A 72,089-nucleotide genomic window follows, 5' to 3' on the forward strand; every position below is an offset into this window, starting at 1 on the left:
AGAAATAGGCAAAAAAGTAAAGTTGAGGACGATCAGATCAGCTACAATCTCGTTGAATGTCAGTGCAGATTCAATGGGCTGAACACCCTGCTTCTGTTCCTATGTCTTATGGTTGTAATATGACCTACCATCAGTCACCATGCCTTCATTTGTCTCGACCCTAAGACCTTGAATATCCTACTTACTCCTCTTGGTCTCTCTGGTTTGCTTTCTTTAAGACATTACTCTTTGATCATCTGATCCTTATGTGGCACAGTGTCATTTTGTTTTGATTAGATTAGATCCCATACAGTGTGGAAACAGGCCCTTCAGCCCAACACGTCTGCACCGACCCTCTGAGGAGCAACCCACCCAGACCCATTCCCCTACATTTACTTCTGACTAATGCACCTAACACTATGGGCAAATTAGCATGGCCAATTCACCTAACCTGCACATCTTTGGACTGTGGGAGAAAACCAGAGCACCCGAAGGAAACCCACGCAGACAAGGGAAGAATGTGCAAACTCCACATACAGTTGCCTGAGGTTGGAAGCGAACTCAGGTCCCTGGCGCTGTGAGGCAGCAGTGCTAACCATGAGCCACCATACCACCCCAACTTTTGTTTAAGTTTGAAGAAGAATTTTGGTAAATTCATTGCACTCAAAGTGCAATATCAATCTGTTGTCATAGTTAGTTTGTTAACATGTGAAAAGGTTCATGCTTATCCAATTTTTAGCTCCACATGTTCCAAACATAACATTGACATTCTGAAGCTAGGCATTGTGCTGTACTGTCTTCATAGCTAGCTCCTGCCATTAGCCATTTAACTTGAGCACTGCTGGATCTCTATCACTGCCTTTCTGCCCACTGGGGTAACATTTGACTGTTGCTATTTTCCACAAATATTGTTGACTTTTCAGCAGTCAAGGGTATCCTGGATCAAGTTCTTAAACATTTTGCTGTATATAATGGCTTCTGGACTCCAGAGGGAAGTGAGCTTTTCAGGTTTTCTTTCAAATGCTGTCATCTCTGAAAATCAAGTTCCAAGACAGTGTTGGGAGAGCTCAGAACTGCAAACCCTCTCTGTTGTGCATTCCATGATAGGGAAAACCAGACTCAGTACTTTCTTTTTAATGGAATGCAAAAACTGCAACAGCCCCTTCAGAAGTGGCAGAGTCAAAGTCTGTGATTTTATTTTCAGTCAACTGCACCTGATTAGGACACCCCTTGAACACCTTTTGTACCTCATTTGTGAAGACAATAATCCTCCATTTTCTAAACAATAACTATTTAGCAGTGACTTACTTCTGAGCCTCAGTGGATATATTTATACATACACATACACACTCAGGCACACATCCACACACGCATATATAAACATTTAGCACACAGATATGCATACACGCATACACATGCATATGTACATGCATGCATGTACACTCAGGCATAGATAAACACAGACAAATGTAAATAAATAGGCATACAGACACACAAATAAAAACACAGCCATATACGTACATACAGGCATACTGACATGTACACCAACACAGACAAACACAGACACATTCAAACAGACACACTCATAAACACAAACACAGACATTTATTGTTAAAAAAATATGTATCTTACCTTTAAAACACTTACTGAAGTAAGAAGTTTAAAATCACACAACACCAGGTTATAGTCCAAAAGGTTTATTTGGAAGCACTAGCTTTCGGAGCGACGCTCCTTCATCAGGTGGTTGTCATGAAGGAGCAGCGCCCCAAAAGCTAGTGCTTCCAAATAAACCTGTTGGACTATAACTTAGTATTCTAGGAGAAAGTGAGGACTGCAGATGCTGGAGATCAGAGCTGAAAATGTGTTGCTGGAAAAGCGCAGCAGGTCAGGCAGCATCCAAGGAGCAGGAGAATCGATGTTTCGGGCATGAGCCCTTTTCCTGAAGTAGGGTTCATGCCCGAAACATCGATTCTCCTGCTCCTTGGATGCTGCCTGACCTGCTGCGCTTTTCCAGCAACACATTTTCAGCTATAACTTAGTATTGTATGATTTTTAACTTTGTACACCCCAGTCCAACACTGGCATCTCCAAATCATTACTGAAGTAGCATCAACTACTTCACTGGGCACGGAATTCCACAGATTCACAACCCTCTGGGTGAAGATGTTCCTTCTCAGTCCAATCCTAAAGCTGCTCCCTCTAATTTTGAGGCTCTGCCCACTTGTCCTAGCTTCACCAGCCAGTGGAAACATTCTGTCGACTTCTATCTTATCTATTCCCTTCATAATTTTATATATTTCTATAAGATTCACCCCTCATTCTTCCAAATTCCAATAACTATGATCACAGTTTACTCAGTCTCTCCTCATAAACCAACCAACTCAACTCCGGAATCAACCTAGTGAACCTCTTCTGCATCCCCACCAGTGCCAGTACATCCACTAAGGAGAACAAAACTGCATGCAATACTCCAGGTGTGGCCTCAGCAGCACCTCATACAACTGCAACATAACCTCACTGCTTTTAAAATCAATCCCTTTAGCAATGAAGTGCCAAATTCCATTTGCCTTCCTAATTACCTGTTGTGTCTGCAGACCAACCTTCTGTGATTCATGCACAAGGACACCCAGGTCCCTCTGCATAGCAGCGTTCTGCAACTCTTTACCATTCAAGTAATAATCTTTTGTACTGTTACTCAGACCAAAATGGATAACTTCATATTTATTAACATTGTCTTCCATCTGCCAGACCTTTGCCCACTCACTCAAAGTATCTATGTTCCTCTGCAAAGTTTCACGTCCTCTGCACACTTTGCTCTGCTGCTCATCTTAGTATCATCTGTAAACTTTGACACACTACATGTCGTCCCCAACTTCAAATCGTTCATATAAATTGAGAATAATTGCAGTCCCAACACCGATCCCTGAGGCACACCACTAGTCACTGATTGCCAGCCAGAATAGCACTCATCTATCCTCACTCTTTGCTTCCCGTTAGTCCAGCAATCCTCCACGCTAATACTCTACCCGCTAATGCCATGCACCCGTATCTTATGTGGCAGCCTCATTTGTGTCACCTTGTCAAAGGCCTTTTGGAAATCTAGATACACCACATCCACTGGGTCCATTGTCCACCTTGCTCGTAATGTCTTTATAGAATTCCAAAAGATTTGTGAAGCATGACCTGCCCTCCATGAACCTATGCTGCATCTGCCCAATGGTGCAATTTCTATTGAGATGCCTTGCTACTTTTCCCTTGATAATAGTCTTAAGCATCTTCCTCACGACAGAGGTTAAGCTCACTGGTCTATAATTCCCCACTTTTGTCTACCTCCCTTTTCAAACAGTGGTGTCACATTTGTTGTTTCCAATCTCGTGGGTGTGCCCGAGACTCCAGTGAATTTTTGAAAATTACCACCTATACACTTGCTATTTCTCCCACCATTTCTTTTAGTACCCTGGGAGGCATTCCATCAAGGCCAGGAGACTTGTCTACATTAGCTTGCCCAATGCTATCTCTTCCATTATAATGATTCCATCTCTTAACTCTTCAGTTACCTGAGAACAAATCACATGATTGATAGCAGGCAAATTGCCTTTTTCATAGATAACTGGTCACTAGTCCATAGATCAATTAATTTCTTCCTGCCAACCAGTGTTCAATCTGAATGCAGAAACCCCCTTGGCTCCAGACTGTCCACAATGTCATCTTCAATTCTTCTTTGTTCAAGTAGCTGCTCACACAATGCTTGCCATGAGTGTCAGTTTATTTGTTTTAAAAACATGCAGCAATCCTTTAAATCACTTGTTTTCAATGTTTTTCTCATTCCAGTTCACAATTTTGAAGAACACAAAATTACAAGGCGATGGGCTAAGTGCTGGAAAATAGGACTAAATTGTGAGGCCATTGTTTTTTACCAGTGCAGACTTAATGGACCAAAGGGCATTTTTTTCTGTGCTGTAAATCTCTATGACTCTGTAAATAAAGTTGATGCATATGTATTACAGCCAGGGCCATTCACTGAGAGTTAGCTGCGGGGCATCCGTGGGTACTAATCTCACCCAAATCTGAATGTGATAGTTTTACAACCCCACTTCAGAGACTATAATCCAGGATGGCCATCTGATGACATACTGAGGGACAACTGCACTGTAACCAGTAGCACCTTTTGAGCAGTGCATGAAAGCTGAGACCCTGTTTACCCTTCCAACTAGCTGTGAAGCATTAGCAGGGGCATCCTCTCCAGTGACCTGATCAACATTGATTACTGAACAACATGATCAAACAGATTACTTGGTTGATGTTTTTTGTGGGCATCCTGCTGTGTGCATAATGCCTTCTGCATTTTTCTGCACTGCAACAGTAACTGTGTTTCTGAAATAACTCCTTGAATACAAAGCGGGACATTGCAAAAGATGCTATGGAAGTGCAAGTTCTTGGGTTTTTTAACAACACATGGAAATATATGCATTGAGGGAAATGGAGAAGGTGTGGGAAAATGGTGCTGAGGTAAGAGATCAGCCTTATCTGGTTAAGTAATCAAGTGAGATTGAGGGACAGCACGGCTCCTATTTTCTACAGTCCCGTGAATTCGTCCTTTGAGCATTTAACAAATGATTAAACAGGAGTGGGTGGCCAGTTTTCAGAGCCAGGATCACATCCCTCATACTCCACCTCCCTCCCCCACATTCTATCCTCCGAGGTGGAGGTCCACCAACTCAACTGAGTTAAAATAAAATCTGACCATAGCCGGCAGGATTCGCACCGACCGAACTGCGGGCAAAAGTAGACCTTCCTGTCAGACAGCACAGGATTGAAGCTTTGCAAATTTCCCTTTGCAAACTGTTATAACTTCAGTTCCAGATGCAGCAGCCTTTTTAAAATTATGAGTGTAATAACCAAGCCACAACAACATTTTATGCAGTGCCACAGTCCCTGGGCACAGGCAACAGAACATAAATTGTGTGGGACTGGTGCTGTTGCCACGAGGCACAGAGAAGCCTGAGAGTTTTCTTGGCAACTATGCCATTAATCCACTCAGGTCACATTAATTCATGAACACTTCCTTCCTCTTGCACTCTGTGCCACCACTAACCCCGACTGCAGAAGCTGCCTTGCAGTGCCTCTTCAAGTCTTCCACACCAACTAGACCTTGTCCCTAGTTTCCAGTCGTGATCAAGCATCGTGTGGTCGTCAATATTACTCTGTCGACAAGTAATGTCTGGCACTATATTGTTCAGCTGCATGCATGAAAACTGATGCACAGCTTTAGATAACATAGACTGCAATTCAGTTTTACCAAATAATAGGGGCTTTGACACCTCAGACAAGATAATAGAGAACTTCACATTCACCAACTGGGTGAACAGGATTTGACATCTTCCACCCGGATAATAGAAACTTTAACATTTTGTGTCTGATCATAAGGACATCATATTCTTCCACTGGATAACTTCACTTTCATTTTACAGTACACGCAGAAAAATTTGACACAACAAGTCATTTTGGGTTCATTGCATGCTACTTTAAAAAAAAATTATGTTGAAGTAATTAATAGCAATTGAGATTTTAAAAATTACTCTATTGCAGAAATCTAATTTGAATTACAGTACTTATTAAAATTGTTCCAGTGTAATAGGAGTAATCAGATAGTGAATCCATCTCAAGCATCTGTTGTCATCCACACTTCAATTCCCATTAAATGTTGTTCTGGAGGAGAGGGCACAATTGAGTCATTTTGTCCTCAGGAAATCCTCCCTGAGCCCAAGAATCTGGCACAAGGAATGACCCTCACTGTCTGCGGCATTCTTCAATTCTTCAAAATTCTTCAAGAGCAGACTTCACCAAAGAGGCTCAGCTCATGAAATACCCTCCATGCCTTCGAGAATAATTGCTGTAATTGTCGAAGGGTCTGCCTTCCGAAGATAGCTTCACCGGACAATGCACCAAAATAGGTTAGCTCTCTCAACTACAGCTGCAGAAGAGAGATTTAAGCTGCAAGATTAACATGAAAAGGTTTAAATTTGCTCTCCTCCTGATTCGGCACTCAGAGATAGAGAGCAGTACTTATAGAGTCATAGAGATGGATAGCATGGAAACAGACCTTTCGGTCCAACACATCCACGCCGACCAGATATCCCAACCCAATCTAGTCCCACCTGGCAGCACCCGGCCCACATCCCTCCAAACCCTTCCTATTCATATACCCATCCAAATGCCTCTTAAATGTTGCATTTGTACCAGCCTCCACCACTTCCTCTGGCAGCTCATTCCGTATACTTACCACCCTCTGTGTGAAACTGTTGCCCCATAAATCTCTTTTATATCTTTTCCCTTTCACCCTAAACCTAGATTAGATGAGATTAGATTAGATTACTTACAGTGTGGAAACAGGCCCTTCAGCCCAACAAGTCCACACCACCCCGCCGAAGCGTAACCCACCCATACCCCTACATCTACATCTACCCCTGCCCTAACACTACGGGCAATTTAGCATGGCCAATTCACCTGACCTGCACATCTTTGGATTGTGGGAGGAAACCAGAGCACCCGGAGGAAACCCACGCAGACACGGGGAGAACGTGCAAACTCCACACAGTCAGTCGCCTGAGGCGGGAATTGAACCCGGGTCTCTGGCGCTGTGAGGCAGCAGTGCTAACCACCGTGCCACCGTGCCGCCCACACCGTGCCACCGTGGGCGGCACGGTGGCACAGTGGTTAGCACTGCTGCCTCACAGCGCCTGAGACCCGGGTTCAATTCCCGCCTCAGGCGACTGACTGTGTGGAGTTTGCACGTTCTCCCCGTGTCTGCGTGGGTTTCCTCCGGGTGCTCTGGTTTCCTCCCACAATCCAAAGATGTGCAGGCCAGGTGAATTGGCCATGCTAAATTGCCCGTAGTGTTAGGTAAGGGGTAAATGTAGATGTAGGGGTATGGGTGGGTTACGCTTCGGCGGGGCGGTGTGGACTTGTTGGGCCGAAGGGCCTGTTTCCACACTGTAAGTAATCTAATCTAATCAATCTAAAAACCTATGCCCTCTAGTTCTGGACTTCCCCACCCCAGGGAAAAGACTTTGACTATTTACCCTATCCATGCCCCTCATAATTTTGTAAACCTCTATAAGGTCACCCCTCAGCCTCCGATGCTCCAGGGAAAACAGCTCCAGCCTGTTCAGCCTCTCCCTATAGCTCAAATCCTCTAACTCTGGCAACATCCTTTTAAATCTTTTATGAACCCTTTCAAGTTTAACAACATCTTTCTGATAGGAAGGAGCCCAGAATTGCACACAATATTCCAACAGTGGCCTAACCAATGTCCTGTACAGCCGCAACATGACCTCCCAATTCCTGTACTCAATACTCTGACCAGTAAAAGAAAGCATACCAAACGCCTTCTTCACTATCCTATCTACCTGCAACTCCACTTTCAAGGAGCTATGAACCTGCACTCCAAGGTCTCTTTGTTCAGCAACACTCCCTAGAACCTTAGCATTAAGTGTATAAATCCTGCTAAGATTTGCTTTCCCAAAATGCAGCACCTCACATTTATCTGAATTAAACTCCATTTGCCACTTCTCAGCCCATTGGCCCATTTGGTCCAGATCCTGTTATAATCTGAGGTAACCCTCTTCGCTGTCCATTACACCTCCATTTTGGTGTCATCTGCAAACTTACTAACTGTACCTTTTATGCTCACATCCAAATCATTTATGTAAATGACAAAAAGTAAAGGACCCAGCACCGATCCTTGTGGCACTCCACTGGTCACAGGTCTCCAGTCTGAAAAACAACAGTCTACCACCACCCTCTGTCTTCTACCTTTGAGCCAGTTCTGTATCCAAATAGTTAGTTCTCCCTGTATTCCATGAGATCTAACCTTGCTAATTAGTCTCCCAAGAGGAACCTTGTCAAACGCCTTATTGAAGTCCAATTCGATCACATCTACTGCTCTGCCCTCATCAATCCTCTTTGCTGCTTCCTCAGAAAACTCAATCAAGTTACATCACCACTGCTGGTAAAGATCCTTTCGTCCAGGCCTGCCTTATCAAGCAGTGAACATAAAACTTACCAGCAACCTCAAGAAAAGGCCAGCTGTGCCTCTCTACATATTCTGTATTCTGAAGCTGTAATCTAATAGTGCTTTATCTTCATTGTATCAGTCAGTATTAAGCTGGGAAAATGTCACAAGACAACATTTACTGGATCATATTAACTTTACAAAGCTCAGCCCTCCCTCCTTCATCCAAGGAGATCTTTATCCATTTTCATGATTATGTGGAGGTGCCAGTGTTAGACTGGGATGGACAATGTTAAAAATCCCACAACACCAGGTTATTGTCCAACAGATTTATTTGGAAGCACTAGCTTTTGGAGCACTGCTCCTTCATCAGGGAGCTAGTGGAGGAAGCTATATAGGGCACAGAATTTATATGAAAAAGGTCAAAGTGTCAATTGTATGACATGCTAATAATGCCTTGAGAATTCTGATTAAAGTGGAGCACCAAACTATTGAGTCTCCTCTGTTTATTTTTCTTGCTCTCCTCAGTAACCCAGAATATAAAGACTCTGTTGTATTGTTAATAAATGCAAAATGTCCTTGTTTAGTCATTCATGCAACAACCAGCAACACAAATGTTTATCCAAAACATTGTCCATTAAGAGAAAGAGAAGTGATTATATTTTTGTTGTAATATTATTTTATGGAACAAGAAGAGACAATTTAGTAACTCCAGCCATCATTGAAAGATAACAGACTCGTTGATGTGCAAACAAACTCCAAACAACTGCCATTGCTCCATATCCCCTAAAACCTTTGGTCATTCATCTGGAGTGTGAGTTGGAAGCAGCCTCACACCTGAGTGCATAGATGCTGGAACAGCAGGTTTAGGATAAATTGAGGTCCAGGCTTGGGGCCTAACATTTATCTGGGAGAGGAAGGAGCTGGTGAGTCTTTATTTTTCAAGTAGATCGTAGTTTTGTCCATTAGACAGAGGAGTGCAGGACAGCTTTAACCTCTGGAGTACAAATTCTGTTCAATGTGGCACGTTGTGTGTCCCAAATAATCATACTTGGGTAAAGATTTAAATTTACTCATACTCCAAAAGATAGAGGCAGATGAATTAGAGTAGGAAACAAGAAGGTACTAGCTGGGTTCAAAATAAGAGAAATCGTAATAAAGTCTAAATCAGTGTGACATTACAATGCCCAGAGTTCGATATATAACTTAGAAACATAGAAAGGTAGACTGAAGGAGCAGGAATAGGCCATTCAGCCCTTTGAGCCTGCTCTGTCTTTCAATCTGACTGATGATAAGATTAGTAAGTTGTCGATGGCTGTGACAAAATATGGCATTCTGCTGACAAAGGAGACTTATCTCAAGAAGCGCAGGAGCAGATATTAACAATTTCTGGATACAAGGTGTTCAAGAAAGACAGGAGAGAGGAAAGAAACAAGAAGGGGTGGAGATATTTATGAAGGTCAGCTCTACAGTGAGTGAGAGGTCAAAGTTAAAGACTGACCTATTTGGTTAAAGCTATGGATAAAGGTGAGTAAAGTTGCTTAATGCTCAGCCTAAAAATAAAATATTCATTTAATATCCTGGCATGCCTCAATGTAAATCCTCTTTTCCAAACCTAATTTCATCTTTTACCATCCTGTTACAATTCCACTGCCTATAGAAAGCTTTTCCAGTGACTTTTGTATTAATTGATAATATTATAAGGAGCATGCATCATCCCCACCCCCATCCACCTATTGTACTCTTTGCTACCTTCTCCCCAATCCCAATCCCCTCCCATTTATCTCTCCACCCCAGAGGCTCCCTGCATCATTCCTAATGAAGGGCTTTTGTCGAAACGTCGATTTTTCTGCTTCTCGGATGCTGCCTGACCTGCTGTGCTTTTCCAGCACCACTCTAATCTAGACTCTGACTTCCAGCATCTGCAGTCCTCACTTTTGCCATGCAAGGATTGACCAAAGAGTGAGCAGAGTACACAAGCAAGGAAACCATGTTAAAACACTTGATCGTCCTCAGGTACAGTTAGTAAGTTTGCAGATGACACCAAAATTGGATGTGTAGCGGACAGTGAAGAGGGTTACCTCAGATTGCAATAGGATCTGGACCAGATGGGCCAATGGGCTGAGAAGTCGCAGATGGAGTTCAATTCCCGCCTCAGGCGATTGACTGTGTGGAGTTTGCACGTTCTCCCCGTGTCTGCGTGGGTTTCCTCCGGGTGCTCCGGTTTCCTCCCACAGTCCAAAGATGTGCAGGTCAGGTGAATTGGCCATGCTAAATTGCCCATAGTGTTAGGTAAGGGGTAGATGTAGATGTAGGGGTATGGGTGGGTTACACTTCGGCAGGGCGGTGTGGACTTGTTGGGCCGAAGGGCCTGTTTCCACACTGTAAGTAATCTAATCTAAAAAAAAGTAATCTAATCTAATCTAAGAAGGCATAGATTTGAGGAAATTGGCAGTAAAGGCAATGATAATTGGGAGAAACCTTGCAAAGCTGTGAATGGTTACTATTTGCATTGCGTTGTTTGAGGGTGTGGAGGAGACCAGTTTAATTGAGGCTTTCGAAAAGAAATTGGATTGAATCTAAGCATAAAAGAAGTGCAGAACCACGGGGAAAGGTGGCTGACCACATTCGGTGAGTTCCCATCTATAAAATCCAGCCACCAGACTCGCTGTCAAGGAAAGGCCGCCAGCATTCTCAAAGATCCATCCCACCCTGGCAAAGCTTTTCTGCAACCTTTACCATTGGGGAGCACACACAGACACACACACACACACACACACACACACACACACACAGACACATACACACACACACACACACACACACACACAGACACACACACAGACACATACACAATCACAGACACATACACACACACACAGACACATACACACACACAGACACACACACACACACAGACACACACGCAGACACACAGACACATACACACACACACCCACACACACACACACACCATCCAGTTTCTACCCTCCTGTTGTTAGAATACTGAGTGGAATCACAAACTCTTAACATTCACCTGTATATGTGTTTTTGTTTTTGCCGCTGTTTACCTATTATTTACTTATCTATGCTACTTAACTCTGTGATCTGCCTGTATTGCTCGCAAGACAAAGCTTTTCACTGTGCATCGGTACACGTGATAATAAATTCAAAACAATTCAAATCAATTCAATTTCTCCTACAGAAGTTGTCAGGAATGACCAAGTGGCCTCCTTCTGTTCTGTAAAAACTCTATAATTATTGGATAAACAAAATCCATCAATATTAACTTTAAAAATGTACAATTAATTGGTTATAAATTGTCATTTGATGAAAAGAGTTTCAAATATCTACAAACCTCCGGTGTAGATGCGACTCCTAATTTACTTCCAGAAAGGACCAGTTTTAATTCTTAGGCCAAGTTCTCTGGACTCCTGAGCTGTGATCTGTTCCAGTACTATGTCAAGAAGTTGGTTTTGCAAACTCAAGGTGAATGAAATTGGTGTTATTTATATTGCTTAGCTGGCAATTGCAGCTGCTTAAAAAGTGTGAAAGGGATATTATGATGGTGCATCATGTCTGGAGAGTTTCCTTTCAATCAATTTGTCAAATCTGCTCAAAATCATTTGCATTAAAATCAAAGAAGCATGGAAAATAGGGCAGGAGTAGGCCATTCAGCCCTTTGAACCTGCTCCACCATTCGATATGATTATGGCTGATCATCCAACACAGTACAGCAGATAGGAAGACAACTATGAGAAAGGATGTGGTCAATGCAGGTCTGAGGGGGTTGTACTTAAATTCACACAGTATACAAAGCAAAGTAAACAAGCTTATATTACAGATTGTAATTGGCAGGTACAATGTTTGGGTATCACAGAGATGTGGCTGCGAGGGGACCAGGACTGGGAACAAAATATCCAAGGAAACATGTCCTTTCGAAAGAACATGCAGATGAACAGAGGGTTAAGGGTTGCCTTATTACTAAGAAATGAAATTAAATCAATAGCAAGAAGTGATATAGAATTAGAAGGCATAGAATATGTGTGAGTTGAGGAACTGCAAGGGGAACAAAAGACCCAGGTGGGAGCTATGCAGAAGTCTCCTAGCAGTAGTCAGGATGGAGGGAAGAAATTAAATCAAGAGATAGAAAATCCATGTAAGGAAGACATGAGAACAATAAACATGGGTGACTTCAGTATGCAGGTAGATTGGGAAAATCAGGTTCTCAAGAGAAAGAATTCATGGAATGTCTACGCGATGGTGGTTTAGGAGCAGCTTGTGGTAGAGCTCGCTAGGGGAACATGCAATTCTAGATTTGGGTATGTGTAATGTAGCAGACTTGATTAGGGAGCTTAAAGTGAAGGAACTCTTGGGCGTGGTAACTGTAAGATGATTGAATTCACCTTGCAGTTTGTCAGGGAGAAGTTGGAATCAGATGTAACGGTATTAAAATGGATATAGGTAACCTCAAAGACATGAGTGAGGAGCTGGCCAGAGATGACGATGGTGGAGCAGCAACAGCAGGGGCTTCTGGGGTAAATTGGAAAACACAGCAGAAATTCCTCCCAAGGAAGAAGAAACAGACCAAGTGGAGGATGAGTCAACTGTAACTCAACAAGGGAAGTCAGGGAGAGAATAAATGCAAAAGAAATCGCACATAATGTGGTGAAGATTAGTGGGAAGCCTTTAAAAAAGCTAGCAGAGATAAAAAACAAGAATCATATGGGGGGAGAACATGAACTAGGAGAGTAAACGTGCTTTAAAAAAAATGCTTCCAAGAGCTTTGTTAAATGTGTAAAAAGTAAGAGAGAGACAAGAGTGGACATTTGGCACCGAAAAAAAAGGCTGGAGAAGTAGATTTGGGGAACAAAGAAATGGCAGAGGAGCTGAAAGCCTCAGCTCTGTTTTAAACGTGTGACCCCTGATGTTTTAAAGTGACCCCTAATTCAAGATATTCCTATAAGATGGAAATTCTCTCCACAACTACTTGTTCAAAATCAGTCAGGATTTTGTATATTTCAATCGAGTCAATTCTTTGCCTTTTATACTCCAGTCGATACAAGCCAAGCTTGTTCAACCTTTTCCCATAAGACAGTCTAGCCATTCCATGTATTCATCTATTAAACCTTCTCTGAAATACCTCCAATATTTTCACATCTTTCCTTAAATAAAGTGACCAATGCTGTACACACTACTCCTGATGCGCTCTCACCAGTGCTTTGTAAAACTGAAGAATAACCTCCCTAACATTTGTATTCAATTCCCCTCAGAATAAACCATAATGTTCTACTAGTTTTCCTAATTCCTTGCTATACCTGCAGACTGACCGTCTGTGATTTATGCACTAGGGCAAACAGGTCCCTCCGCGTCTGTAATCTCTCACCGTTTAAATAAAATGCCTTTTTTCATTCTTCCTGAAAAAGTAGACGATCTCATATTTTCCTACATTATATTCCATTTGTCAAATCATTGATCATTCACTTAACCTGTCTATATCTTTCTGTAACCTCCTGAATCCTCTTCACAACTCACTTTGCTACCTATCTTTGTATCATCAGCAATTTTGTCAATTATACCTTCCAACTCTATTCAATGTTTTGTTAATTTAGTCTATTATCTAATCAGCCCATTCAGAGAGGTGTTATTACACACTTCTGGACAGATGAGACTTGAAGATGTGCATCTTCATCCAGGGGTAGGGATATTGATGCATTCAGCATCTTTCCTCACTTGTTCCAACCAACATAACATGACCATTCTACTCACCTTACACAGCTTCTGCAGGGGAAGTGAAGGTTTAGTGCTTTTACCACTCTATTGTTGACCTAGAGAGGAGAGAGTGAGGACTGCAGATGCTATAGATCAGAGTCGAGAGTGTGGTGCTGGAAAAGCGCAGCAGGTCAGGCAGCATCCGAGGAGCAGGAGAATTGACATTTCTGCATCTGTTGCTCCTGGTGCAGTCTCCTCTACACTGGGGAGACAGGATGCCTACTTGGAGACCTCTTCAGAGAACATCTCCCGGACACCTGCGCCAACCAACCCCACCGCCCTGTGGCCAAACACTTCAACTCCTCTTTCCACTGCCAAGGACATGCAGGTCCTTGACCTCCTCCATTGCCACACCCTAACCACCCGATGCCAGGAGAAAGAATGCCTCATCTTCTGCCTTGGGACCCTCCAACCACACGGCATCAACGTGAACTTCACTAGTTTCCTCATTTCCCCTCCCCCACCTCATCCCAGATCCAACTTTCCAACTCGACATCGCCCTCATAACCTGTCCCACCTGTCCATCTTCCTTCCCACCTATCCACTCCACCCTCCTCTTCAAATTATCACCATTACCCCACCTCCATCTACCTATTTCACTCTCAGCTATCTTCCTCCCAGCCCTACCCCCTCCTATTTATCTCTCTACCCCCCCCAGCTCACAAGCCTCATTCCTGATGAAGGACTCTTATCTGAAACGTCGATTCTCCTGCTCCTTGGATGCTGCCTGACCTGCTGTGCTTGACCACACCCTTGACTTTTAACCCAGAGGTCCAGGTCATGTTCTGGGGACCTGTAATCAAATCCTGCCATGGGAGAATTTGAATTTAATACTTTTTTTTAAGTCTGGAAACAAGAGTCTGCCGTTGACAATGAAACCACTGTTGGTTGTTGGGGGAAAAGAACTTCAAGGAAGAAAATCTGCCAACCTAGTCAGGCCTACATGTGACTCAAGACTCACAGCAATGTGGTTGACTCTTAACTTCCCTCTGGTCAATTAGAGATGGGCAATAAATGATGGCCTATCCAGCAACTCACCCATCCCAAGAAAGAATAAGAAAAAGCTCTGCCTCGTTTGCTCATAAAACCTTTCCACCAGCACTAACAGTTGCGCTTTCATTTTAAACAATCACTCTCGAGATGCTGACAGAGTCGAAGAATGTGGTGCTGGAAAGGAACAGCAGGTCAGGCATCATCTGAGGATCAGGAGAATCGATGTTTCGGGCATCAGTCCTTCAACAGGCTTGTGGGTCGGGGCTGAGAGATAAATGGGAGGGGTGGGGTGGGTAGCCGAGAAAGTGGTAGGTGGATGAAGGTGAGGTAGAAGGTGATAGGTCAGAGAGGGGAGTGATGGACAGGTCTGGAGGGCAGTGCCGAGTTGGAGGTTTGGGACTGGGTCAATGTGGGGGTAGGGGAAATGAGGAAAGTGTTGAAATCCACATTTATCCCGTGTCATTGCAGGGTCCCAAGGTGGATTATGAGGCATTCTTCCTCCAGGCGTCGGGTGGTAACGGTTTGGCGGTGGAGGAGGCCCAGGACCTGCCTGTCCTTGACAGAGTGGGAGGGGGAGTTGAAGTGTTCAGCCATAGGGTGGTGGGGTTAGTGGGTGCGGGTGTCCCAGAGGTGTTCTCTGAAATGATCCGCAAGACCTTGTCCTGACTCCCTGATGTAGAAGAGACCACATTGGGTGCAACAGATGCAGTGGCTGACATTGGGAGAGGTACAGGTAAACTTCTGACAGATGTGGAAGGATCCCTTGGGGACTTGGATGGAGGTGAGGGGAGTGGTGTGGGCTTAAGTTTTGCCCTTCCTGCAGTGGGAGGGAAAGGTACCTGGAGTAGGGTGTTGGCTGGTGGGGGATATGGACCTGGCGAGGGAGTCGCTGAGGGAATGGTCTCTCCAGAATACTGATATGGGTGAGAAGGGAAATATATCTTTGGTGGTGGGGACCGTTTGGAGGTGGCAGAAGTGGCAGAGGATGATACATTGTATGCAGAGGTTGGTGGTGGTGGAGGACCAGAAGGGGGTTCTGTCTTTGTTGCACTGGGAGGGGTGGGGTTCAAGGTCGGTGGTGCGTGAAGTGGAGGAGATGAGCTAGAGGGCAAAGTTGACCATGTGGGAAGAGAAGTTACGATCTTGGAAGAAAGAGGCCATCTGGGACTTTCTGACGTGGAATTGATCATCCTGGGAACAGATACAGTGGAGGCGGAGGAGTGGGAATAACATATGGCATTTTTACAGGAGGTAGGTTAGGAGGAGGTGTAGTCAAGGTAGCTTTGGGAGTTGCTGGGCTTGTCGTATACATCTGTGGTTAGTCAGTCACCAGACACGGTGATGGAGAGGTCCAGAAAGGGACGGAGGTGTCTGAGATGGTCCAGGTGAACTTGAGGTTGGGGTGGAAGGTTTGGTAAAGTTGGTGAACTGTTCCACCTCCTCATGGGAGCATGAGGCAGCGCTGATACTGTGATTGATGTAGCGGAGGAACTGGTGGGGGCTGGTGCCGGTGTAACTGTGGGAGATTGACTGTTCCACGTAACCAATAAGCAGGCAAGCATAGCTGGGGTCCATGCAGGTGCCCATGGCTACTCCTTTGATTTGGAGGAAGTGGGAGGATTGGAAGGAGAAGTTGTTGAGGGTGAAGATTGGTTCAGCCAGGTGGATGAAGGTGTCAGTGGAAGGGTACTGGTTGGGATTGCGTGAAAGGAAGAAACGGAGGGCTTGGGAACCATTGTCATGGCGGATCAATGTGTACAGGGACTTGATGTTTGTCGTGAAGATGAGGCGTTGGGGGCACGGGAAATGAAAATCTTGGAGGAGGTGAAGGGCATGGCTGGTTCCTGAACCTAGGAGAGGAATTACTGGACTAAGGGGTAGAGGATGGTGTCGAGGTAGAAAGAGATTACTTCTGTGGGACAGGTGCAGGCTGAGACAATGGGTCGACTGGGGAAGTCAGGTTTGTGAACCTTTGGTAGGAGGCAGAATTGGGCGGTGCAGGGATCACGGGCAATGAGTTTGGAGGCTGTGGATGGGAGATCCCCGGACGTGATGAGGTTGTGGATGGTCTGAGAGATGATGGTTTGGTGATGGGAGGTGAGGTCATAATCGAGGAGGATGTAGGAGGAGGTGTCTGCAAGTTGGCACCTGGCTTCAGTGGTGTGGAGGTCGGTGCACTACACTACCACTGTGCCCCCCACTTGCCTGCGGGTTAGATTGTGAGGTGGGGTTGGAGGGGAGGGAGTGGCTGCACTTTGTGAGTGCGTGAGGGTGGAGTGGGTGAGGGGGTGGACAGGTTGAGGCAGTCGATGTCATGGTGGCAGTTTGAAATGAAGAGGTCAAGGGCGGGGAACAGGCTGGCACAGGGTGTCCAAGTGGATGGGGTGTATTGGAGGCGAGGAAGGGGTCCTTGGTGGGTGGGCAGGTGTCCTGGTTGAAAATGTGGACATGGAGGTGGAAGAAACATTCAAAGTTGCAGCATGTGTCGAACTTATTAATCTGGGAGCATAGAGGGATGAAGGTTAGGCCTTTGCTGAGGACTGAGGGTAGACGGAGACACCATGAGCATTCCAGTAGATGCAAGTTGAGTGAGAGACCAGAGCCTTGGTGGATTCGATGAGCTGGATCTCTGTCCTTGTGTCCTTGCAACAGAATTTCAATGATTCTGAAAACAACAAATGCGGAGATCATAGTGGGCCAGGCAGCATCCATGGAGAGAGACTGAGCTAATGTTTCAAGTCTAGATGACTCTCCAGCATTTATTGTTTTCAGTATGGATTCCAGCACCTGCAGTAATTTGGTTCAGCATTACAATCATGGTTGGCAGTACACCCTGAAATAGATCTGAACTGTGCCATGATGAGGCAGAAATGCTGCCAGGCCAAAGGATTCTGGAAAGAGAGATAAGGTGATCTTTGAAAAAGGTCAGGCATTTTACTTTCTATTTGTTCATACTGTGTTGGCATCCCTGACTGAGCCAGAATTTATTGCCCATTCCTAATTTCCCAGAGGGTACTTTTGAATCATTCACATTGGGTTGTGAGTCACATGTAGCCAAACTCGATAAGGAATGCAGGTTTCCTTCCCTGAAGGACATCAGAGAACTTGATACCCTCCTACAACAATCTACATTGGTTACATGGTCACCTTGAGGTCAAAGATTTATATTCCAGGTTTATTTACTGAATTCAAATGTTCTCATATGACATTGTGGGATTTGAACTGATGTCCCCAGCCCTTCTCTGGATTATTAATCCATTGACTTTATTAACATGCTATGTCATTTGGGAATCCTCTGCCATTCAGGCTTCTTATAAATTAAATATGAAAATGTGTGAAAATTGATAAACTCCATAAGACCACAAGGAATAGAAACAGGAGGATGTTGCTCAGCCCCTTGAGCCTGCCCCATCATTCAATAGCATCATGGCTGATCTGACATTCCTCATGTCATTTTCCTGCCCTTTCCCTGTAACCCTCGATCCCGCAAATGATCAAGAATCTATCTCAGCCTTAAATATACACAAGGACTCTGCCCCCACAGTTCTCTGTGGCAAGGAATCCCAAAGACTCACAACCCTCTGAGAGAAGAAATTCCTCCTCATCTCAGTGTTAATTTGGCACACCTTTATCCTATGCCCTCTGGTCTGAGATTCTCCCATAGAAGGGAAAGATCCTCACAGCATTTATCTTAAAAATCCAATACATTCTAATGAGATCACCTTTCATTCTTCGAAATTTCAGTGAGCAAATTCCAAACCTGTTTATTCCTTGCTCATAAGAAAATCCTTCCACACCAAGGTTCAACCTGATTTGATCTACTCTCTCAATCTGCCAGAGTTATTCTGTTGAGCATTTACTTTCAGTCGGGTATTCATATTCTGTCAAGTGTAAATTACTGACACCTTCCATTCCTCAGGATTCAACATTGATTTTAACAACTTCAGACGATGAACACTATCCTCCGTTATCAACATAGCTCTCTCCAACCTAACCCCATTTTCCACATACAATGTCTTGTTTGCAGGAGTTTGCTCTTGATTTATGCTAACAACACTGACCATTAACACTGATTCTTCATCTATATCACTCCTCTGCTGCCATTAACACTCTCTTTTGCTCTGGGCATTGCCACCATCTGTTCCATTGCTTGTATTTGGGGTGGCATGGTGGCTCAGTGGTTAGCACATTAGTTCGATTCCAGCCTTGGGTGACTGTCCATGTGGAGTTTGCACATTAATCCTGTGTCTATATCGGTTTCCTCCCACCAATCCAATGATGTACAGGTGACAGGGATCGTCTATGCTAAATTGCCCATAATGTCCAAGGTTGTGCAGATTAACCACAGAAAATGGAGGGTTACAGAGGTGTGTTAGGAGGGTGTGTCCGGATGGGATGCTCTTTGGAGGGTCAGTATGGATTCAGTTAGCCAGCGCCCACACTGTAGGGATACAATTCCTCCTCTGGTGATAACATAAGAGCTGTCCTTTTCCTGAAATTGAAATGCAAACCCTGTTTCTCGTTCCACCAAGTTATGATAAGATTTTCTTGAACTTTTCTAAATAGATCACATGGATTGCAGTGTTTCAAGAAGACAGCTCACCAACTACTTCTCAAGTACAGCTAGAGCAATTACTGTGGACCCAGTCAGTGACACCCATATTTCATGAGCAAATAAAATATTAACTTTCAATATTTATTTCACCAAAGCTCTATCATGAAACAATGAACTTGTGGCAGTATTATAATTTAGTTTTTAAATGGCCACTTAAAATTATGCCTCAGAATATTGAAACAGGATACTTTCGTGCAGTTTGGTGAATACAAATTAATATGTTTATCACAATAATTAAGCGTTTAAAATCACAACCAATGCAGCAATGACCTGATTGTGAATTACTGAAAATGGGTTTGCTGAAAATGACTGTTTCCCAGTCAGATTGGAAAACCGTTGTGAGTTCTTCCATAAATGGAAAAATAATTTTGTTCCTTTTATAATGTGACCTATCGTGTCCTTGTTGGTTAAAGAAACAAGTTAATCTTGAAAGCAACACAGAAGTGTGCACTATAACCCAACTAATGGAACCTCCCAATGGTGAATCATTCACCCTGGTGCTGAAACCATAGATGGGGTCCTTTGCGGTGAAAACTCTGAGAGTCATTCATTCCCAAAATCAAGGGAATTGCACCAAAATGATCTGACTTCATTTTTAAAGCCTCCTTGAAAAGTTGCAAATTGCACAGGACTCTGGGACATGAAATATTGCCTTTTATCTTGTTTTTAATATAACACTTCTGTCAACCTGGTTCTATCTCCAGCTGTCTGTACAAGTGCTATTATGATTTTTTTAGCTTCATGTGGCTTTAGATCATCTCCAAATCTGAACCAACATGTCAGCTCCCAGCAAAATAACAAAACCATGCTAAAATATTTGATGTCTTCTCCTAACTAGCACCATGTATTGTCTGGAGAGGCAAGTACGCATTCAATGGCAAGTCTGTATCAGATATACGAAGGATGAGCCTGATGTTTGGATGTAATGATACAAACGGCATCTTCTTTGTGCCAACTCTTTTCAAATACAAATAGCCAGTGGGGATTCTAGTTTTACCTCCAGCCATCAGTCAGGCACTTCAGCCATAAATTAATTCTTTTTAACTTTTGTGAGGAAAGCTGAAACCAAGCAATTGGAGTGAAAGATGCTGAGATGAAATTTAATGGAATTGCCTGTGTTAACTCTTATTGTCCTGTTGGGGAGTGTCAGAGTAAGGACAAGGCTGTACCCAATATGGCCTACTGTACATTGGAGAAACCAAATGCAGTCTGGGTGACCACTTTGCAGAACACCTCCCGTCTGTGTTGCAAGCATGACCCTGACCTTCCCGTAGCTGGTCATTTTAACACAGTGTCCTGCTCACATGCCCACTTGTCTGTCCTTGGCCTGGTGCAGTGTTTCAGTGAATCACAGCACAAACTGGAGGAAAACCATCTTGTCTTCAGACTAGGCATTTATTGTGGACCAGGCCAGACCCCCTCAAAACATTTCATGAAAGTAGCCTGGACCTTAACTTTTCTAGTTGCTTTAAGCTGGTGTACGGTGGGTATCCCAGGAGGGATGCAGTTAGCCCAACCACTTAGTTTTAAACAAAACAGAATTTATTTACAAGTTTACTGAATGAAACACGAACAAAAGGGAACAGAATAGAGAATAACTTAACCTATCTGAAAACCCAACAGACCATCCCAGCTTAATAATGTTGTTCCAAATACTTGCAACAATTCCCATAAATACTCCTTGTCCAAAAAAAGAGGAAAAATCCAATACTGGGTCTTACAGGAGAGATGTCTGAGACAGGGAGGATCAGCATGAACCTACTTCTTTGGGTCCAGCAACTTCATAATGACTGCCAGCTAAAACCAAACCAAACCAGAGAAAGCTGAGCTGGGGGAACTGGCCACTTCCCTTTCATTGTACAAGTGTTTATTTTATTTGAAAGTCTTTTACTGAGGCAGTATCTGTTAGCTATAATCAAAATGGCCCTAAAACACTTCAAGTCGAGAGCTCCTGGCAACTCTGCAATTATGACCCCTTTGAAAAGGACAACATAACCTTGTTAAAGGAACAACAGCATCACACACTTCACAACTTTCTAGATTAAATATTGAGCTCAACACCTTCAAATTGTGAACCAACTCCCATTCCTTCCCTTTCCTTTAGCTTTACTTGTTGCATTCTCTCTCACCATGTCCTCTCTCCCTATTCCAGTGGGACCCAATGTTCTAGGCTTGCAGTTAGACACACCATTGTTCTGCCATTCTCACATTCTGATAACTTAGAGTCATAGAGTCACATAGCATGGAAACAGACCCTTCGGTCCAACTTGACCATGCCGACCAGATTTCCCAAACTAATCTGGTCCCATTTGCCAGCATGTGGCCCACATCCCTCCAAACCCTTCCTATTTGTGTACCCATCCAGATGCTTTTTAACTGGTGTAATTGTACCAGCCTTCATCACTTCCTTAGCAGCTCGATTCCATACATGCAATGCCCGCTGCCTGAAAAGGTTGCCCCTTAGGTCCCTTTTAAATCTTTCCCCTCAAACTCTAAATATGCCCACTAGTTCTGGATTCCCCCAAACCAGGGAAAAGACATAGAACATAGAACATAGAACAATACAGTGCAGAACAGGGCCTTCGGTCCTCAATGTTGCACCGACCTGTGAACTATTCTTAGCTCATCCCCTTACACTATCCCATCATCATCCATGTGCTTATCCAAGGATTGTTTAAATCTCCCTAATGTGGCTGAGTTAACTACATTGGCAGGTAGGGCACTCCACGCCCTTACTACTCTCTGAGTAAAGAACCTGCCTCTGACATCTGTCTTAAATCTATCACCTCTCAATTTGTAGTTACACTCCCTCGTACAACCTTGTCCATTTACTCTAATCATGCCCCAATGATTCTATAAGTCTTTATAAGGTCACCCCTCAGGCTCTGACCCTCCAGGGAAACCAGCCCCAGCCTATTCACCTTCTCCCTATAGCTCGAACCTACCAAATTTGGCAATATCCTAATATTTTTTTGAAACCTTTCAAGTTTCACGCCATCCTTCCTATAGGAGGGAGACCAGAATTGAACGCAATATTCCAAAAGTGGGCTAACCAATGTCCTATGCAGCTGCAAATGTCCTCCCAACTCCAATACTCAATGCTCTGACCAATAAAGGAAAGCATACCAAACACCTTCTTCTCTATCCTATCTACCTGCGACTCTACTTTCGAGGAGCTATGAACCTGCACTTTAAGGTCTCTTCATACAGCAACATTCCAGGATACAAATGCTATAGGAAGGATAGGAGTGGGGGGGTGCAGAAGAGAGGTGGGGTAGTGGTGTTTTTGATAAGGTACAGCATTGCAGCTGTGTTTCGGGAGGATATTTCTGGATGGAACTGAGAAATAAGAAAGCGATGATCACCTATTGAGATTATATTAGAGATCCCTCAGTAGTCGCACAGGAAATTAAGAAACAAATTTGTAAGGAGATCTCAGTTATCTGTAAGAAAAATAGGATGGTTATGGTAGGGGATTTTAACTTTATAAACATAGTGTTCAGGGTTTGGAATAGAGAGGAACTTGTTACGTAATTAATTTGCACTATCAGCAGCCTTTCTCCCCCAGCACTCCAACACCCACACCCCCACTATTGCCTAAATGCTGTCCCCTCCGTACTTCACATCAGCAGTGATGAAGAATCATCTCCACTCAAAACAGGAAAGGTCTCTGGCACTGAACCTGGCACTGAGCCTCAGAAGGGAAAGGGCGGATTAGAAAAGCGCGAGTGGTAGGGGACTCAATAGTTAGACGATTGACAGGAGATTTTGTGGTCAGGAACTGGACTCCGGGAAGGCATGTTGCTTCACCGGTGCCAGGATTGGATTTAGAGGCTTCTGAAGGGGGAAGGTAGAAATTGGCACCAGGAAAGGGACTGAGGATCTGAAAAGTGACTACAGAGAGTTAGGTTGGAAGCTGAATAGCAGGACGAGTAAAGTAGTGATCTCAGATTTGCAACCGGTGCCACATGACAGTGAGGTGAGGAACAGTCAGCAAATGCAGCTTAACACGTGGCTGCGAGGCTGGTGCAGGAGGGAGGGCTTCAGATACCTAGACTATTGGGATGCCTTCTGGGGAAGGTGGGTCATGTACAAAAAGGACAGGTTGCACCTGAACTGGAGGTGCACAAATGTCTTAGGTAGGAGATTTGTTTGTGTGGTTCGGGAGGGTCTAAACTAGTTAGGCAAGGGGCTGGGAACCAGAGCTACATATCTGAGGTGGGGGGCAGTTGTAGATGGAGCAGTGACCGGATGTAGTGAATCTTTTTGGAAGGTTTTCACGTGATGAAACAAAGGGATTGGTTAAAGTCTGTCAGAAATAAGAATGATGAACTTAGAGCACGGATCAATACTTGGGACTATGATGTTGTGGCCAAAATAGAGACATGGGTTTCACAGGGGCAGCAATGGTTGATACATGTTCCAGAGTTTAGAACATTTAAAAAGAATAGGGAGGGTGGAAAAAGAGGAGGGAGTGTAGCATTGCTAATCAGAGAGAACATCACAGCTACAGAAACGAAGGTTGTTGAGGAAGGTATGTCTACTGAGTCAGTATGGGTGGAAGTTAGGAACAGCAAGGGAGCAGCTACCTCATTGGGGGTTTTCTACAGACCCCCTAATAGCAGTAGGGAGACTGAAGAACTCATAAGCCAGCAGATTTTGGAAAAATGCAGATGTAGCAGGGTTGTTTTTATGGGTGACTTCAACTTTCCCAATATTGACTGGAACCTGCTTAGTGCAGATGGTTTGGAGGGAACCATTTTTGTCAAGTGAGTTCAGGAGGGTTTCCTTACTCAGTACATAGGCCGATGAGGAGCTGGGCCATTTTGGATTTGGTGCTCGGCAATGCGCCAGGACAGGTGTCAGATCTCGCGGTGAGAGAACACTTTGGTGACAGTGATCACAACTGCCTCACATTTACCTTGGAGAGGGAAAGGAGCAGTTACCTAGGGAAGATATTTAATTGGGGAAAAGGAAGTTATGACACTATCAGACAGGAGTTGGGAAGTACAGACTGGGCACAATTGTTCCACAGAAAGGACACAACTGACATGTGGAGACTGTTTAAGGAGCAGTTCTTGTGAGTGATGCACAAATTTGTTCCTCTGAGACAGGCAAGAGTGGGTAAGATTAAGGAGCCTTGGATGACAAGAACAGAGGAGCTTCTCGTCAAAAGGAAGAAGGCACCTAACGTGAGGTGGAGGAAGCAAGGATCTAGCACAGCTTTAGAGGATTACAGGCTAGCTAGAAAGGACCTCAGAAATGGACTGAGGAGAGCCAGGAGGGGGCATGAAAAAGGCTTGGCAGGAAGGATTAGGGAGTAAAAGGCGTTTTACTCATAAGTGAGGAATAAGAGAATGATCAGGGAGAAGGTAGGGCCAGTCCCGGATAGCATAGGGAACTTGTGCGCGGAGTCTGAGCAGATAGGGGAAGCCCTAAATGAGTTTTTTGCTTTGGTTTTCACTAAGGAAAGGGACCTTATTGTGAATGAGAACTTTGAGGACTGGGAAATAGGCTTTAACAGATTAAGATTGATGAAGTCGATGTGCTGGAAATTTTGGCAAATATTAAGATTGGTAAGACCCCAGGGCCAGACCAGATTTATCTGAGGTTGCTCCGGGAAGCGAGAAAGGAGGTTGCTAAGCTGCTGGTGAAGATCTCTGCTTCCTAACTCTCTCTGGGAGTCAGACCGGAATATTGGAAGGATGCGAATGTTGTTCCTCCTTTCAAGAATGGGAATAGGGAAATCCTTGGCAGACCAGTCAGTTTTATGTCTGTGGTTAGCAAGGCTTTGGAAAGAATTTTGAGGGCTAGGATTTATGACTATTTGGAAGGACATAGTGTGATTAAAAGCAGTTGGCATGGCTTTGTGAGGGGCAGGTCATGCCTCACAAATCTTATGGAGTTCTTTGAGGAGATGATGAGACAGTTCGACAAAGGTTGAGCAGTGGATGTGTGCATATAGACTTCAGCAAGACATTTGATAAAGTTCCCCACGGTAGGCTCATTCATAAAATCAGGAGGTATGGGATACGGGGAGGTTGGGCTATCTGGATTCAGAATTGGTTGGCTGACAGAAGGCAGAGAGTGGTTTTAGATGGAAAGTATTCTACCTGAAGGTCAGTGCTGAGTGGTGTCCCTCAGGGCTCTGTTCTTGGGCCTCTGCTGTTTGTAATTTTTATAATTGACTTGGATGAGGAGGTTGTGGGATGGATTAGTAAATTTGCCGATGACATAAAGGTTGGAAGCGTCATTGATAGTATCAAGGGCTATTGTAGACTGCAGCGTGACATAAACAGAATGCAGAGCGGGGCTGAGGAATTGCAGATGGAGATAAACCTGGATAACTGCAAAGTGATGCTGCATATAAGATTAAAGTCAGGATTCTTGGCAGTGTGGAGGACAGAGGAATCTGGGTGTGCAAGTACATAGGTCCCTCACAGTTGCCACCCAAGTGGATAGGGTTGTTAAGAAAGCATCTGGCATTTTGGCTTTTGTTAACAGGGGGATCAAGTTTAAGAGCCACAAGGTTTTGCTACAGCTCTACAAGACCCCGGTGAGACCACACTTGGAATATTGTGTCCAGTTCTGGTTGCCCTGCTATAGGAACGATACAGAAGCTTTGAAGAGGATGCAAAGAAGGTTTACCAGGATACTGCCTGGACTGGAGGGTTTGTCTTATGAGGAGAGGTTGAATAAGATCAGACTTCTCTCTCTGGAGAGAAGGAGGAAGAGAGGTGACCTGATCGAGGTATACAAGGTAACAAGAGGCATGGATAGAGTCAATAGCCAGAGACTTTTCCCCAGGGCAGTATTGACTGGCACAAAGGGGTCATCATCTCAAGATATTAGGAGGAAGATATAGAGGAAACATCAGAGGTAGGTTCTTTACACCGAGAGTTGTGAATGTATAGAATACGTTGCCAGCGGTGGTGGTGGAAGCAGAGTCATTAGGGACATTTAAGCAAATGCTGGACATGCACATGGAGAGCAGTGAGTTGAGGGGTGCGTAGGTTTATTATTTTATTTTAGATTAGGTATAATCCTTGGTACAACATCATGGGTTGAAGGGCCTGTTCTGTGCTGTACTTTTCTATGTTCTATGTTTTAAAACGCTCGCTTCCTCTCTCGCCATAGATGAAGCCTAATCCATTTTGTTTTCAGTAAGAGTTAGGCAAGCATTCCAAGTATGAACAGACAAAAGCAAGCAAAAAAATACATAAAGCACCTGGCACAATCTTAATGAGTTCCAAAACATAGTCAATTATAATTGATGTGTCAGTCAATTTGTCCAAAACAGATATACATCTCAATTGCTTGCAAAACGGTCATGTGGTGGCCTAATGGTATTTTCGTTAGACTATTAATCTAGAAACTCAACTGGTGTTCTGGTGACCCTGGTTCAAGTCCCACCATGGCAGATGGAGAAATTTGAAGTTAATAAAAAAAAATCTGGAATTGTGTATCTACTGTGATCCTGCCACCAATTGATGAGATCGAAGTTCTGCAGTCCTGTCACATCCAGTCACGAATGGTGGTGGACGAGTAAACAACTCACGAGAGGAAGAGGCTCCACAAGTATCCTCATCCTCAATGATGGAAGAGCCCAGCACCTCAGTGCAAAAGACAAGGCTGAAGCATTTGCAGCAATCTTCAGCAGGAAGTGCTGAGTGGATGATTCAACTCAGCCTCCTCCTGTGGTGCCCAGCATTACAGATACCAGTCTTCAGCCAATTTGATTCACTCCATGTGATATCAAGAAATGGTCAGAGGAACTGGATATTGCAAAAATTATAGGCCCTGACAACATTCCGGCAGTAGTACTGAAGACTTGTGCTCCAGAATTTGCCGCTGCCTGAGCCAAGCTCTTCCACTGGTATCTACCTGACAATGTGGAAAAATAAAAAGCAGGAAAAAATCTAACCAGGCAACATCAAGGGAGCAGGAGAATTGACGTTTCGGGCATAAGCCCTTCTTCAGGATTCTTTGATTCCTGAAGAAGGGCTTATGCCCGAAATGTCGATTCTCCAGCTCCCTTGATGCTGCCTGACGTGCTGCGCTTTTCCAGTAACACATTTTTCAGCTCTGATCTCTAGCATCTGCAGTCCTCACTTTCTCCTAAAAATCTAACCAGGCCAATTATCACCCCATCAGCAAAGTGATGGAAGGTGTCATCGACAGTGCTATCAAGCAGCAATAACCTGCTCAGCAATAACCTGCTCAGTGACACCCAGTTTCGATTCTGCCAGGGCCACTCAGCTCCAGAGCTCATTACAGCCTTGGTTCAAACATGGGCAACACAGTTGAATTCCAAAGGTAAGATGAGAGTGACAGCCCTTGATATCAAGGCTACATTTGACTGAATGAGCCCTAACAAAACTGGAATCAATGGGTTTCTGAGGACAAGCTCTCTGACACACAGGAAGATGTTTGTGGTTGTTGGAGGTCAGTCATCTCAGCTCCAGGACATCTCTGCAGGAGTTCCTCAGGGTTGTGTCCAAGGCCCAAGCATTTTCAGCTGCTTCCTTCCATCATAAGGTCAGAAGTGAGGATGCTCACCAATGATTGCATATGTTCAGCATTACTTGTGGCTCCTCAGATACTAAAGTAATCAATGTTCAAATGCAACAAGATCTGGACAATATCCAGGTTTGGGCTGACAAGTGGCAGCTGATATTCACATTATATTATCAAGACCCTGGGGGTTACCGTTGACCAGAAACTCAACTAGACTCACCACATAAACACAGCGGCTCAAAGAGCAGGTCAGAGGCGAGGAATACTGTGGTAGATAACTCACCTCCTGACTCCCCAAAGCCTGTCCATCATCAATGAGGTACAAGGCAGGAATGTGATGGAATACTCCCCACTTTCCTAGATGGAGAACACATAACACCATCTAGGATAAAGCTTGAATGGCATCACATCCAAAAGCATCCACACTCGCCACCACCGACGCTTACCAGCAGCAGTATGAACTATCTACAAATGCACTGCAGAAATCCACCAAAACCCTCAGACAGCATCTTTCAAACCCACAACTACTTTCATCTAGAAGGACAAGGACAGTAGATACATGGGAACACCATCACCTTCAAGCTCCCCTCCAAGCCACTCATCATATAGACATGTCCATCTATATCGATGGAACTGAGTTTGAGCGGGTAGAGAGCGAGAAATTCGGAGGAGTGGTGATAACCAATAACCTGTCCTGGACTTCCCACATCAATGCAATTGTTAAGAAGGCACAAGAACACCTCTTCTTCCTCAGGCGGCTCAGGAAATTCAGCATGCCCAAAGGACCCTCACCAATTTCTACAGATGTACCACTGTATAACGGCCTGGTATGGGGCAACTACTTCGCCCAGGATTGTAAGAAACTACAGAAGGTGTTGTGCACAGCCCAGACCATCATGGAAGCCAACCTTCCATCCATGAACTCCATTTTTACAGCCCACTATCATGGGAAGGTTGCCACCATCATCAAAGACCCCTCCTACACTGTCAATGCTCTCCTATAATCTCTTCCATCAGGCATACAATACAGAAGCCTGAACACCTGCACCCAGCTGTTATTAGATTGATGAATGATCTCTCTTGCCTCAAAAAATGCTGATCTTGCTAACATTGATCCCGTCTAGAGCACGCCCTGTGTAATGTAACCTGTATGCCTCTGTCTAAGTCTTTTTGATCTGCACATCCTTGCTTAATATAATCTGCCTGTTCAGCTAGTAAACAAAACTTTTCACTCTACTGTGATACACATGACAATAAATCGATCAATCAAATATATCACGGTTCCTTCATTGTCACTGGTTCAAGTTCCTGGAATTCCCTCCCTAATGGCATTGTGGGTCAACCAACAGCATATGGACTGCAGCGGTTCAAGAAGGCAGCTCACTACCAACTTCTCAACTAAGGATGGGCAATAATAGCTGGCCCAGCCAGCGATGCCCACATCCCACAAATGAATTTTAAAAAAAGAAATGCACAGATGACTTTTGAAAAATGTTGGGTGAGGGGTAAATGTTTGTTCAGGCATGAAAATAACTTGACTGGGAGCTTTTCAATCCACCTGCAAGGAAGGCTCAGGCCTTAGCTTAATATCTCTTTTGTTGACACTGCCACACTCTCACAGTTTCATCTTAAAATATCAGACTGGGTCATGTATCCATGTTCAAGTCAATCTGTGGAAAGACAATATCCAGGAGTGGGCTGCCAAGTGTCCAGTAACATTCTCACCACATATATGCCAGGCTAAGATCATCTCCAACAAGAGATAATCTAACCATTTCCCCTTGTTGTTAAATGCCATTATTATTGTTGAATCTTCAACTGCTAACATCCTGCAGGTTACCATTGACCAGAAGCTAAACTGGATGAGCCATGTAAAGGCTATGGCTACAAAAACAAGTCAGAGGCAAGGAATCTTGCAACAAGAAACTCACTTCCTGACTTCTTAAAGCCAGTCCATCATTATAATACACAAGTTAGGAATACGATGAAATACTCCCGATTTGCTTGATGAATGCAGCACCAACCACACTCAAGAATTTTGACACCATCCAGGACAACACAGCCTATTTGTTTGGCACCACATCCACAAATGTCAACCTTCACTCCCTCCACCACAACTGCATTGTAGCAGCAGTGTGTACTATCTGCAAGATGCACTGTAGAAGGTCATCAAGGCTCCAAACTCATGACTTTGATCAAACATTTCAAGTTCAGAACTGAAGGCTGGAAACCGATGCTCGTCTGCTGTTGACAAAGGAGGAGAAGGAGCAATAGAAAAGATGGTGGCAATGTCCAAAGCAAAGGACAGTGATAATATTAGCAGAGGAAATTGGTGTTGACAGCAAAAAAATAGGTCCACAGATACATAGGAATACCATCATCTGTAACTTCCCCTCCATGCCACTCACTGTCTCGAGCTGGAATTATGTTACCGTTCTTTCACTATCACTAGGTCCAGGTCCTGGAACTTTCTCCTGAACAACACTGGGTGTACCTACACCAAAGGTACCACTGCAGTTCAAGAAGGCAGCTTACCACTGCCTTCTCAAGGGCAACAAGGGAAAGGGAATACGTATTGGCAAAGCCTAGCCAGTGATGCCCATAAAGAATAAAAAAGAAAACTGTTCTCAGGATTGGAAATCTAACACAAAGTGGCAGCTCAGACTGAGCAAAAGGTATTGTGAATTAACCCAGCATTTAAGAGCAATAATATGCGTCTGATACCTTCACAGTACCTTATGTGGGAATGTACAAATCCCTTAATAGAGGAGTTTGTGCTGTATGTACCTATGTACAAGCTGTGAACACTGGTAGAGGAACAGATGTAGTGTCTAGCTTTGAATCACTTTGATGTATGATTGCCCAAAATAAAAATATCTAATCTTTTCAATAAATGTGAACCTGGTCAGAGGTGAGCCATGGTATTTTCAATCTGCAGTTATCTCACATAGAGTGGCTAAGAAATAGAAGCAGTAGAAAGTGACTTATTTTAAAATAAGATAAATTAATATTTGCAGCAGGAATATTCACCGTGAGTTTTAGCTGAAGGTTTAACCTCTCAGTTAACTGTATAATACTCAGGCACATAGACCGGAGGGTTAAAGCAAAGCCCAATGCACCTGGAAATCTGAAATAAAGACAAAAGAAGTGCTGAAGAAACTCAGCAGGTCTGGCAGCATCTATGGAGAGAAACAGAGTTAACTTTTCCAATCTGATATGACTCTGTTTCTGAACTCAGGAGAATATTACATTCAACTTACATTCAACTGAGCTGATTATGAACTGGGTACTTGTAGTTAATTTAAAATGAGTGTCCATACATTTGAACATTCAAAGATCAACTCTTTGCTCTTGCTTGTTTGGTCTTGTTATTTGTCTATCTGTAGCATTAGCAGCATTGTCACCAGCCCATTCATCACATTTAAAACACCTATCCCTCCATCTCCATGATTGGAACCATGACGGAGAGGTGCCGGTGTTGGAGGGGGGGTGGAAAAAGTTTAAAATCACACAATACCAGGTTATAGTCCAACAGATTTGTTTGGAAGTACAAGCTTTCAGAGCGCTGCTCCTTCATTAGGTAGCTAGATGATGAAGGAGCAGTGCTCTGGAAGCTTGTACTTCTGAATAAAGCTGTTGGACTATAACCTGGTGTTGTGTGATTTTAAACTTTGCCCATGATTGGAGTGTGTGCTATTTTCTGGTAGTAACTTGCCAGAGAGTTCTCAACGGAGGTTAAACAAGAACAGCAAGTGTTGGGAATACCATTACATCCAATTTGCCCCCTCCCCACAAGTCACACATCATCCCAGAGTGGATATATCCATCAATCTTTTGTTCAGCGTCATTGAGTAGTACTCCTGTGATTCAGTCCTGTGGTATATCTTTGTCACTACAGTCTGCAGCATTCAAGAAGGCAGCTCACTCTTATCAGCTTCTCAAGAGCATGGAGAAGTATATCATTATTCTGGCCTTGCCAGTGATAGCCACATTCTAAGAATGACTCCACAAACATTATGTTTCAAAATATTTTATTTGCTTATAAGGCACTTTGAAACACCTTTTTTTATTTATATTTGGAATGTGGGCAACACCGGCTGGCCAACTTTTATTGTCCTTCCCTAATTACCTTGAACTGCTGCAGTCCATGTGTAGACCCACAATGCCCTTAGAGAGAGAATTACAGGATTTTGATCCACTGACAACAAAGTAATGATAATATATCTCCAAGTCAGGATGGTGAGTGCTTTTGAGGACAACTTGCAATTGGTGGTGTTTGCATGTATCTGCTTCCCTTGTCCTTCAACTGGTGGTAGTCCTGGGTTTGGAAGGTGCTGTGTAAGGATCTTTGTGGATGTTACATGTTATTGATAGTGAGTGTCAATGGTGGAGGGATTGGATGTGTGTGGGTACGGTGTCAATCAAACGGATTGTTTTGTCTTGGATGGTATCAAACATTTTGAGTATTTTTAGAGATGCTCTCATCCAGCCAAGTGGGGAACCATTCCATCGCCATCCTGATCTTGAGGCCCCGACGTTGGTGGACAGGCTTAAACATGTGTTAGAACAAGGTACAGAGCTACAGTTGGAATTCAAGAATAGCTTGTGCCTTTCAGAAGTACATGGGAGAAGTCTAATTTTCAGAATGGTTCACTTCTTGAACTCATGCTCACTAAATTAATCTATCCATCAATTTCTCTCGCTTGGACTCAACTGTTGAAATATTGTTCAGTCTGTAGAAACGTCTTTGATCTAATGTATGTCTGTCACACCCCAATGTGTCACACTTGAGAGAGCACTGGCACTTGACTGACATAACCATCATTTTTATAGAAGCTGCAAAAATCAATTCTGGACAACATAAGCACCAATCTGTATACCAACCTGCCAATCGAGAATGGTGTTAACAATTACTAACAAGAAAAGAGAAGATGGGAAAATCACAATGCAATCACCCAAAATATGTCCTGAAAATCATTTTGGTGCCATCTAACTTATCCTGTATGATGAGATCTCAGCTGTTGAAATGGGCTTGCTAAAGAACAATGAAAATTACATTATTTCTGAAGAAAATGATAAAGTTTATGCATATCATTCTTATAGAACAAGCCAGGGCTATTCAGCTCATCATGCTATGGAACTCCCTCAATACTTCCCCCAATACTGCTAGGATGATTGAGCTCTAACAACCACAAGCTATTTTCCTTTGTGTGAGAACCAAAAACATGGTTCAGGAAGAGGCCCTTCAGCCCATCATCACCATATCAGATTAAATTGGCCGCTCATTCGTACTTTTTCTCCAGCTCCTGGTTTGCAGCCTTGCAAGTTGCAGCATTTCAGGTTCAGACTCAGGTTCCATTTCGATAAGTTGAAGGCTTTTACCTTTACCACCAAACCAGGCAGCAAATTCCAGAAACAAAGCAAACCCTGGCTGAAAACAAAGGTGTTCCTTGTTTCCTCCAATCCATCAGCCAGTCACCGTAAATCCACGCCCTTGGGACTTGACCACACCACAAGGAAAAAGAGGTCTTCCCTGTCCACTTTATCCAAGGTTATCATGAAGGACAAAGTTGCTCTCCACGGCTTGTGTTCTTGGCTCCAAACATGGCACACAGGGAGATTTGCCAGGGTGGGTGGTGGAGGTTCTGATGGACAGGATGGTGTTGGATGCCGAATTTCCTCCTTTCCCAGGACCAGCAGTGGAGGTTTCAACACCAGTTTCTGCCAGCCTGCTCTGAAGGTGCCAATCTTAAAACAGCTGCAGCTACGGGAGGAATGCATAGTAGCCTAAAAGAATAAGGTCAATGACCTCCTCCACTCTGCCAGGATAAGTGCCACTACCATCTCTCTGATACCTCACACTCACACTAACTCTGCTACTGCACCCATCTCCCACTGAGACTCAAGCTCTATCGCCCTTATTATTGACTGCAACATCTCCCCCCCACGGTGTCACCCACCCCAGCTCACAACACATCGAACATTACATCCTGTCTGCGTTCCAAGCAAGTCACTTGGAATAACTCTCCACCTGTACCAGCAGCAATAGCTGCTTCATTTCCCAAAAATATTTCTCAATGAGGCAGCAAATAATCCATGACAGAAACAGTCAAAACAGGTAGTATGCTGCCTGCCATTCAGCTTCTCATCCCTCACGAGGGTAGAATCTTGACTCTGTCAACCCTGACCAGGAGCTAGAAATGTTTTTGGCCAGAAATGTTGACTTTCCTGCTCCTCAGATGCTATCTGACCTGCTGTGCTTTCCTAGCTTCACATCTATTGACATTAGCTTCCAGTATCTGCATTCCTTACTGTCTCCTAACTGTGACCAGGACCTAGACTGGTATCAGAGGCTGCCCATGAACTATAGTGCAAGGACGTGAAGGCTATTCCCCCCAACGTGACTGAGGACCACTGACAATTATGACAGGCTCCCTGGCTCTGTGTCTGTGCTGAATGGCATGACAAGATAGCAGTAAAGGGGAGTCAATGGCCTAGTGCCTTACCATTAGAGTATAAATCCTGATGAAGGCCTTCTGCTCGAAACGTCAATTCTCCTGCTCCTCGGATGCTGCCTGAACCTGGCTGTGCTTTTCCAGCACCACACTCTTTGACTCTTGATCTCCAACATCTGCAGTCCTCACTTTCTCCAATAAATCCGGAAACTCAACTAATTTTCTGAGGACCCAGGTTCAAATCCCGCCATGGCAGATGGCGGAGATTGAACTCAATAAAGAATCTGAAATTAATGATAACTATGAATCCATTCTTGATTGTTGGAAAAACCCATCTCATTTACTAATCTCCTTTAGGGGAGGAAACTGCTAGCCTTACCCGGTCTGGCTTACATATGACTCCTGACCCACAGCAATGTGGTTGACTCTTAACTGCCCTCTCAGCAATTGGGGATGGGCAATAAATGCTGGCCTAGCCAGAGATGCTTACATCTTACAAGTGAGATGTACATCTTACAAGTACTATGAGCCTGGCTGAGGGGAAAATGTGCACAATGGCAAGGCAAATCAAAACCATGCAATGCAATGCAATTCAGGTAGGCTCAGAGTGAGTGAGCACTCTGAGAGCAGATCACAAGGATAGAGATGTGGTCGAATTCATTTTAGAAGCTAGGTGCATGTCCCTGAGTGTACAGTGCCCTTATGGCAGCATTACAACAAGATAGCCTTTGGGTGCCTGGCACTATAGGTCATGGGCAGCCTCTGATACCAGTCCAGGTCCTGGTCAAGGTTGACAGGGTCAAGATTTGATCTTGTGCATGATTTAGGTACTGAATTGTCTTGTAGTTAGATTGTAAAAGGGTCGTGAGTGTTCTTAGAGGATAACACATATTAAATCTCTAATGTCATGGGATGTGATGGGGTTGGTACCAATGGAGCTCTGGTTTCCTTCCACAGTACAAAGATGTACAGGTAGGGTGGATTGGCCATGCTAAATTTCCCCATAGTGTCCAGGGGATGTGCTGGGTAAATTAGTCATGGAAATTTAAGAGTTACAGGGATAAGGTAGTGGGGTGGATCTGGGTAGGATGCTCTTCAGAGGGTTAGTGTGGACTTGATGGACTGAATGGCCTCCTTCCACACTGTAGTGATTCTATAAATAATTTAAACGATACAGGGTGGTGAGTCTCTTGACAAAGTCATAGTCTGTACAAAGCTCCTTTGGACCTTGCTCTCAGAATTGCTCCCCCGATCACTGTGAATCCGATAAGGAACACCGAAACTGACAAACCAATTATGCACTAACATTCTGGCTTTAGGTGAGGTCATTTGGTCAGGGGTGAGAATGGTTTATGTAAATCTAGTAACGATATCAATTCCTATGCGAATGTGCTCAGTCCCCATAGTACTGGAATCAAAGACTATAAAATCCATCCTAAGAACCTCTAGAAATCTCTTGGCAACTCATTCAGGCAAGTGGGTAGTATTCTATCACATTCCTGACCAATCCGTTAGACAAGGAAACTACACAGTTGCCTCTATCTAATGCCTTCCTTGGTAACAAAGTGCCCATGGCACCAAGCCTTGGTTCTGAAATGTTGGCAGTTCTGTGGTGTGACTTTCAAGTTAAAATGTGATTAGTAGGCTAAGATGATGGCTCACTTTGCAAAGGTCTCCTCAAATGCCGAGCTTAAGAAGCATATGTAACCAGAAAGCAGCAGAAATTAAGGTGAGCAAGACCTTCGTCAGGGTGGCTCAGGGATTAGCACGGCTGCCTCACAGTACCAGGGACCCTGGTTCGATTCCAGTTTGATTGGGTGACTGTCTGTGTGGAGTTTGCACATTCTCCCTGTACCTACGTGGGTTTCCTCCGGGTGCTCTGGTTTTCTCCCACAATCCAAAGATGTACAGGTCAGGTGAATTGGCCATGCTAAATTGCCCATAGTGTTAGGTGCATTAGTCAGGGATATATATGGGGAAGGGGTCTGGGTGTGTTATTCTTCAGAGGGTCAGTATGGACTAGTTGGGCCAAAGGGCTTGTTTCCATACTGCAGGTAATCTAATATAATCTAAAAAAAATTCCATCTTGGAGATGATGGTAGCAGGGACAATATAGAGTCCAAAAGCATTCTTGCATGTTCAGAAAGTTTCCTGATGACCATTTGGAATGGTATTCTTTAATATCCTGTTCAATGATGAACCGTTGGCTACAGCCGCTGGCCAAGTTGAGACTGCAGAAATTACAAGTGAAAACTTATACTGCTCCCCCAATCCGAGGTGAGCATCTTTGTGGGATTTTTGTATGGAGTGCCCAATAATTAATTCATATCCTCAGTTTTCCATCTTTCTTCCTGAAGAGGACTATGGGGGAGGGATATGGGCTTACCAATTCTTGGGTGACACCTTTCTCCCTAATAGTCAGAGGGAATTTGAAAAACAAACTTGTAAGGAGATCTCAGCTATCTGTAAGAACAATAGGTTGGTTATGGTAGGGAATTGTAACTTTTCAAACATAGACTGGGACTGCCATATTGTTAAGGGTTTAGATGGAGAGGAATTTGTTAAGTGTGTACAAGAAAATTTTCTGATTCAGTATGTGGATGTACCTGCTAGAGACGGTGCAAAACTTGACCTACTCTTGGGAAATAAGGTAGGGCAGGTGACTGAGGTGTCAGTGGGGGAGCCCTTTGGGGCCAGCGACCATAATTCTATTCCTTTTAAAATAGTGATGGAAAAGGATAGACCAGATCTAAAAGGTGAAGTTCTAAATTGGAGAAAGGCCAATTTTGACAGTATTAGGCAAGAACTTTTGAAAGCTGATTGGGAGCAGATGTTCAAAAGTAAAGGGATGGTTGGAAAATGGGACGCCTTCAGAACTGAGATAACGAGAATCCAGAGAAAGTATATTCCTGTCAGGGTGAAAGGAAAGGCTGGTAGGTATAGGGAATGCTGGATGACTAAAGAAATTGAGGGTTTGGTTACGAAAAAGAAGAAGCATATGTCAGGTATAGACAGGATAGATCGAGTGAATCCTTAGAAGAGTATAAAGAAAGTAGGAGTATTCTAAAGAATGAAATCAGGAGGGCAAAAAGGGGACATGAGATAGTTTTGGCAAATAGAATGAAGGAGAATCCAAAGAGTTTTTACCAATACTTGATTGAGTTTTTTGAAGAAGTAACAAAGAGGATTGATGAGGGCAGAGCAGTAGATGTGATCTATATGGACTTCAGTAAGGCATTCGACAAGGTTCCCCATGGGAGACTGATTAGCAAGATAAGATCTCATGGAATACAGGGAGAACTAGCCATTTGGATACAGAACTGGCTCAAAGGTAGAAGACAGAGGGTGGTGGTGGAGGGTTGTTTTTCAGACTGGAGGCCTGTGACCAGTGGAGTGCTATAAGGATTGGTGCTGGGTCCTCTACTTTTTGTCATTTACATGAATGATTTGGATATGAGCATAAGAGGTACAGTTAGTAAGTTTGCAGATGACACCAAAATTGGAAGTGTAGTAGACAGCGAAGAGGCTTACCTCAGATTACAACAGGAACTGGACCAAATGGGCCAATGGGCTGAGAAGTGGCAGATGGAGTTTAATTCAGATTAATGCAAGGTGCTGCATTTTGGGAAAGCAAATCTTAGCAGGACTTATACACTTAATGGTAAGGTCCTAGGGAGTGTTGCTGAACAAAGAGACCTTGGAGTGCAGGTTCATAGCTCCTTGAAAGTGGAGTCACAGGTAGATAAGATAGTGAAGAAGGCATTTGGTATGCTTTTCTTTATTGGTCAGAGTATTGAATACAGGAGTTGGGAAGTCATGTTGCGGCTGTACAGGACATTGGCTAGGCCACTGTTGGAATATTGCATGCAATTCTGGTCTCCTTCCTATCGGAAAGATGTTGTGAAACTTGAAAGGGTTCAGAAAAGATTGACAAGGATGTTGCCTGGGTTGGAGGATTTGAGCTATAGGGAGAGGCTGAACAGGCTGGGGCTGTTTTCCCTGGAGTGTCGGAGGCTGAGGGGTGACCTTATAGAGGTTTACCAAATTATGAGGGGCATGGATAGGATAAATAGACAAATTCTCTTCCCTGGGGTTGTAGAGTCCAGAACTAGAGGGCATAGGTTTAGGGTGAGAGGGGAAAGATATAAAAGAGACCTAAGGGGCAACTCTTTCACAAAGAGGGTGGTACGGGTATGGATTGAGCTACTAGATGAAGTGGTGGAGGCTGGTGCAACTGCAAAATTTAAGAGGCATTTGGATGGGTATATGAGTAGGAAGGGTTTGGAAGAATAAGGACTAGCTGCTGACAGGGACTAGATTGGGTTGGGATACCTGGTCAACATGGACAGGTTGGACTGAAGGGTCTGTTTCCATGCTGTGCATCTCTATGACTCTATGACTCAAATGCAAATAGTCCCAGGCCTTCTTTCAGTGGGATCCTGCAGCAAGGAATCTTTACTGGACCACTATCTTCACTTACAGTCCTGTAGCTCACCAGGTCACCGAATGTTAACATCACCTTTTCTGAAAGTCCTACCATATTTGGTGAGAGTAGAAACCGGTTGCCTCCACTGGACCTAATGCTATTGCCAATGCCATCGCTCATGCCAATCTTGTAAGGAAGTATGAGATGTCTCTCCCAATCGGTCCAGTGACTATATCAATCATCTCTGGGCATTTTTGGTTGGAGATAAACATCAATTGGAGATCTATCCTTCCACAGTGACCAGGGCCACTCCAAGAGTTATACCAAGTGAGAGTTGTGCTACATGTGACACATGATGCTCTAGAATGACCTGATATTGAATGGTTGGAGACAGATGGCATGATCCTTCAAGAATAGAAATGGTGTGGGTAGGTATCAAAATCCAATAGTACATGCTATTAGACATGCCAGCTCCAGGGGCATGGAAACCATATGCTCACCTTTGGCTTGCTAGTACTCAAAGCCCTGTTTTAAATGTGTCAGACTATCATAGTACTCGAAAACTCCTGTCAATACCTCAAAGGCTCATTGCAAACATTCTTGAACATCTGTACCTCTTCCGTATATTAGTGAACAGGTTTTACACATAGATAATCCAGAACAAACACTGCGTGCTCATTCAGGTTCAGGCCCCAGATGCCATAATCAGCTGCATCTCGTTAATCCAATCTTCAACTGTTGGATTGTTCAGTATTTCTTAAATTTGTCCAGTTTCCTTATCATTGACAAATAGAATATCTGATTTGGAGCACCACCTCCTCCTTCTATAGTGTCAAGAGAATGCACATGGGGAACCCATGACTGAGTTTTTGTAATGTTTCAATTCTTCTCCTGCCAACATCCACAGCAGCTTCAGCCTCCCTCATGGACATTGAGAGTTTCAACTTCTCTACCATTTGCTCCACCTCATTCAGGTATGTTGCAATCTCATCCAAAAGGCCTTGATGACTGTGCAGTGGAATCCTGCTAACTGTGCCTAGAAATGTAAAATGCTATTTGAACATACAGATAACCCAAAGATCATGAAGCAAGGATTCTGTACTCCACTGGCATCAGGTCATCACAAACAGGATGCAAACTTAATGATAAAGAAGGAATTATTTCCTTGATCTCTATGGAATGGATGATATTAGGTTGGGGAATTCCTTTGTCAGCCTCCTCTCTATTCCCATTAGCCATCTCGCCACCAAAGATACTTTTCCTTTTTTCAACTGTTCAGTTGCTCCAGTTACTCTCCTTCACTGTTGGCACCTGGTGCCAGAGGTCCTGGTACCCACTGAACTTGTAAAGGAATAATGAGATGACAATAATCTTCAGGAAGAAATTCGTTCAGAAGAAATTAAATGCAGCACTTCAGGAAACTGCAACTTACCACAGATGCTGGAAATCTGAAATAAAAACAGAAATTGCTGAAAAAATTCAGTAGGTCTCACAACATCAGTAGAGAGATACTGAGCTAATGTTTCAAGTCCAATATCCCTCTTTGAAACTAAATTCCAAAGAAATTATATAGATCAAAGTATAGCGACTGCCAGACCTGCCTAACATTAAGTTCCTTGCACTTTGTGTTTCTTTTTAAATATTCCAGGTATGTTCTCGCAAAAATTCTATGTCATTCAACCAAATCTTCTTAACTCTGTTTGTCCAAATGTCATACAATAAAACAACATATTATTTGTCTTCCCAATTGCTTGGTGGATATAATGTGTCAATCTTCTGTTCATTTATGAGGTCTTTCAAATATCTTTTGAATATCAAAGTTTGTTAACTTTCTTCTCTGTTAAAATTTGTCTGTTTTATCCACTTTGCAATCAAAATGGATGATTTTGCATTTTCTCACTGGATATTGTATCTGGTATTTTCTTCACACTTGCTTAGGTACTCTATGTTTCTTTCTATCCTCCTCATGCCAAACTTCCCCATCTAGCTCCTGATCTTACAATGTGTGTTCAATTTGCAAATCTTGATTAGTAGACATGATATTGTGTCTTTTTTTCCCCCAGAGAATAGTGACTGTTGCAATGTGTGTGAGCCTGTTGGATGCAGATTGCCTGCTTGTCATCAATAAGGAGCTAAATTCTCTCTAAACTAGCGAAGCAATTAAATCATATTGAAGCCAAGTGTCTTGTGATGACACTTGGTCTACATGGTTTTAATATTAAGAGATCAAAGAGAAATCTTCCAGAGTATATTGTTTCTTAATTGCCTCTGGGTGAGTGTATTCAAGACAGTGATAGATGGGTTCTTGATTAGTAAAGAGGTCAACATTTACGGGGAGAAGGTAGGACAATTAGGTTGACAAATGGTAGGACAATTAGGCATGATCAAAAGGCGAAGTAGACTTGATGGGCCAAATGCCTTAATTTAGCTCCAATCTCTTATGGTCTTGTGGTCTGATGGTTCTAGGTGCACGCCAGAAATTCTTATGCATGGCGTAGCTTTTAGTGTTTCTTTCCCACAATGTTAGATTTGTTGCTATACCAGTGCTGCGGAACTCAAAGAAAGTCTCCACCTTGACTATTGTGATCAATTTATGTATATATTCACTCTGAATTGATCAGTGTTGAACGTCTACCCACGACAAGCAATAATACAGGAATGATAAAAATCTTTTTCTTTCATTTCTTCACCCCAGACTTAACAATCTGTGAAAATAAAAGGGTCCAAGTAAATTGCTTCTAGAGCATGATTTTTACACTGTCAGTCTTAGTGGACAGGGCTGTTATTAAGAAGGAGAAACTGAGCTTTTTTTATATATTTTCATGAATTACAGTTTCTGAAGAGATGCTTTCTTTCGCCAGAGGCAGTGTCCCTCAGGGTGCTGTGGTGCATTTGAACGATTGCAATAAGTAAGGCGTACAGAAGAGGAGTATGTATAACCTGTCGAAATGATAATGAAAGTATTTTCTCACTCACAAGCCTGCCTTCTCTTAGATTCTTTTCCCCATGCAACCCATAACGAAGGTGCCATCACGGACAAGAATGAAATATTTAAGGAGATTCAGCTCTTCATCCATTTTCACTGCCCGCTGACTCTGCACATCAGAGAAAATAAATTGCAGGATGAATACACAACATTACTGAGCACATTTGTGGATTTCACAAAGGACATGTAAGTTCTAGGCTGGCAGCTGGGGACAAGCATTTCAAGTCTGAATATGAAGATAATAGCCCACTGAATTACTGTTGACTTGTCTCTTTCCCTTTCTAATGTAGATTGGTGGATCTGAGTAAAGTACAGAGATGAAATGAGGTCTTTATAAACATGGTGATCATCATCTGGGCAGGTAACGATCAAGAAGGGCAGCTATCCTTAATCATGTCTCTTTGGATAAAAGAGGCAGGCAAATTTAAATAATCAAATAAATAGATGGCAGAGAATTGAATGAACATTTTGATAAAAAGAATAAAAGCAAAAATGAAAGCTATATAAAAAAACACTTTTTCAGTATGTTTGGTTGAAAAGTAGAAGGTAAATGAATGAAGCAATAGTATTATAATATTCAGAATGTGTATGAAAGGTTATATTGTTTAATCTGAAGTGTTAACTTTCAACAATTCCATATTTAAGGAGGTCATCAGTGATTTGCATATTCAGACCCTCATTGACTGCTTTCATTGAATTTTTTATTGACAATAAATTCTCCCATACAGATTTAATTGAGTCTGTCTCTTTGCTGTGTTTGATTTCATTTTTCTGAATCTAAATTTTAACCACCTAGTCAGAACTGCAGCTACTGTTTATAGTGACTGTTCTGTTATGTCTCACAGCATGTCAGTATACCTTTAACAGACATGGTCATGATATTATGACCTGAGGGTAGAAAGGTTCATACCCCATCTTACCTCCAATCTCTTCCAGCATGACACCCGACCTGCAAGATTCTGTTCTAATGCAGCTTAGTAACTTAAAGTTAGTCCAATGACTGAGGCAATGTTAGTTCATGACAGTTAGTTGAGAGAAATGTCAGCTAAGCTTTTAGTATAATAATATCTACCCCTAGTTTCTTAATTTGGAGAAACAACATAAACATTGATGTGTCATTTCAAAATACCTCATTAGAGATAAATTCATGTGAGCTACTCCTGTCAAGTGATCAAATGCTGTGGTACACCATTCACAACTACATTACTCCATCCTCAATTATCTACTGTGGTCTGTGTGACATCACTCTGAGGCAGTTTTCATTCAGCTATCGTTAGATTGATCCCTCTTTCTGCACTTTGCCCTTCAGCAGAGATCTCAATAACTTTCCAGCTCTGGTCAAATAGCTGAAATACTCACATTTTCTTTGCTGGATAACATTTAGACTTCTTTTGTTCTTAAAAACCTTCATTCATGTCTTATGGTCTGATTATATCACTTAAGCCTAGGTTTTAGCAACAACCTTTTAAAAGCTTCTATTTATTTCCATAGAACTTCCAAGATTCTGAAGGGTACAAGAAAGTGCAGCATTTTACGAGATTCTTTTACGAGCTTGATTTTTTAAAAATTTTAATTTCTTTAATTTTAACTTTCCTACTTTTTTTCTTATTTTCTTTTTTCACTTTCACAGAATTCCTCTGGCTTTCTCTATACCTTTTCTAACTTCACCATCATAACTGCCATCTTCTGTTTTCACCTGCCTCAATAGATTAAACTTATCTCTTTGTTCCAGCATGCTATTTTCCTACTCAAAACACCTTCTTAATTTTCAATCTGTGTCGTAGTCTTGATCTCAACCAGTGCTCCAAACAAGTTAATCTCTCAGCCGGTTGTCCTGTGTAAAAGGAACTGCTACAAGGAAAGGTTAGATCAACTAATCTGAATATTGTTTCCCAAAGTTATCTGAAGCCAAATGAAAGAATACTATTAATGTTTTCTCTTTGTCCTGGATTAACAGTAATTATTGACCTTCACCCATTAGGATGAAAGCATGTTATTTTATATGTAGTAAGTATAGGAGTTGGAAGGTCATGTTGTGGCTGTTAAAGACATTAGTTTAGCCACTTTTGGAATACTGCATGCAATTCCAATCTCCCCGCTATAGGAAGGATGTTGTGAAACTTGAAAGGGTTCAGAAAAGATTTACAACGATGAGACCAGAGTTGGAGGGCTTGAAAAGGGAGATGCTGAAAAGACTGTGGCTATTTTCCCTAGAGTGTTGGAGGCTGAGGGGTGATCTTATCGAGGTTTATAAAATCCTGAGGGGCATGGACAAGGTAAATAGACAAGGTCTTTTCCCCGGGGTCGGAGAATCCAAAACTAGAGGGCATAGGCTTAAGGTGAAAGGGGAAAGAAATAAAAGGGACCAAAGGGACAACATTTTCATGCAGAGGGTGATGTTTATATGGAATGAGCTGCCAGAGGAAGTAGTGGAGGCTGGTACAATTACAACATTTAATAGGCATCTAGATGGGTACATGGACAGTAAGAGATCAGAGTGATGCTGGAAAAGCACAGCTGGTCAGGCAGCATCTGAGGAGCAGGAAAATCGACGTTTTGGGCAAAAGCCCTTCATCAGGAATTGAGGCAGGGACCCTCCAGGCTCTCCACTCTGCAGGCTCCCTGCCTCGATTCCTGATGAAGGGCTTTTGCCCGAAACGTCGGTTTTCCTGCTCCTCAGATGCTGCCTGCCCTGCTGTGCTTTTTCAATACCACTCTGATCTCTACTCTGGTTTCCAGCATCTGCAGTCCCCATTTTTACCCACATGGACAGTAAGGTTTAGAAGGATATGGGCCAAGTGCTGCCAAATAGAATTAGACTTATTTCAGAAATCTAGTCAGCATGAATGAGTTGAACTGAAGGGTCTCTTTCCGTGCTGTACATCTCTATGACTCTATGACCACATACCAGTATAGTTTATTTATTAAGTTGAATTATAAGGTAGCCTTCATATATCAAAAAAGCTAACCATTAATTTTGTGGAAGGACACCAATCTTTTCAAAGCAAGGGATTTGTACAGAAAATTATACAATTAAAATAATATATTACAATATAATTATTCAAAGTTACATGTTATGTTCAAAATTTTGCCTGATGGATGAGCAATTACATGTCCCTTTTTATTCGTTTAAGGGTCATGGGTATTGCTGATTGGGCCAGCATTTTATAGCCTATCCTTAATTGCCCAGAGGACAGTTAACAGTTAACCACATTGCTGAGTCACATGCAGGCTAGACCACAGAAAGATAACAGATTTCCTTCCTTAAAGGACATTAGTGAACCAAATGGACTTTTACAACGGTCAACAATGGATGCCTTATCCTTGTTAGCTTTTGAATAGTTTTTGCAGGCAGTGGAGATCATTTCAATTTCAGACTGCTGAGGGACAGACTGCTCAGCTGATCACTCCACCTTTCTGAAGCACCTTTGTTATTATTTCCGTGCGAAACCTGATTATCCTCTCAAACCTCTTTCTGAGCAAGTGAAAGATATTTCAAATAAAAAGGATGCAACAGAAATGTACCCACAAGCACTTAGATTACCTTCTGCACAAATGTGAGACCACATGAAGCCTGCCATCTTTGTTCTTCTTTAAAAAGCTATGTTCCACAGAAGACAACTAAGAAACTTTAAGCAGTATTTTGTGTTCCACTGCAGGTGGATTTGCTGGTGGGCATGATCCATAAATCTTTATGTTTGCCTTCCTGCCACATTCCTGCTGTGTTGCTCTTGATGGGGATACAAAGGAGGTTCAGAAGAATGATGCTGAGGGTGAAGGGCCTGTCATATGAGGAGCAGTTGAGGTCTTTACTCGGTGGAGTTCAGAAGGATGAGGAGGGATCTGATTGAAGCTCACAGAACATGGTAGGTGTAAAGTGCTGCACTTTGGGAGATTAAATGTTAAGGAAAAGTGTACAGTTAATGACAGGACCTTTAACAGCATTGATACACAGTGGGATCTTGAGTCCATTGTTCCCCAAAAGTGGCCACACAAGCAGATAGGGTGGTTAGGAAGGCATATGGCATGCTTGCCTTTATTGGTCAGGGGATTGAGTACAAGAGTCAGAATGTCATGTTGCAGCTTTATAAGACTTTGGTTAGGCCACACTTAGAGTATTGAATTCAGTTCTGGTCCCCACATTACAGGAAAGATGTAGAGACTTTGGAGAGGGTGCAGAAAAGGTTTGCCAGGATGCTGCCTGGATTAGAGGGTATGAGCTCTCAGGAGAGACTAGAAAAACTCAGGTTGTTTTCTCTGGAGCAGCAGAGGCGGAGGGGAGACCTGACAGAAGTCTATAAAATTATGAGATCCGTAGATAGGGTTAACGGTATGAATCTTTTTCCCAGAGTTGAAATGTCTAATACTAGAGGGCATACATTTAAGATGAAGTGGGAAAGTTCAAAGGAGGTGTGAGGGGCACGGTTTTTACACAGAGACTGGTAGGAGTCTGGAACACGTTGCCAGGGGTGGTGGTGGAGACAGTAAGAATACGAGCATTTAAGGGACTTTTAAATAAGCACATGAATGTGCGAGGAATGAAAGGATATGGACCAAACACAGGCAGAAGGGATTAGTTTAATTTGATTTCATATTCAGCACAATATCATGGGCTGAAGCACCCATTCCTGAGCTGTACTATTCTATATTCTATCGAAAGTCCGGGAGACAGTGAATGTGGAAAAGGTGTTTTCATGAGTAGGAGAGACTAGGACCTGAAGTGTGTGGGCCTGTGATTGGATGAGTGGTTGTGAAAGGGGGTGAGCTCATGAGTCAGGGGATGAGGCACTGAGTGAGTGAGATGGTAAATGGGACAGTGGATGAGTGAATCTCCTGTTGTGTGAGTGAGTCGGAGGCTGAATGGGTTGATGATTGAGTGGGCAAGTGAGGACACAGTCATTGGTTGACTGGGTGGGTGGGAGAATGAGTGATTGTGTGAATATTTGGATGAGTGTCTGTGTGAGCTGTTGCAGGAAAGGATGAGTGTTTGAGCATTTGAGTGATTGTATAAGTGAGACCAAGTTGAGTGGGTCACAGAGTGCATAGTGAGTGCATTAGTGAGGGAGTAGGTAAGTGAGTGAGTGAGTGTGAGTGAATGGATGTATGAGTGAGTGGGTGGGTGAGGGGATGAGTAGATATGCATGGGTACATGGATGGGGGAGTGGGCAGATAGTGAGTATGTGGGTAGATACATGCCTACCTTTTTGCCAATTTCCCAAAATATGTTTTTGGCCAATGCAAGCCCTAATGCTTTGGGACTTCAGTCTGGTGGGAAATGGCTTCCTTGTACCTCAAAGCTTAATGATGGGTGACTGTCTGCAGGGTTGCCACTTCCAAATGTTCAACACCCAAAGCAATTGGATGGCACCAACACAATGGATAGGTGCTGGCAAGCTGGAATGCACCAATAAATCCTGAGTCCTTGGTCCATTGCTTCAGATGGAAATTTTGATAAAAAGATAGGAAATTCTCACAGATTTCTGGTTAAATTCCCTCAATAACAAAAATAAACACTCATTGATCGCACTATTATGTATAAGTTAATGTTAGCACGCTGTGTTCTTTCTGCACAACAGGCACTGGAGTAACTCAGTCTTGTGGCATGTGTATTAACATTGTATTACAGTGCAGACTACATATTTATTGACTACTGTATTGGCGGAAACATCTTTTTGAATGTAACTACGTATTTATTTTCAACAATGTCCACACATTCTATAGTTTCTGAAGTTGGTTGTTTGCTCTCTTCTTTGACTGATAAAAATGGTTGTGAACATGTGCGATTGTATAGTACAGGAGGGGACTATTTCGCCCATCTATGGTGTGCCCATTCTTTAAAAGAGATATTTAATTAGCATGATTCACTCCCCCATAGCTGATAACAGCATTGATTATTTTCAAATTCTAATTTATTTGAATCCAATTTACTGTGAATGATAGTCCAACTTTTGATCATTCATTGCCTGAGGGGAATTACCCGGATGGATACAGAAAGGATGTCTCTCTTTCTGAGAGAGATGTGAACGGGAGACACCAATTGAAAATAAGGTTTCCTGCATGTACTATTGAGATAAAAAGAATTTATTTACCTCAGATGGTCATGAGCCTTTGGAATGCTCTTTCCCAGGGCACAGTGGAAGCAGGGTCATTGAATATTTTTAAGGCTTTAGTAGACAAGGGAATCAAAGCCCATAAGGGTAGATGGAATGTTGAGTTACAACTATACTCAACCTTATTCGCAGAACAGGCTTTAGGGGCTGAATGGCCTTCTCCTGCTCCTAATGCATGGGCTCAAATTCTCCCCAGCTAATAATTATTCTCTAATTACTTTTCACTTCCTTAAATATTCCTATTATGGTGTTTTGTAGCCTTTAGGTTGTACCATGTTATATAACTTTTACCTTGTTACTTTTCCGTTATTTCTCAAGGCAATGGTTCCTTTTGACAGTTCTTCAGCATTGTCACATCAATTTACAGTTCACCATGAAGTTATTTTTGTGTTGTGCTTTTGATTGCAGTAAAGGCATACACAGCAAACGTGTCCTTCACTATCAACGTGCAGGCAGTCCCTGGGTTGTGAACACGTTCCATTCTGGAGTCTGTTTGCAAGTTGATTTGTATGCAAGTCAGAAGGCAATGCAGGGCAATGTAAAACACCTATTGGTAAGTCCAAGAAATGTTTACATGTTTAAAATTACAAACATTCTTTGAATTGCATTCATGACTAGGAGCAGTGGTAGGTCAGACGTTTCTAAATAAGGGTCCCCTGGACTGCGGCTGCAGTATACGCTAACTACAACTTGGGAAAGCAAAGCTTAGCAGGACTTATATACTTATACAAGGTCCGAGGGAGTGTTGCTAAACAAAGAGACCTTGGAGTGCAGGTTCATAGCTCTTTGAAAGTGGAGTCACAGGTAGATAGGATAGTAAAGAAGGCATTTTATATGCTTTCTTTTATTGATCAGAGTATTGAGTACAGGAGTTGGGAGATCATGTTGTGGCTGGACAGGCCATTGGTTAGGCCACTGTTGAGAATATTGCATGCAATTCTGGTCTCCTTCCTATCGGAAAGATGTTTTGAAACTTGAAAGGGTTCAGAAAAGATTTACAAGGATGTTACCAGAATTGGAGGATTTGAGCTATAGGGAGAGGCTGATCAGGCTGGGGCTGTTTTTCCTGGAACGTTGGAGGCTGAGGGATGACCTTATAGAGGTTTACCAAATTATGAGGGGCATGTATAGGATAAATAGACAAAGTCTTTTCCCTGAGGTCGTAGAGTCCAGAACTAGAGGGCATAGGTTTAGGGTGAGAAGGGAAAGATATAAAAGAGACCTAAGGGGCAACGTTTTCACATAGAGGGTGGTATGTGTATGGAATGAGCTGCCAGAGGAAGTGGTGGAGGCTGGTACAATTGCAACATTTAAGAGGCATTTGGATGGGCATATGAATAGGAAGGGTTTGGAGGGATATGGGCCGGGTACTGGCAGGTGGGAATAGATTGGGTTGGGACATCTGGTCGGCATGGACAGGTAGGATCGAAGGGTCTGTTTCCGTGCTGTACATCTCTATGACTCTACAAATGAGAAAAACAGCAACACCTTTGTTATGATCCCAGCTGATGTTAAAACGAACAAGTCAGATGTCACAGTGAGAACTGGCTTGATCAACCAAAAGTTTTGTTTTGTCAATTTGGTTCCCATGATGGTCAATCACTAAACATAGCCACGAGAGGCTACCGTTGGCAATAGCAATGACAAAAGAACATCAAAGTTTATTATACACAAAAGGAAAGAAACAAACAAAAAAAATGTTATACTATACGTGAACTATATGAAACAGTCTTCTAACTATGGTGCCTGCATCCCAAGTGTGAATAGAAACAAAATCTTGTTTAAAATCATCAATATATAGAATCAGATTGAGTAGAGATTTGAAATGCCAAAGAAGTGCCATCACCTTTGGGAATGCTATATTGGCTCACTTACATCAGATGCAGTTCAGGACAGATTAAAAATAAAGAATTAAGGGGATGTTGCAAGAAAGATATTCCAGCGACTGAGGGAGATTTTAATGTTCATTTGACAAAAATGGGTTGAAGGATGAGTTTATCGAGTTTATTTGAATTAAATTATTGGAAAAATATGTTCTGGCACCAACCAGGATCTGGCTATTTCGGACCTGTTAATTTGAAATGAGACAGAATTAATGATTGAACATGGTGAAATATTCTCTTGATAAGAGTAAACTTAAAATAATGGAATTTCACGTACAGTTTGAGGGAGAGGAGTTTGGGTCTGAAACCGGTGTTTTGAAGCAAAGTGAAGAATTTGGAGACAGTGTATGCAAAAGTGGGCATGGGAAAATAGTTTAAAATGGAAGGCAGTCTCGAAAGTATTGGGAAACAATAAGGAGCTCATCTCACTCAACGAATGCATATCCATTGAAAAAGAGTGCAGTAAAGAAGGATACAACATGACTTAAACCTTGCAGAGGACCATTTTACAGCATATAACAGATCATTAATTCTGTGCTGTGACGCAATCATAATGCAATGCCAATAGGCAAGCTTAGCTTGAATTCCTGAAATCATCTTCCTGTTGTACACCAGTGGTCCAACAATGGCAGGGCTAGCAGTACACACTGAGCTCAGCATTGTAACCATTCATGAGATTCAAACCATGGTGAGAAGAATGAAAGACCCACAGGGCTTTCCTCTTCATAGACGGAAGAGAATGAGATGGATACACCATTAGTGAGCAGGTGGAGAACTAACTGAAGTATGCACCAGATGTAGACAGTGAGTCAGAAATCCAGTCATAAATACCTGGATATCAGTAAAGGTGTCTAAGGTGCAGCTCAGGTTGTGTGAAGGCATTATTAATCATAGTGTTGCATTGCAAAGGAGTGGAAGCCAGTTCTCACCAATGTATGACATCCAATCATTCATACAGACAGCAAGGATGAAAGCTCCATTGACAATGATTATGCACTGATGCTAAATAACAGCAAGCAGCAGCAAGAGAACCACATTGTCAGCCAAAAGCAATCAAGAACAACATGTCTCTCTTCAGATGGGTATACAATCACCATATCAGAAGAAATCATCAAACCTTCAAAATATTATGCCAAAACCTGAAGTAATTCTTTCGTTAACTATTTTTGACATGTCTGTTTTAGTTCTTATTGGTTCACAGGATGTAAGTGTTGCCAGCAAGGCCACCAGTTACTGCTCTTCCCTAATTTCCCAGAGGGCAGCTAAGGGTCAATTGCATTGTAGTGGGTCTAGAGTCACACATTGTCTGGACCAGGTAAGGTTGGTGGAATTCTTTCCCCAAAGGGCACAAGATTTTTTTTTGTTATATGGCAATTGGCAGTGGTTGCATGTTCACCATTGGAGTAGATAATTTTTAGATTCCAGATTTTTATTTGAATTCAAATTTCATCATTTTCTATGGTGGGCTTTCAACCCATGTCTCCAGAGCATTAACTTGGAGTTTTGGATTACTAGTCTAGTAACATTGCCATTATATTACTGCCTTCTCAATTGCTGAATTTACAATACATCATTATACAAAATGATGTATGTCTGTTTGGGGTTTATTTTCTTTGTAAAAAGGTCAGGGGTGGGGTGGGGGGAGAGGGATGTTGTGCTATTGCTGTAAAGCTATCAGTTTCCATCTTACTGAGCTCTAACCTCTTATTGGCTGTCATGTTGAGATAAACATGCTACAAACATCTAATTTGCTTAGCTTGAGCACAAACACATAAATACAAGCAAAAAAAAAGGAAAAACTAATAGAATGCATCGTATGGTATTAAAGCAAGTGAATCTAGTGTCAGCGGATGCATTGTCTATAATGTTCCAAAATGCCTATATTCTGGGACATCTCACTGGGTCAAATTTAACTTCACTATTCAAGGCAAAAGGGCATCACAAAGAAGGAAACCATTGGCTCGTTAGTCTGATATTTGACATTGAAAAATGACAGAATTGATTACTAAAGAGGTAGAAGTCTGAATGCAAAAAGTCACAATCCAATCAAGCAGTGTCAACGTAGTTTCATGAAAGAAAAATTGCATTTGACAAAATTGTTAGTTAACTAATGAAGGAAAAGAAGTGGTGGATAGCACGTAATCTGGGATCCTTCAAAAATGAATCTGGAGGGAAAGTTATGGAGAGCAAGGAAGAGGCAGAAGTGTGAAAAGCATAACTTGCATTAGCAGAGAGAAATCAGAGTCAACGTTTCAGGTCCAGTGACTATTCATCAGAACAGATGGTAGCTAATGTTATGGACCAGGCGAGGTCCCCTCAAAATATTTTAAGGTGGTAACCTATGCTAACTTGTTCTTATTTTAAAGGCAAATGTGAAGTGTCATGTTCCAGATACAATGTGATTGGTCAATCTACTCAACATTAAGCAAAACAGACTGTATTTAAACTACAAACAACAGAAAGTGGAATTTAGAGTAACTTTACTGTTGGAAAACCTAACCGAATAATAGGTACAGTAAGCAGTAACAATTAACTGTTCCAAGATAGTAACATCCCATAAACATAGCCCTTGGCAAAAAGGCAAATTCAGACACAGATTCTCATATGAGTTTTCCAATCCAGGAGGAAAAGATATCAAATGAAAATCCAGAGAGAATAGTAGTCAGGAGATATTCAATGAAGCTTCCAACTCTTTTGAGACACCTGAAAGCTTCTGCTCAAACCTAAAAACAGCAAAAAAGAGTGAGAAACCTGATCTGTGAGAGCTGGCCACACCCAGGCTGCTTCCATTGTTCCAACTTTGAAAAAATCCCAAGACCTCACAAATTGTTTACTTTCTTAGAGACTTTTTTTTAGATTACATTACAGTGTGGAAACAGGCCCTTCGGCCCAACAGGTCCACACCGACCCACACCCCTACATTTACCCCTTACCTAACACTACGGGCAATTTAGCATGGCCAATTCACCTGAGCTGCACATCTTTGGACTGTGGGAGGAAACGAGAGCACCCGGAGGAAACCCACGCAGACACGGGGAGAATGTGCAAACTCCACACAGTCAGTCGCCTGAGGTGGGAATTGAACCCAGATCTCTGGTGCTGTGAGGCAGCAGTGCTAACCACTGTGCCACCGTGCCGCCCATCTCTCGACCTCTGCCTTACAACCTCTCTTCAAATAAAAACTGGGACAAAATAACCTCTTAAAGTGACAGCATTGCCTAACTAGGACAATGTTGGTTTTTATGCTGGTTTTATGTTCTTCTGCATTTTCCTAGCCACCCTCAGTTCTGATTTCTCTCCAGCAATGCTGCCAGACCTGCTGAGCTTCTCTAGCAATTTCTGTTTTTGTTTTAGATTGCCAACTTCTGCAGTTCTTTCATTTGTTATTTTATGTCAGTCTTTATGATGGAAGATGTTTTGAATGCCCTATTAATAGTGAAGAATATTGGACAGGAATTAAGTACCATCACCATTGCTAGAGATGTAGTATTAGACAAACTCATGGGGATATGGGTAGATAATTCCCCTGGTCCTAATGACTTGCATCTAAGGATCTTAAAAGCAGTAGCTATCGTAACAATATTATGGCTTTAAGAACTGTATTTTATCCTTTTTTTAAATGAAGAAAGTTGAGACAGATGTATCAAGCAGTGTGCTCCAAAGTCAGTAAAGTAAACAGCTTGAGAGGCCTTGGATTTTTGTTTAAAGTTGGTACAATAGAAACAGCCCGAATGGGTAAGGTCGAGCACCCACAGAACCAGGATGTTTAGTTTTAGCTTTCAGTAGTTGCTGGGGTCTTGAAGCTGGATATGGAACCTCTTATTCATCTCTCTGTTACAGCTAAAAGTTGGGGTTCTCTTCCTGCTGCTAGTATTGCATGTGAGACAATATATTTTGCTGAATTTGCCTTTGCTAAGTGTGTGATTATGGGATGTGACTATATGGAAAAGCTAATTCATTGTAGTTAATGTATATAGTGATTTGTTAAGTATTTCGCTAAAGTTACAATTAAGCCAATTGTTTTATTTTTATTTTGTCTCCATTTTAACTATAGAGTGTGAATAAAGTTTTCAAGCCTAGTAGTTTCACCAATCAAATTACATTTAGAACACAATGTATTACACTTACCTTTAAAATAAGAAAAATGTGGGGTTCAGGCTATCTTCTTAATATATTTTGAGGGGGTTTGGGTCCAGTCGATAACACTATAGAGATAATGGATCTATTAGTTATAATTTTCCACAAATCATTGGATTCTGAGAAAAGTACCAGAAGATTGGAAAATTGTTAATGTGAGACCTCTGCTCAAAAAGCGAGGGAAGCAAAAGGCTGTAACTATAGGTCAATTACTATCTGCTTTTACCAATAACTATAGGCTAATTATCCTAAACACTATCATTGGATAAATGTTGGAAGCACCTATAAAAGAATCAATAAAAGCATGTTCGGTAAATCAAAACCTAATCAAGCAGAAGAAGCATGATTTTGGGTAAGGGAAATTGTATCAGACCAATTTTCAAAAAAACACGTCTTAACCAGAGTGGACAGAGAGAAGCCAATAGATATGTTGTACTTCAACTTCCAGGAGGCAATTGACAAAGGACCTCACAAAACGCTAAGTCAGAAGATAAAAGCCTATAGTATTAGAGGTAGGAATTTGGCATGGATGGAGAATTGATTAATCGGCAGGAAGCAGCGAGTGGGGAGAAAGGATTCATTTTCCAGGTGGTGAGCTCGGATCCACAGAGATCCACGCTGGGACCGCACCTGTTCGCAAAATATATTTACGCCTTGAAGGAAAGAAGTCAATGTATTGTAGCCAAATTTGCAAACATCACAAAAATAGGTGGAAAGGCAACTTGTGAGGTGAATGAAAACAGTTTAAAGAAAGATATTTAGACGTTAACTAAGTGGTCAAAAAGTTGGCAAATGTGGTGTAATGTGAGAAAATATGAAGCTGCTCATTTGGGAAGGAAGAACAAAAGAGAAGGGGAGAAAAGTTGTAGAAATCTATAACATGAAAGGGCTTTGGGGTATCTGTACAGGAAACCCAGAAAACTAGCACACAGGAGCAGCAGGGAATCAGGAAGACCAATGGAATGTTGGCCTTTACTTTGTGGTGGTTGGAGTACAAGAGTAGGGAAGTCCCACTGCAAACGTACAAGGTGCTGGTGTATTGGAATACGATAAGCAGTTTTGATTACCTTATTTAAGGAAAGATATAATTTCATTGGCGTCTGGGTGCCCAGTTTGCAACCCAGCCCAACTTCTGGGTTTAATTCCTGCACTGGCTGGTGTTAGCCTCAAGGATTCACTACATCGGTACAATTTTAACAAAGAATAATACAACACAGGAACAGGCCTTTCAGCCCTCCAATCCTGCAGCAACACATTTTCCCCTTCCACACTAACACTTACAGGATCCAGATCTCACTACTCCCTTTCCTCGTCCAAGTACTTCTTGAATACTGCTATTGTGTCTGCTTCCACTATCTCCTCTGGCAGTAAGTTCCAGACTCTCACCACCCTTTGTATGAAAAATAAGCCTCACACATCTCTCTTTTAAGCTTCCCCCCTTGCACCTTGAACCTGTGTTCCCTGGTAATTGACCCCTCCATGATGGGACAAAGCCTCATACTTTTCCACTCTATCCACACCATTCCCAATCTTATGAACTTCTATCATGTCACCCTCAACCTCCTGCATTCTAATGAAAACAACTCAGTCTATTTAAACTTTCTTCATAGCTAAAATCCCCCATACTAGGCCACATCCTGATCAATCTTTTCTGTACCATCTCCAAGGCATACACATCCTTCTGATAATGTGGTGACCAGAACTGTATACAATATTTCAAGTGTGGCCAAAGTAAAGTTCTATAAAGCTGCAACATAATTTGCCCATCTTACATTAAATGCCCCTTCCAATAAAGAGAAACATGCTATAGGCTCTTTTTATTACCTTATCTACCTGCGCTACCACCTTCAGTGATCTGGGGCCCTGCACACCCAGATCTCTCTGCATATCAATACTCCTAAGGGTTCTACCATTCACTGCATAATTACCACCTGCATAATTTCCAACATGCATCACCACACATTTGCCCAGATTAAACTCTATCTGCTTTTATGCTGCTCTGCCTCCAATAGATCTACATCCTGCTGTATCCTCTGACAACACTCTTTACAATCTGGAACTAACTAAATTTTCAATATAACAATGTGATCTGTCTTTCGCAATTTAGTTTTGTACCCATATCTAATGGTTTAAGTTCAAGACAGACTGGTTGAGGAGAAAGTAATGTCAAAAACAATCTTCTTTCGAGGTTGTTTTTTGCATCTAAATATTATATTCAAATAGGCATGATTATGAGATTGGCTATAACCTCACAGTTACATTATTAGGAGAATCTTATTTACATCAGGGATGTGTAGGTTAGGTGCATTAGTTCAGGGAAAAGTAAAGTATAGGGTTACTTTTCGGAGGGTTGGTGTAGACTTGTTAGGCCAAATGACCTGTTTCCACATTGTAGGAATTTTACAGTTCTTTTCTTATGATATGCCGCTCTCTTCAAATCTAATCAACTGCTGTCACTTTGTATTGCTTATGCATAGTGGTAAGTGGCTCCATGGTAATATCACAAGGTTCCTCCAAGATCTTACTTCCCTAACCCAACACCAGCCCCCAGTTTTTTTCTCTTCCATGATATTGATTAACATTTATTGATTAACATTTATGTCATGCTCAAATAAGTTAACTAGATTATTTCTTGTTACAATATTTACTGCGTATTTTGTACCTATCCCTATCCCTATCCCAAGGCTTCTTAGTAAGGGATCCATTTTCAACTCCAGCCTCAGGCGACTGACTGTGTGGAGTTTGCACATTCTCCCCGTGTCTGCGTGGGTTTCCTCTAAGTGCTCCGGTTTCCTCCCACAGTCTGAAGATGTGCAGGTCAGGTGAACTGGCCATGCTAAATTGCCCGTAGTCCAGAATGTGCAGGCGAGGTGGATTAACCATGGGAAATACAGGGTTAAAGGGATAGGGTACAGGCTGGGTCTGGGTGGGATGTACTTCAGAGGTTCAGTATAGACTTGATGGGTCAAATGGCTGTAGGGATTCCATGATTCTGGTCTGTTCTGTCTTTCCCAGTGCTTTGCAAGTCTTCAATTCGATTCATGTATATGTCGATAGCTGGACCAGGAAAATCTTATTACAAAATATAGCAATGGTAAAGTAAACGACTTTCTTTCTTTTCTGTCGGCTCCTGTTGATCTGAGATTAAATCAATCTGACAGCCTGACCACATGTTCTGACCAGGCAATACTTGGTGAAGGCTCTTGCACTAAGATAACTGCAGGAATATATGGGGATGTTAGATTGTTTCTATTTCCCTGTCAATAGCATCTGCATTGGGTGATGGTGTTAATTCTCTGAGAAAAAAAAAGTGATGTTGCTCATCCATCAGTAGTCATTTCTCATATAAAGAAACTTGTTCCACTACAATATTGATCTGTTCTTCCAGGCTCTGTTCCAAGAATGAATATACATGTTGGCTTGGTACCAATTTACGTTGATGCTTGATGTGTTCTTTAGACAGTGGCACATTTTTGAAAAGGGGCCTTTTTTTCCTGTAGCGTATTGCTGAAGTAAGCTTGGACAGCATTGTCTTTACTTCTGTGGGAGTATTGGAACTACACCGGTGATAAGGTGCTACAGCATTAGATTGCTTCGAACTTCACATTGAAGATGTAATGTACCGCGTATCTTTCAGATGACAGTTTGGTCTCCCCTGGTTGATCCCTGTATTGTGCTTTAAGTAGTCAACTTGCTTTGTAAAAAGTTTCTACACTAAATAGAACTTCTGCTGCATGAAAAATGTATTCAATTTGATGTCCAGTCCTGAAGGCATAAGAAAGTACAGGAATTATACCTTCCATGCTTGATGATCTGACAAATGAATCTGATTGCTTGGATTTCTCAGGTGGACCGAACAATATCAATGACAAGCTGTTAATAACATAGAACAGAGAACAGTATAGCACAGGAATGGACCCTTTGGTCCACAATGCTGTGCCGAGCATAACGCAAAATTGGATTAATCTCTTCTGCCTGTCCTTGGTCCATATCCCTCCATTCCTTGCATATTCATGTTCTACTCTAAAAGTCCCTTAAATCGTATCTGCCTCCACCAACATCTGCCTCCCAATCTCTGTGTAAAAAACACATCCATCACATCACCTTTAAACTTACTCCCTCTCACCTTAAATGTATGGTTCCCAGTGTTAGACATTTCAAATCTGGGATAAAGATTCAATCAATCCTATCTATACATCTCATAATTTTATAGACTTCTATCAATTCTACCCTCAGCCTCCACTGCTCCAGAAAAAACAACCCAACTTTTTCTTGCCTCTGCTATCCTTCAATCCAGGCAACATCCTGAACCCTCTCCAAAGTCTCCACATCTTTCCTATAATGTGGTGACCAGAATTGAATGCAATGATTTCCTTGCTTCTAATTGTGATTTTTTGGATTTTGATCTCATTGTAATATTCTTATTTTGTTGCTTTGCTATATTCTTTGTTTACCAAAGTTGTTGTAAAGATTGTTGTTGTGATACGAAAATTGAAAGTTCTTAAAAGTTTCTGCTGTTATAAATGCTGTTTTCAGTGTAAAGTTCAGAGATGAATGAAGATATTTGAATAAAGGTAAACTTACTGTGTGGCTGGAAATCTGAAACAAACACAAAGAAAGCTGGAGAAATTTAGTAGGTCTGGCAGCATCTGTGGGGAGAGCAGTAGAGTTAATGCTTTGAGTCCAGGGTGACTCTTCCTCAGACTGAGGAGTGGCTCCAGTGTTCTGTGTCAAGATGGCCTGAAGTATTTCCAAATATTGTGGGGTACCAAACTTTTCAAAATGATTTCAATCAAGAAGGCCTTAAGATCAAAAAATATAGGAGCAGATTAGGCCATTCAGTCCATGGCATCTGCTCCAGCATTCGATTATGACTAATTTATTTCTCAGCCCCATTCTCCTTTTTTCTCCCTGTAACCTTTGATCCCCTTACTAATTAAGGCACTTTCTTAAATACATTCAATTTCATGACCTCCAGAACCTTCTGCGCCAATGTGTTCCATAGAGTCACCACCAACTGGCTGAAGAAATTCCTTCTGTTCTCAGTTTCAAAGGGTCATCTTTTCACTCTGAGGCAGAGCCCAAGGGTCCTAGTCTGTCCTACCAGTGGAAACAACTTCTCCATATCCATTCTATTCAGACCTCTCAGTATTCCATACATTTAAATGAGATTATCCCCTCATCCTTCTAAACTTCATTGAGTACAGACCCAATGTTCTCAATCAGTACTTATATGACAGCCCTTCATCCCTGCAAATATTCTTGTAAACCTCCTCTGGGTCCGTTCCAACAGCGCCACATCTTTCCTTAGATACAGGTCCCAAAATTGCTGGCAATATTCCAAATGTGGTCTGACCAGAGCCTTATACAGCCTCAACAGTGCATCTGTGCTCTTGTAGTCTAGCCATCTTGAAACGAAAGCAAGCATTGCATTTGTCTTCGTAACTCCAACTGGATCTGTGTGTTAACCTGAAGAGAATTCTGAAATAATACTCCCAAGTCCCATTGTGCTTCAGATTTCTGAAGCCTTTCCCCATTTAGAAAATAGTCTATGCCTCTATTTTTTCGATTGAAGGGCATAACCTGACACTTGCCCCCATTGTTTTCCATCGGCTACTTCTTTGTCTACTCTCCTAGCCTGTCCAAAACTTTCTGCAGTTTTTAGATCAGAGTGGTGCTAGAAAAGCACAGCAGGTCAGGCAGCATCTAAGAAGCAGGAAAATCGACATTTCAGGCAAAAGCCCTTCATCAGGCAAAAGTATGAATTTTACTTCCCAACTTAGTTTTTGGCCTTTGCCTGAAACGTTGATTTTCCTGCTTCTCGGATGCTGCCTGAGCTGCTGTGCTTTTCCAGCACCACTCTGATCTAAACTCTGGTTTCCAGCATCTGCAGTCCTCACTTTTGCCAAACTTTCTGCAGCCTCTCCTCCTCCTCAACACTACCTCACTCCCCACCTATCTTTGTGTCATCTCCAAATTTAACAACAATGCCCTCAGTTCCTTCATCCATATCAGTAACGGAGAACACGAATATATTATAGTTTGTGATCCCCACACTGATCTCTGTGAAATTACAGTAGTCTCCAGCTGCCATCCTGAAAATGATCCTTTATCCCTACTCTTTGCCTTCTGCCAGTCAGCCAATCTTCTATCAATGCCTTGCCTCAAACACCATGAGCACTCATCTTATTTAGCAGCCTCCTGTGCAGCACCTTGTCAAAAGCCTTCTAGAAATTGAAATAGTATACATCCACTGGCTCACCTTTGTTTCACTTGCTAACTAATGAGCCCCAATGACGTCTTTTGACTGTATCAAAGACAACTGATGTGACATGTTACACCAACCTGTTCTGTTTCTGGGGTATTTCCACATAGTATTCTACAACATTTGTTCAGATTAATTCTCTTTATTTTTCTCTCCAATGCCTTTTGTTTCAACAAACTTCAGATTCATTGAACAAAACTTGTGCTTCTTGCCCCAGTTAAAAAAAAGATTTAACAAACTTAAAGTTTAGGGTTCTGAAACTTCAAATTTCAACTGGTTCTTATTTCCAGTTTTGTTTTCAACCAATGCACCTGAAGCTTGTTTTGAAGAATTCTAAAGTTGCTTGTTGATAAAATTGCCATTAATTAAATCGTCTGAAGTTCCTAATTAACTGCCAGAAGTATAAATTTTATTTCCCAACTTAGTTTTTGGCTTTTATCCTCAAAGGGGTCAAATCTGCTTTGGGTTTCTGGTAATCAGGTTCTTTTTGTGTGTGTTCAATCCAGATTTAGCTTCTACTGTTTTCACTGCCTTTTTCTTTTCTCTTAAAAACTCAAGTCTCATATTGCTGGCTGTAAAAAAGCTTTTCAAGGTTAGAGTGATGCTGGAAAAGCACAGCAGGTCAGGCAGCATCCAATGAGCAGGAAAATTGACACCTTGGGCAAAATCCTTCATCAGGAATGAGGCAGAGAATAATATCTCTCCACCCCGGAGGCACCCTGATGAAAGGCTTTTGCCCAAGGCATCAATTTCACTGCTCCTCAGATGCTTCCTGACATGCTGTGCTTTTCCAGCACCACTCTAATCTTGACTGATCTCCAGCATTTGCAGTTCTCACTTTCGACTGTAAAAAGCTTTTGTTGACTTACAATTGTCCTTTGCTATTTCTCTGTTCAGAGACATTTCCTTCACAGCAACTGTTCAGCTTTGTGAGTCTTCTGCTAGCTAGTCTTAAAGCTGTGGTTATGATTTTCTGGAGAAATTATTATTTTTCTGCTTGTCTCTTTATCTGATGTTTTCGGTTCTGCTTCTTCATTTTTACCACTACCACAGTTTTCACAGTAATGGATCCCATCACTATGGCCATGTCTCCGCATATGGTTTTGTATCAGATATGAGAGTTTGGGTTCAAGGCAGATTGCTCAAGGAGAAGGCAAAGTTAAGAACCGTCTTCAGACTTCTTTAGACTTCTCTTTATTCACATTAATATTAAATACATGACAATCTGAGATAAAATGGTTTTACTTTTAATATTACATTGCTAAGAGACCATTGTTTACATTTATTTCTGTCTTTAAATCTAAACAACTCCTCCCACATTGTCCTACTTACATCCAATAGGGAGCCCCTCTGGGACACCATCACAATGTTGTTCTAAGGTCTGAAAGCCATAACACAGCTTTCCGTTTCCCAATTACTCTGTGCTCCATTCTGTGTGCCAGAGCTTGTTCCAATTTACTTGAATGTAAACAATGTGACTAATACAAATATAGACCAACTACTTTTTAATACGTAGTATTTTATAATCTGGTTCTGGAAAATAGCAGTAATGATTGTCAGAGCAATAGGTATTGTGTCAAAGTTAAGAAACTGACCATGAAACAAGAGCAAAAAAAACCCCCAAAAAATCAAAGCTCTATGTGTACTTGTCTCGTGCTATCAGCATCCTCCTTAATTTGTCATACATGGGTGTTTGTATGTGAGATCACAACTTGAATTGAAGTCAGTGCATGGGAAGTCCTCACTGTGCATGAGATGCCTGGAGCAAAAAAGAATAAACAAAAGGAATGATCAGATGACAGATAAAAGAGATGACATGAAGGAAAAGAACATTATCAACTTTAGGCCAAACTTATTCATCTGCAATGGCTGTCCTCTCGAGAACCAGCCTCTGTAGCCACAATAGACAGCTTTCATTCAGGAAATGGGAGACAGCCTGGATTCTGTCCATCAGCAAATTAGTGCAACATCTATGTTCTTAAATAGAAGTAAATTACTGTGGATGCTGGAAATCTGAAATGAAACAGAAAGTGCTCCAGAAACAAGCAGTACCTGTGGAGAGTCATACACCATGGAGACAGGCCCTTTGGTCCAAAGTGGTCCAAAATGTCCATCCATGCCAACCACATTTCCTTGCACTTTGTCCATACCGTTCTAACCCTTTCCTATCCATGTATTTGTCTAAATGTCTTTAAAATGTCGTTAACATACCCTCGTCAACCTGTTGGTAGCTCATTCCATGCATACCATCCTCTGTGTAAAAATCTTGCTCCTCGGGTTCCCATTTTACTCTTTTTTCCCTTCTTACCTTAAACTGATGCTCTCTAGTTATCGATTCCCCAACCCTGGGAAAAAGACTGAGTGCATTCATCTAAACCATGCCTCTGATGATCTTATACACTTTTATAAGATCCCCCTCAGTTCTCCTACACTCAAAAAAAAAGTCTTAGCTTGTCTAACCTCTCCCTATAACTCAGTCCCTTGAGTCTTGGCAACATCTTGTAAATTTCTTCTGCACTCTTTCCAGTTTAGTAACATCTTTGCTATAGCAAAGTGACAAAAACCAAACATAATACTCCAAGTGCGGCCTCACCAACATCCTATACAATTGCAACGTAACTCCCTAACTTCTATACTCAATGCCATGAATGATGAATGCCAGTGTGCCAAAAGCCTTCTTCAATGCTCTGTCTACCTCTGACTCCACTTTCAAAGAACCATGCACCTGAACTCCAAGGTCGTCCTGTTCCACTATACGCCTTAAGGCCTTAACATTCAACATGAAACTCCCACCTTGATTTGACTGTCCAAAATGAAAGACCTCACATTCAGATATAGTAAATTCCATTTGCCATTTCTCAGCTCACTTCCTCAGCTGATTAAGATCCTGCTGCAATTTCTAGTAAGTTTCCTCACTGTCCATGATACCAGCCATTTAGTGTCATCAGCAAAGTTACTAATCATGCCTTGTACATTCTGATCCACATCATTGATATTGATAACAAACAGTAATGGACCCAGCACTGACTCCTGAGGCACTCCACTATTCACAGGCCTCCAGTCCAACAAGTATCCTTCCACTTTTACCCTCTGCTTCTTACCAGCAAGCCAATTTTGTATCCAATTAGCCTGCTCTTCCTGGATTCCATGCGATCTTACCTTCCAGAGCAGCCCACCATGTGGAACATTATTTAAGGCCTTACTGAAATCCATACAGACTACATCTATTGCCCTGACCTCATCAACCTTCATGGTCACTCCATCAAAGAACGCTAACAAATTTGCGAGGCATGATCTCCCACTCAGGAAGCCATGCTGACTGCTCCTAATCAAACCCTGTCTTTCCAAATGCATGTATATCTTGTCCCTCTGAATCTTCTCAGAGAGATGACGTGGAGGTGCTGTTGTTGGACTGGGGTGGACAAAGTTAGAAGTCACACAACATCAGGTTATAGTCCAACCGATTTATGTGCAATTAGAAACTTTTGGAACACTGCACCTTCATCAGGTGAAGACTTTACCTGACGAAGGGGCAGTGCTCTGAAAGCTTGTGATTTCAAATAAACCTGTTGGACTATAAGTTAGCATTGGGTGATTGCTGACCCTGTGGAGAGAGAATTGGAATGAATATTTTGACTCCAATGCGGCTCCTCTTTAGAGCTGGGGAAGGGACATATTTGATGTGAAACATTTGCTCTATATTTCACTTCTTTTCTATATACTGGAATGGGATTATAACCTGGTGCTAAAAATGGCTTGGGTGTGTTAACAAGATGCGTGATATCGTTAGGATATTTGATCCCTGGGGATTTAATTGAAACCTGCCTTCACTTTGTCCCATCAGGTTTCAGTGCAATTACTAGCCCTGCTCTCCACTGAGATTTTTAGAATGTGAAGAGAGCTACATAAACAGAATTTAAAACCAAGTTGACTTCAACCCAAGGACACGCCCATTTCCTGACAACCACAACTCAGTACTTTGTCATGTCTCTTCTGGACAGCCTACAGGGCTGTGCCAAATAAGATGTACAGTGACTTTTGATTAAGGATTTTTACAAAAAGTAAACAGCCACAAGGCTCTCACAAAGCATTCATTGATGACTTCACGAACTAATGTGACGTTGGGGAAAAATGAAAGGATCTCATGGAGGATGAATCATTACAATCCTCTAATTCCTGTAAAGTCTTTACCTTGCTTTAGCTACTAGCTTTTACACTGAATCTCCTGTTCTGCTGTTAAGTTGCCTGCAGAACATGAAGTTATCAAAGAGATAGGATTCATTTTGGACGAATGTTGGCAAGACCAAGATTTGGTTCCCATCAAAACATGTGCAAAATCATCATTACAAAGTTAAAAAGCTTTCCACTTTTAGCACATAATCAGTTCCAGATCAACAATCTCAGTGTTGGATGAAGATTAAATTAGCAAGATACTTCATTACCCATCATGGGTAGATTCCAAAGTGTGCCATCACAGTTTCCCATCCAACCACTTTGAAACCCACATACTTTATTCTACCCACTTCCATCTTTAACTCATTACATGACCCTCTCATGTTAGTACCATTGTTGCATAGTTAGTGTAAATCTTATGAGAAGGAACTCATGAGGGTGTCCCGTATGTTGGTGAGAATATTTACTTCAATAAGTACTGCAGATACTAGAAATTCAAAATAAATGCAGAAAAACTGGAGAAACACAGCAGGTCTGGCAACATCTGTGAATGGAGAAACAGAGTTAACATTTGGTGATTGTGACTGCAATTCAGTTACATTTACGTTAGTGATGTAAAGGGACAGATATATACCACAGAACAAGTGTTACAGATGGGCGAAAGGCAATTATGATGCAAATAGACAAGATTTAGGATGCGTAGGATGGGGAAGGAAAGTACAGGGGGTGGGCACAATTGAAATGTCAAGCTTATTCAAGGAACAGCTACTGCGTGTCCTTGATAAGTATGTACATGTCAGACAGGGAAGAAGTGGTCAAGCGAGGGAACCGTGGTTTACTAACGACATTGGAACTCTTGTCAAGAGAAAGAAGGAGGCTTATGTAAAGCTGAGATGTGAGACTCAGTTAAGGCACTTGAGAATTACAAGGTAGCCAGGAAGGACCTAAAGAGAGAGCTAAGAAGAGCCAGGAGGGGACATGAGAAGTCTTTGGCAGGTAGGAATAAGGAAAACCCTAAAGCTTTCTATCGATATGTCAGGAATAAAAGAATGACCAGGGTAAGATTAGGGCCAGACAAGGACAGCAGTGGGAAGTTGTGCGTGGTGTCCGAAGAGATAGGAGAGGTGCTAAATGAATATTTTTTGTCAGTATTCACACAGGAAAAAGACAATATTGTCGAGAATATTGAGATGCAGGCTAAAGACTCAATGGGATTGAGGTCCATAAGGCCGAGCTGTTCGCAATTCTGAAACGTGTGAAAATAGATTAATCCCCTGGGCCAGATGGGATTTATCCTAAGATTCTCTGGAAGCCAGGGAGGAAATTGCAGAGCCTTTGGCTTTGATCTTTCTAGGTGTATGATAGCTTCCAGCTGACGATTTAGCCCCATAAATTGTTCAGTTACGTGGGAACCAACCCTACAGCTGTTGGCAGGCAAAAGGCCTTTGTCATCAGTAATGGATCATCATTCCCCAGAAAAATCAACTACATGTTGCCAGCTGAATCTCCATTCATAACCACCATTAAGGTCCAGCTCATCTGCAACTAGATTTCTTTTCTTTCCAATGCTTAAACAAATAACAGTGTAAACAATACTTACAAGTGGTAGACAACTTGCTTTTGTAAAGTACAACAATCCTTTCTACAACCCTTGTTTTGTTTTAGCCCATTTCAGTCTATAATCAAATATTCAGAAAAATAGCAAGAAAAGGTCTTTACGTAATGCATTTGGTCTTAGCCATGACTCAGTGGGTAGCACTCATTATGGATTAAAGTTTTACTCTAGAGACTTGAGAAACAAATTGTGACAATCAGTTCATTTCTGCCCCGAGGGAGCGGTGCACTGTTGGAGGAGCCATTTTTCACTTGAGACATAAATACTCTCATATGATATAAAAGGTCAGATAGCACCATTAAGAAGGAGATACTGCACAGTGGACTCATGATCATGGTCAGAATATGTGGAGCTGAGGTAAAGTCACCGTCGTCCCGTTCCTTCACTAGGCCATGATGTGGAGGTGCTGGTGTTGGACTGGGGTGGACAAGGAGAGTCCTTCATGATTACCTCAGCTGGTGCAGGAATTGAACCCACACTGTTGCTATCACTTTGCATCGCAAAACAGCTCCCCTGCCAACTAAGCAAACCCATTCCCTTCAGCCTCCGACCAAATACATAGCAAGCTTTGAAAGTGCTGCTTGTTCCATCAGGTCTACATCGTCCATTTCTCTCTGTTTTGCTAAGCTATTGATTTTACATCATGTATGTGAAAGTAACCATCCTTAACTTGTAACAGTGACCATTGAGGGGTTAATCCATAGTGTGTCAGCGCTGGGATCACAGGGTACAGTATTAAATTTCAGGCAGACGTGTACCAAGAAAATGAGAGACTTTTCAACACTAATTATTCAAAATTCAGCACCCATATTGAATTTCAAGTGTTGAGCAGTTCAGAAATGCCAAGTGAAATTCATGTTCGGTTTCTGATTCCATCTTTGACATTTAAAATGAAAACATTGGAAGTCTGAATGAGAAAGTTGATCTCATATCAAGGAACTGACAATACATACTTTATATCTCCAGTTCACCTAATAACCTCTCCACACAAAATTCCCTGATTCAATCTGGGACTTGACTTAAAACTACAAACAAAAGTTTGCTAGAGAAACTTCGCAGTCTGTGGAGAGAGAAACTGAGTTAATGTTTCTGAGAGCGATCTGACTGTCCTTCAGAATTGTAAGATATTAGCTGTTTCTCTTTCCACAAATGCTGCTAGATCTACTGAGTTTCTCCAGCGCTTTCTGTTATTTTTATTTCAGATTTCCAGCATCTGCAGTATTTGCTTCTTCTGAATACAAAAGGTTGATTCCGAATTCTGACAGATGTGTTCTGATGGACGGTTCATTCTGTTATTCTTTCCACAGATGCTTCTAGATTCTAGTTTATTCTGTTTTAAGATCAATAGTGAACCTGATTTTCCTCTCATATTGAGCAGGATTATTAATACAACACAGCAGCAGTTGGGTAAAACTAGTCCAGGTTACATTCACCTTAACCAGATTCACATTCCCTACTGAGATGGTAAGGGGAATATTTTCTGTGCCAAAAAAAGGTAACATTGGTTTGACATTTAATGTATTCAACAGCTTCCTCCACCAGAGACGCTGCAATTTCTATCACTGACTTGCAAATTTCAAAAGCTGGAAGGTAACAAGAGTGATTTCGGGCTAATAGCTCACTAATAACTAAATATTCAGGTGAAATTAGCTTATCTGAATCTTCCTGAAATAATGAAAGTGATCTTGGAGTCAGAAGGAAGCCAGGATCGAGAATGGCTCCCTGATATATTCTTGTTGCTGGGAAAGTTTCAGACAAAGGGTGACATCAGGCTGCCTGGAGGCAGATTGGCAATGTCACCTTCAGAGGCCCAATTCAGGGTGAATTTGTGACACTACTAGCATTTTGACCTGGGAGGAACAGCTCTCATTTCTCACCTGCCAACTCCTGGAACATGTGAAGGCCCCAGATCTTTGGAGGCAGTGTGTGGGGTAACTGGAACAGGAGGCCTCATTTCCTGAAGAGGTGATTGCAAGCAAAGATGGCATACAAACACAGGATACAGAATCAGAATTAGGCCATTCGGCCCTTCGAGCCGAATGGTTGATCATGGTTGATCAATATTCTGGTTCTGCTTTTTCACCACACCCTTTCATCCCTTTACCCTTAATAATTATACCCAACTCCTCTTCATGACAGTCAATATTATGGCCTCAACCACTTTCTGTGACAGTGAGTTCCAAAGGCTCACCACTCTCTGGTGAATAAATTTCTCCTTGTCTCAGTCCAAAATGGCCTACCTAGTATCCTTAGACTGCGATCCCTGGTTCTGAACTCCCTAGTCGATACATCCACTGACCATACTCTGCTGTCACTGGGCTTGCCCTTCTGTCTGAGGAGCCTATCTGTGCTATTGCTCCGAAGTTTTAATTTAAGTTTTTCAATATCTGACCTGCCTCAGCAACACCCATCTCTCTCCTTGAGGCAGTCAGCTCTATGGAAGTGCTTGGCTCTGTGAACAGTCCAGCAGCCACGATGAACTTGTCCGCCATATTCAACAGAATAGTGAGTGTCAAGGTCACCAACTCAAAGGCCATCTCCAACCATATTTCTCGGTTAGTCTCCCCCTGGCAATAGTCGACTTCAGATCCCATTTGATGCTGGAATTGCAAAGTCGGTCAAAACTTTCACCAGTGTTTTTGGACATTAAAAAGGCCTTCTCTCATTTATTTTGTGCAGAAGTCCACACCAGAAGGGATTTTTTAAAATATTAAAATGGATTTAAGTAAATTACTTTTTAAGAACGCATCATTTTTAAAACTTTAAGAAGAGTTATCAGACTGTATCATTGTTACATGAATCGGATGGGTTGAAAGGGATATGGGCCAAATGCTGGCAAATGAGACTAGATTAACTTGGGATATCTGGTTGGCATGGACGAGTTGGTTGGAATAGTCTGCTTCCATGCTGTATACCTCAATGACTCCTTTTATAAATTCAATGCCTTTTTAAACAAATCAAATATATTTTGTTAATAGATCATGTAAACTTTTAAGCAGCCTGATAAATCTCCTTAAAATTCATTTACATTAAAATCTGATAAATCATGTTTAAAAAGTAAAGTCAGGACTTTTACGGAATGACTTAGCAGACATTTACTTTTTTAATGCGATTCATTTTTAAAAATGACTTATTGCAACAAGAACAAACATAATGACATTCCGACTTCCTCAAAATATCTACAAAAGTTGTTCTGATCAAAATTTTTTTAAAACGTTATGCCTACATATTTAGATTTGGAATAAGATTCATGTTAAATTAATCTGATTTCATCCTTTGTTTCAGTGCCTTTTTTTCTAAGTGGTCCAGTTTATACAGTGAAGGGGCTAGAATCGAAAAGTGTGGTGCTGGAAAAGCACAGTCAGGCAGCATCCGAGGAGCAGGGGAGTTGACGTTTCAAGCATAAGCTCTTCATCAGGAATGATGAAGAACTTATGCTCGAAACATTGATTCTCCCATTTGAAATTAGCTTGAAGAATAGCGAGGGAGGTATACTTCATGTCCTGGCCAATAGTTATTCCTTGATCTATATGCATTGCAAAACCAGAATATATGGATTAATCACATAGATTACCAAGAGCAAATTATTTATCATGTTTTCTACATTGCAACAGGGACTGTGTTTCCAAAGAAATTCATTGGCTGCAAACAAATTTGAGATATTCAGTGGACAGGAAGGGCGCTCGGCAAATGCAATCATTCTTTTTGGCTCATTGGCTCCACCTTCTTACGATATTTTTCACACTCTTTCACTACCAAACTGCACTGACTTGTCTCTCAAAATTATTGGCCACTAACATCCATTGAAATTTGTTCCAAAGCTCCATTATTTTCTTTGGTGACAACATGTTTTATTAACGGATGCCTAACCTTCAAGTACCAGTGCTGGTTCATTGGGTACCATTTGTGCTGCTGAATTAGCATGTTATGCGTTCAGAGTCTCCTCTGGATACTGGCACACAAACACACAGCTCTGTATGGGGGTGCCTAGAGACCAGGCCGAACCTGGTGCTGCTGGTGTTCACCACCCTGCCATTGCTTGTCGCTCCCTAGGTGGAGAACTTAACTGCAAAACATGTCTTGATAATTGGGCCTCTAAGTTCCTCAATAAAATCTCAGAGATCACCGAGAAGACCGAACTGACTGCTTCTCTGGACCAGAATAAATTACATGAGCTTCCTTCAGTAATAGAAGAAAATAACTCTATCCAATTTCGAATACAACTTTCACAAGAACCGTGGAGAGAAAGGATTTTTACTTTATACAACTTAGACTATTCCCCTTCGAATAACCACACACACACACACGCATTCAAAATTAAGACAGACAAAAGATAAGCAGTTCAACACACACATTACAGGTGGAAAGGAATCTACACAGGGTAAACAACATTCAGAAGTGGAGGTGCCGGTGTTGGACTGGGGTGGACAAAGTTAAAGATCACACAAATTGCCAGGTTGTAGTCCAACAGGTTTATTTGGAGGCACTAGTTTTCAGAGTGCTGCTCTTTCATCAGGTCCTGACAAAGGAGCAGTGCTCCGAAAGCTAAAACTTGCAAAAAAATTTGTTGGACTATAACCTGGTGTTGTGAGATTTTTAATAGCATTCAGAAGGTCAACATTTCAGACCATGAGGTCTAAAGTTATTTTTCTTCATCCTCCTTGTAATTTTTGCAACAATGAAATATCGTTGTCTGCAGGGAAATGGTGATCTGTCAATTCAATCAATATACTTTAGTCTTTTCTTGTATGGATTATTTCTTTTAACATTGCTTGGTTTTCTGTCTTTGTCCCTGCATGAATGGGTGGCAGGGGAGGGAGAGGGTGAGTGAGGTGGGGGGGGGGGGGGGGGGCAGAGGAGGGGAGAGATAGAGAGAGAGAGAGAGATGCTTTCTGATTGCAGGCTCTGAATGATTTTCACTCTCTGCTACCCTTGACATTTAGCAGCTTTTGAACACTCAGCCAGTTGGAGTGTTGTTGCCAGGCAGAATATCCATAAGTCAAAAGATTCTTGGTGTCAGTTAGCCTTGAATTCTCCCTCTTTCTGTTCTCAAAAAAGGCAATATTATATCACATGATTTAGCAACGTGAAGCACTTAATCTTCAAGTGGCAAAAAATTACGAGACTTTAGTTGTACCAATCCAGATTCCATTTCAGTTTACAGTTTCAAAACGTGAAAATATGCAGTTTCCTACAGTCCAGAGTTTGATTTTACAGACCAAGTGGCTAAGAAATGAGCTCTAAAGATCTTAGTTGCAATTGGCAAGTTGGACTTCACTGAATTAACACCTAACTTTCAATTATGGGCAATTAGAGCATTCAAACATGATCGACAAAGTTCTGGAAGACTAGTTCAAGGAAATAATAAGCTTTTGAATTAAGAGAAGTCAACCTCAAGAATCTATTGTCCAGTCTGTGAGGATATACTACAGCAATAGGCATATGTGTGACTTTTATGAAGAGGAATAAGCAGAGAGTCTCATTGAGTCAGTCACCACTTTTACAACCATTCATGCCTTGCGGAAGGATCTTTTGGGCAAGGAAAAGGGCCCATGCCAATGAGATTGGATGTAAGTGTGAAGTCGTAGTGACAGGCCAACAAAAATCACATGCTTTAGGCACTGCTAACACTATTGCTGTAGTCAACAAAGTGCATAAAAATAACAACAGCAGCAACAAAATGCAATTTGGCACCCAACGACTGTCCAACCTTTCTGGATATCTGCAAAGCATGTGACATGAAAGGACATCGGAAACTCATGTACAAGAAATCCAATGGATGAGCAATGGAGACAGAAAAAGAGAATGCATCATGAACCAGAGGGTGAAATTCTGGCATGTTAAGAACATATTCACAGTACAGAGAATGGGAGAATTACACACCAGTGGGCAAAGCGTTTTACTTAATTGCCGGGACATGGATGCATAAGTGTCTCCGTAGGACTGGTCCTTGCAGGTGATTGCCAAGACTCTCTCTTCACAGAGGGTAAAGGTTCCACCACTGGGTTTTGCCACCTTAAGCCCTATTACGTGGGGTGGAGAGCACGAGAGTGAGTGAGGGAAAATATTGTAGACAATAGGCCTTGCAGAGAGGAATACCAGTGAATCTCACCAAAACCTACACTGTCTGATTTCTCGTAAGTTTCAGC

Source organism: Chiloscyllium punctatum, chromosome 15 (genome assembly GCF_047496795.1).
Source record: "Chiloscyllium punctatum isolate Juve2018m chromosome 15, sChiPun1.3, whole genome shotgun sequence".
NCBI classification, from domain to species: Eukaryota; Metazoa; Chordata; class Chondrichthyes; order Orectolobiformes; family Hemiscylliidae; genus Chiloscyllium; species Chiloscyllium punctatum.